Source organism: Citrus sinensis, chromosome 1, assembly GCF_022201045.2.
Source record: "Citrus sinensis cultivar Valencia sweet orange chromosome 1, DVS_A1.0, whole genome shotgun sequence".
Classification (NCBI taxonomy): Eukaryota; Viridiplantae; Streptophyta; class Magnoliopsida; order Sapindales; family Rutaceae; genus Citrus; species Citrus sinensis.
The window spans coordinates 13,905,734-13,977,822 of NC_068556.1; the positions used below are offsets into that span (position 1 = coordinate 13,905,734).

The window sequence follows — 72,089 nt, forward strand, 5'->3', positions numbered from 1 at the left end:
ATTGCTTTTTGCTCCTCAAATATGAGGCCTTAATCTACCACCAAATTTCATCATGCCTACTACACTAGAATGACTGATCCCATAATTCACATTGAAAAATACCAACTGATCATAAAGGCACATTTTGTACATGGAGAAGCAATATGTAAGCCTTTTCCACTTATTCTGGGAGAGACAGCTCGCACGTGACATTTGTTCCTTTTGTCAGCTTACCAATGCCTTGTTCAATTCTCTCAAGCAGCAGCTATACTAAAAAAAGATATCAGAACCTTGCAAACCATGACCTAGGGCCAAAACGAAATGCTTCTTAATAATATCGAAAGATACCATGGCACGCTCCTTGAGATTGGTGCCAGCCTATCTCCTGAAGCCCTTGAAGGCCTCAAGAATGGATTACAGCATAATCATTTATTGTATTATCTACGTAAATACAATGTGGACAACTATCCAATAGTGCATGAACACACTAGAAGACATGTCGTTTTAGAAGAAGAAGAAAGAGGCTTAAAAGATGTTAGAATAGGTAGATAATGGTCAGTTTCACACTCATGATCCAATGTAGCTAGTGAATAAATGGGGGTACAATAATCATTGCTTCAATAATTAGGGTAATGATCAACGAACCCGACCTCAACCAAAGGATTGGGATAATAAAAGGACATTCACTCTTTTGACCAAACAATTTGATCAAAAGGACGAGCTTAAGCCTACACCCTACAAGGGGCAAGTTCCAATGAAAGTTAAACAAGTGGCCTATTTATCCTTAATAAGTGACATCCCATTTTTTAAGGTCACAATGGAATAGATCTTTGCATCCATCAAAGACAAAGGCATGCTTATACCACCAAAGAGGATGAAATCGCCACTTGCAAACGAGGAGATATCAATAACCATAGCATTGTTCATGAAGATGTAGGTTATGACTTGGGCACATGTATTGATTTTTGCGAAAAAACACTATGTCTCCTAAAAAAAAATTACTTTAGTGAATATTTTAGAGAAGAACAGGCAATCGATAAACATGCTGACCACTATCATACTATGATCATTTCTGGTAGACTATCCTTAGCTGGGAACTCAAATCTTGCAAGAAAATGATACGTGAAATACCCCTTAACACCTGATACCGATTATGTTCATGGAGGAGGATTCCAAAGGCAACTCATTCCTATACGATGATGCTCTGGTTATAAGATGAACGTGGTGGGCACAACTCTTAAAAAAGTCCTTGTTGATCTCGGTAGTTCTGTTGATGTTTTGTTTAAAGATATATTGGACACACTAAAGATTGATCCTGCCTGGCTCAAACCAACGCATACTCCTCTATGTGGATTTGGCAAAAGTTGCTTATAACCCTTAGGACAAATCCGTTTGTCGATGACTATAAGCGATATGTCTTAGAGTAAAACCATAATGTTGGATTTCAATGTAGTTGACACTCTTATGGCTTATCAAAGTTTATTAGGACGACCATTCATGGAAGCATTCCTGTACCATGTCTATTCATTTTCTCAAACTTAAATTTCCAACCGAGGATGGTATTGGGATTATGACTGGAGATTAAAAGATTGCTTGAAGTTGTTACGTGACTTCCTCCAAATAAACATACTGTATAACCGCTACTTCACCAAAGAAACATCTTTTACAAGTAGGGGATGTGGCATATATTGACTCTATTGATCAACGACCTATATTGGCTCTGTTAGGGATGGCAAAATTTGGATCTGGATCTGGATGTAGGTGCATTTAGATCAAGATCTGGATTGATATTTCTATATCCTGATAATATCCGTACAGATTGCGAGCAGATATCTCAAATATTCGGATCAGCATTAATTTAAATTTAATAATTTGAAATATAATTTAAAATTTTATAAGTTACCTAATAATATCAAGTAAAATCCAATCATAATTCAACAATCAACAATTCAATGCCTAGAATAACATACAACATCATAAAGTCATAAATAAAAATACCACAATATAAATCTAACATCAAGAATAATATAAATCCAATTCTAGCACCGCCACAAATCTACAAATAAAATTACAAAAACAACACAAATGCATATAAAATAATACGAATTCCGATATATTTCTTAATTTAATTTAACTTCTATATTTTTTAATTAATCTTATTATCTTTTTCATTTAACTTATATATATTTTTCATTTAATTTTTATTTAATAAATAATTTAATTAAAAAATAATGCAAATCCAAATATCTAGATTTATGGATGCATGTGCATTTGGATCTGGATTCGGATCCACACGAATTCTAAATCTTCGGATCTAGATCCGCATTTTTTAACATGTGGATTTGAATTTTTCCAGATCTAGATCTTTCAGATCTTTGCAAATTCGGGCCGGATCCGAATATTTTTACCATCCCTCTGCTCTGTTGATCTGCAACCCACAGACAAGCTCAAATGCACAAAACTTGTTGTGGATGTTTTATTATATCAATCTGATTGAGCATGACTTAACTAAGGTAACGTTTGCTTGTTGAATTGGAGTGGAAATCTTGAAGAGTGAGAATTTTAGGATTGAGAGTGTTGAGTGGGAGTGTGAGTAGATTGTTTACTTACACTAGAATAGAAGTGTGGAATAGGAATCAAAATATCATTTATATGTTTACTTTATCTTGGATTGGGAGTGAATTATTTTAAATTATAATTTTACCCCTCATTTAAAAAATTACAGTTTTTAATTACAAAAGTGAATAAAAATAAATTTGTAAAATTAACTATTTATTCTATTATTAATATTCTTAATTACGTGAATCACAATTTTTATTAATTTAATTTTAATTATGTAAATTAAAAATTATTGATAAGAGCAATACACATAAAACATTATTATCAATAATTTAGAACAAAATTAATATTTCTAGAATAAACTATTTATTATTATTAACTATTAATATTAAATAAATATAATAATATTATTTTTAAATAATTTTAACTTAGAATCAATGTCAATTATTATTTTAACTAAATATAATAGCATTATATTTAAATAAGTTTTATATTAATATTTTTAATAAATGTCATTTTATTAAAAAATATAATTATATTATTTAATAAATATAATTATATTCAATAAGGGAAAGGTCAAAAAGGAAGAGGTGGAAATCGATTCTCACTTCCACCTCCCCCGTGGGAGTATGAATCCTAACCCCTTCCTTAAATGAGTAAGTAGCAGTTGAGTAGGAGGAATCCACATTCCCCACTCCCACTCCAGCAAGTAAACACAATATAAGAAACCTAAAATTGGGGCTTTACTAAATCCCAGTCTCGTTGAACAATTAATGAAGTTACTGATCGAGTGCATAGATAACTTCGCCTGGAGCCATACTGATATGCCTGGTAGGAACCCATATTTTATTTGTCATAAATTATCTATTTACCCAAACTTCAGTCCCATAGTACAACAATGTCACTCGTTTATTTGAGATCGATATTTAGGAGGAAGTCAACAAATTGTTAGCTGCCAACGTTATCTGGGAAGTCTATTATCCTGAATGGATTACAAAAACATCCTTGTAAAGAATGCCAATGCTAAATGGCATTTGTGTGTTGATTTTACTGACTTAAACCGTGCCTATCCTAGGATAGCTATCCATTCCCTAAAATCAATTAGCTTGTGGATGCAATAGTAGGACATGCGTTGTTAGACTTCATGGATGCTTTCTCTAGATATAATCAAATATGAGTAGTGGAACATGATCAAGAACATACTACGTCCATCACTAATCAAGGCTTGTATTGTTATAAGGTCATGCCTTTTAGCCTAAAAACCACTGGTGCAACATATCAAAGGCTAGTCAACCATATGTTTAAGCCTTTGATAGGAAAAACGATAGAGATGTATGTAGGTGATATGATCACCAAGTCCATAAAGTCCAAGTTGCATGTCAGTGATTTACGTGTTACTTTTCATATCCTTCTGCAATTTCAAATGCGTTAAAACCCTGAGAAATGCACCTTTGCAATCTGTTCAGGCAAAATCCTAGCATTTGTGGTGAGTTAGAGAGGTATTGAAGCCAATCTCACAAGGTCTAGACTGTGCTTTGTCTGAAGTCTTTTTGAACAATCAAAGAAGTACAAAGCTTCGCAGGGAAGGATTGCATTGAATAGGTTTATCTCTTGATCCATTGACAAATGCCAACCATTCTTTGACATTATAAAGAAAGGTCGACTTTGGTTGGAACGACAATTGTCAAAAACTTTCGCCGACGTTGGCGAAACTAGTGCCTAGAGAACCTTAACTTTTGTATCTATCTATCTTTAAGTAGTGGTTAATGCCCTCCGAATCAGCTAACGTGATAATATTCAGAGACTAGTAAGTTATTTCAGCAAAGCATTTGTCGATCCTAAGATAAGCCGTCCTTCAATAAAAAAGATTGCACTTGCATTAATAGTAGTAATATGAAAGGTCCGACCTTATTTCCAAGCACATATGATTGTGATTCTAACTAATGCCCCTCTTTGGTAAATTTCTATAAACCCAACTTGGTTGGTCACTTGGTTAGATGGTCAAGTGAACTTAGCAAATAATATTGAATACTGACCACGACTGTCACTTAAAGGTCAGGTTTTTATGGATTTTATAGAAGAATTCACACCACAAAACATAAAATGACTTTTTATATGTACATATCCACTAGGATGCATTTCAAGGATGGAATGACATCACCTAATGACTTTTTATTCAAGTCATCCTTGATGAATTGAATCTTTCTTCTTTGTTGTCTAACACCATTCCTCAAGAAGTACAAGGATGTCTGCGTAGTTTGTTTGGGCACAATTGTAATAAGAAACTTAAAGCTATTTAACCCTTCATTTTATTGAATAGGTTCTTTTCTCGTACCCAGTTATGTAGGCAGCAAATTTGGGAGGCAACTCTCCTACTAATAATACTTTTGTTTCGATTAACTAATGGATGTTAATGAGGATGTTATTCCTCATAAACAGTTACAGGCATTAGGATTGAGCTTTATAAATTGTAAGGAGTGTAATTTTGAGGAAAAGAGGGAAATCGCTTGTGAAGCTTTGCAGGAATAACTTTCCTATCCATACCTTGGCTTGAGACTGTCAGTTATTGTTGGAAATTAAATAGATCAACTTTAATAGTGACAAAGTATTGCTATCCACCACTTAATAGGGTCATAAACTTCAGCACGCCAAAGAATTAATTCTGTAAAATCAAGTTAAATGTGAAATCGAACAAAACAAGAAAATGAAAATACACAATAAAATAAATTAGATATAATTAAACTCTTAATTCATCATCATCCTTTAGTTGAATTAACTTTAAATTCCAATTGGATGTCATATACATCACCTTCTATTTCCCTGATCTTTCTTTCTAAATCCTCAATATCAGATACTAATACTGGTGGTCGTGAATCCTAAATAAGATGTGATTTACAAATTTATATCAGGCCTTTTGGGTGAAATTTCATACGTAAAAATTCACCAAATTGGTTGAAGAGGGCATGTCTTATTGAGGTCCTCATGACATGTATTAAAATAATGAAATGAATATAATTATCAAACAACATACTTAAGTGAGAAACCATGCTCAAAAGATTTGTGTTAGATCATTCGAGACAGAAAGAAACAATTAAACAATTTCAAATAGCAATGTTATAGTAAAAATAAATGACAAAATTAAGTTACTCATTAAATACGAAAAAGACTTAATCAAGATTTGGTGGATCAACCAAATTTATTTTGTTGAACTCTATGTGGTTAGTATTCCAGATATGGTTTTAATATTTGCCCATTAACTTTAAACTTAACCCTTCTTTGAATTCTCAATTTTAATACCCCATTTGAAAAATTATGAGAACAATAAAAAGGGTCAGACCATCGGGAGCATAAATTACCTGAGAAGAGATGCAGCCGATGAAAAGTGTCTATTAACACAGCCAAGATTATTTCATACAACATGGCTTTGAGCAATAAAATAAACAGACCTCACTTAGTAATCTAAATGTCAAGCCTCCAAAGCAACTCACGCTATTCACTCTATATTGTAAAAGGTTTTTCCTATCTAAAACTTTTCCAGGAGCTCTACAATAATTCTGACGACCAATTACTTGTAGAGAATAGTCTTATATTTATATAAGACTAAAAACTCTAATGGTGAACATTACATGGGATCCTTAGGGTTCTCGATCTTCAGTAGTGAGATTACAATAAAACTCTTTTATTTTAATAACTAGATATAGCTCTTATCCAACTATTTTATTTAATACCTGGTTATAACTCTTATCCTTGAACTGTAAAATTTAAAATATTTGAAAATTTGAATTTAAAATATTTTCTTCTTATTTATCTTATTCAACAATGTAATAAATTTCCACTTAATTGCAGTCATGTCTGTCGACATATTGCAAAATATAGAGAATTTCAAGTGAGACCCTTTATCAATACAATTATTTTAATCAGTCCCTCCACCATACTATATTCCACATGAACTTCTAAGTTCATATATAAAACTCATTGCTGAATTGTTCATGTAATCTTTCATTCTTAATTTTCATTTCTTAATTGGACTCATTAAAAGAATTTTTGAAAATATTAAATATATACTTTTATTATCAATAAATAATTTTACAAAACATTGTTGGCTAGCCTTTTGAGTCCAATTCATTTATGAAAATTACTTGAATATACTTTCTTATAATTGAGAATGACAGATCCCTTGTTGAGCATTTATATACTTTGCCAATAAACATGATTAACATCACTAGTTGACAAAATCAAAGTCATATAGACAGTAGTACGCAAAGATACATATATCTCTTAGATCTAAGGACAATTAATAAATTGAAGCTGAACTGCCCTTTACTTCTGACATCGATTATTTTATTTGGGTGTTCTAAGTGGACCTAGTTCAGTGTATGTACTTATTACATTACATCCACGTGTTTGCTTAAGGTCAGTGCCTCAATGATGGAGCAGATCATTTTATCATATGGCAGCACAAAAAATTGTAGAAAAAATTTGTATTTTAATATTAACATAAAATTTTTCTAGAACAAATGTTAGGTTCATAAGGTACTGAAAAATCATTACTCCCAGCCTAGTGTCTAATAACCACTAGCATGATTTTTTCTACAATGTTACCAAAAATAATCTTATTTTACATATCACATATAACAAATAAATAAGTACCCATAAATATTATAAATCCAAATTGGTTTTGAGAGCACATATGTTTAACAACAATTGAATAAAATCTCTTTCTATCCTAGTGTAAAAGATCTTTTTCTTGATATGCTTGTCGTGAAGGATTTTCATCCTCTACTTGTAATTCTTATCATTTCATATGTATCATTGTACTTCTTGTCAACTTCATTCAATTTTAATTCATACACATTACCGGCATCATCAAGATTTCAATTAAAAGATTTAATAGCCTAAAATGATTTATGCTTAAGTTCAATCGGTAAGTGGCAAGTTTCACTATAAACCAGCTGATATGGTGACATTCTTAAGATGTTTTAAATGCAATATGGTAAGCCCATAGTGCATTTGTAAGACGAAGAGACGGATCTTTACAGTATAGGTTTGAAATACTAACTATGCAACCCAAGAGGGGGGTGAATTGGGATTTTAAAAATTAAGCTAAGCAAACCACATAACAATTTAATCTAATGTCTTAATGGAATAAAAAACAATAAATTCAATAAAACACAATAATAAGAGAGTAAGGGAAGAGAAAACAAACACAATGATTTTTATGTGGTTCGGCAATTCCCGCCTAGGTCCACGCCTCCAAGTTCACCCGGCTTGAGGATTTCACTATCCAAGCCTCCCAAGGCTTTAAATGCTTACAATTGACTTTCAATGTGTCAATCAACCTTTACACCAAGAGATTAGGTGTCAATCAACCTTTACACCAAGAGATTATCCACAATCTTTTAACCTAAGTGTATCCCAACACTTACAATCACTCAAAACAAATATTACAAATGTGTTTTTCCCTCACACAAAATATATGATTACAAATCTATACTCAATGTGTGAATAAATGAATCAAGAACGAATTTAAAGCTTAATGAATGTTGTATTATCGATTACAAGCTCAATGATAATGTTGTGATCCACCATTTCATGAATTTGATTGAGCTTATTTATAGTTGGAGCTGAAAACCAGCCGTTATTGACTTTCTGTTCGAAGTCGGATCGCCGTTAACTCAAAGTTGGATTGCCATTTTGACTGGTCCGAGTTACCGTTGGACAGAATTTCAAATTGCCGGATCGCCGTTTTCAAGATGTCGGATCGCCGTTATTGTCCAAATGCAACTTTCCAATTCTGTTTGATGTTGGATCGTTGTTATCGATATGTCGGATCGCCGTTTTCTACAGTGAGTACTACAATGACTGCTACAATGAACTATTTTGCATAATTATAGTTTTACCCCAAAACTTTCAATAATAAAACTATGGCCCAAAATTTTATGAAACTTTTCAAACAAGTCCATTTTCGTAATTTCAAGTAATACTTTCAATTAGACCATAAACCTGAAAAACAACTAATTTTATAAAATCATTTTTCATTAAATATAAAACCTTTATAATATGAAGATAATGATTTATTTAAAAAGCATTAAAAATAACTTGAGCTTTTAAAAAGGTTAATTATTCTTAATTTTGTTTGTTATCATCAAAGTCAACATTATGGATACATAAATGTTAACAATCTCCCCTTTTTGATGATGACAAACCTTACATGTATTTAAAGAATAATTCCACAAATTGATTCCCTTGAGTATTTGCCAATTTGCTAAATTAACAAATGTAAATACATGTATTCTTCTCCCCCTTCATCATAAAAAAGAAAATTTAATGGAAAAGAAAAAGAGTAGAAATTTTTACAAATTTAAAAATGTGTATTCTTCTCCCCCTTCATCATAAAAAAGAAAACTTAGTGGAAAAGAAAAAAATTAGCAAATTTGTTACCCATGTTGTCTGTGTAGAAACTTCGACAAAATCTCCCCCTAACAACAAGCATCAACTCAAATACAAGTTTAGTAATATCACTCCCAAATTATCATAAATCATCATATAAACCAACCATGTAATCAAATCATCATCATATCTCAAAATCATCACCATAATCATATATCAATCATCAAAAGAATGCTCAAAGTGCATGTTATTCTCCCCTTTTTGACATCATCAAAATGATATATTACTTTGTCTCCCCCTTTGGACAACAAAAATGTTCAAAATGCCTATTATCCAAAATAGAGGCAATAAGAACTAAGTAAAGATGTCGAGGCATCTCCCCCTATCAATAATCTAGAAAACAAATAATCGATCAAGCAAAGGCATACAAAAATCATAAGAGCATATTATCAACTATCCAAACTTCATAATTACTAATAACATTTTAGAAATCAAGACAATTAAACTCATCAAAGATCTAATGTGACATTTCAATATAACTTAAAAAATCTTATATGTTTAAGATTCTCGAAGTATGTGTATTTCTCCCCCTTTTGATATCATTTAAAACAAGTAATGCATATTCAACAATACATCGATAAAGTACAAAAAATGCATCCATTCACTAATCATAGATTGCATAAGATCAAACTTCATCAAATACAATGTAATCATTAAAGCACATTCTTTATCATCAAAACTTAAGCAAAGCATAAGTACATAATGGCAATATATAGATCATCAAAATCAACATATGGCAATATGTAGATCATCAAAATAAACATAGCTATTAAGAAAAACCATCATTATAAGTTGGCATGCTACCAGCATATATATCTATCCAATCATCATGATTACACACAATAATAGTTCAATTATGTGAACGTACAAGCATGCTTTCACAAATTCAAGCTATTATCCATCCATCATGATCCATTCAACAAAGTCAATATGGTAAGAATTGTTACCAAAACAATTAAATCATTTTACTAATGATTTTCTCTTAGATCATGATCAAGTGATTATTCTCACAACTTTCATTGAGGAACTCTCCACCATTTCTTGATTATGGTACTTATAAAAAAAATATTCAAGTTGTGTCTTTTGGTACCCAAATACTCTTGGGTCCTTGAGTGTTAGTAATGATTCCTTTTGGAACCCAAATACATTTTGCTCGATAATATGCATTTCTTTTAACTGGACATCTATTCTTTATGTGACCATCTTGATTGCAATGGTGGCATGCAACTTGATTGTTAATGGAGGTACTCTTAACAAAATAATTCTTATAATACTTTTGTTTCAAATTTGGCTTATCGTCAATACCTCCTTTGTCAAACACACATTTTTGTGAATTAAACAAGTTATCCAACATCTTTTGCCCATTTGTAAATTTTAGGACAACATCACTAAGTTCAATATTCTTTTTCTTGAGCATCTCATTTTCTTTTTTCAAATCATCTACATGTGATTCTATATGTTCATGTGAAGTGCTAGGTTTCTCATTTGATAATGCAACTCCATCATGCAATGTTTTATTTTCTAATTCTAGGCAACTAATCTTTGCACTTAGAGATTCATTTCATTTGTGAGCTCTACCGTTTGCTTTTTAAGACATGCATTCTTTTTACCAACTTTCATCAATTCATCATACAATTCTTTAAAAACATCATATAACTCATTATAAGTAGGAAGATCATTTACCTCATCAAGTTCATCATCTCCTATTGCCATAAGTGCTAGGTTTGACACTTCTTGCGAATCTTCTTCATCACTCGATTCTTCATCGCTATCATCCCAAGTAGCCACCATGCTTTCTTCTTGAGTTTGTTGAGAAGTGGACACTCCGATCTTATATGGCCATGCTTTTTGCATTAAAAAAAAAATTGCTTCATTCTTCCCTTTCTCTACCATAAGGTTTTCTCTCATGAGATCTTTAAAGTTTCTTCTCTTGATTTGCTTCTTAAAGATCCTTCTAAACTTTCCAGCAATCATCTCAATGCCTTCATCTTCAAAGTCACTTCCATTATCATCACTTTCAACTATAGAAGATTTAAAAGCAAAGCTCTTCTTTTTATCTTCATCAATTCTTTCATTAGCTATATCTTCTTCATATGAAATAAGTGAACCAATAAGATCATCAAGAGATAAATATATTAAGATTTTTTGCTTCTTCTATGGCCGTTCTCTTTGGTCTCCACTCTTTAGGTAATGATCTAATAATTTTCTTCACTTTTTCACAATTACTAAATGTCTTTCCTAGTGCTTCAAGAGAATTCACAATATCGATAAATCTAGTGTACATATCATGAATACTCTCATATGATTCCATTTGAAACATCTCATATTGCCTAATGAATCTACCAATTTTACAGTCCTTTACTTGATTTGTTCCCTCATATACAACTTCAAGTTTCTTCCAAATTTTATAAGCATTTTCACAACTAGAAACTCTATGAAATTCTTTCTTATCTAAAGCACAAAATAAAGCATTCATTGCCTTAGAGTTTAAAGACATATTTTTCTTTTCTAATTCACTCCATTGACTTGAGGGTTTTGGAATTACATCTCCTACTTCATTTTTAGTCATAGGCATGAATGGACCATCACAAACAACTTCCCAAATTTCGTAATCTAAGGCTTGTAAATAAATTCTCATCCTAGTTTTCCAATAAGGATAGTCATTACCATCAAAGAATGGAGGTCTAGTGGTAGATTGGCCTTCCATGAAGGTTGAGCACCTCGCCCTGATACCAAATGAAATACTAACTATGCAACCCAAGAGGGGGGGTGAATTGAGATTTTAAAAATTAAGCTAAGCAAATCACACAACAATTTAATCTAATGCGTTAATGGAATAAAAAATAAAAAATTCAATAAAGCACAATAATAAGAGAGTAAGGAAAGAGAAAACAAACACAATGATTTTTTACGTGATTCGGCAATTCCTGCCTACGTCCACGCCTCCAAGCTCACCCGACTTGAGGATTTCACTATTCAAGCCTCCCAAGGCTTCAAATGCTTACAATTGACTTTCAAGGTGTCAATTAACCTTTACACCAAGAGATTATCCACAATCTCTTAACCCAAGTGTATCCCAACACTTACAATCACTCAAAACAAATATTACAAATGTGTTTTTCCCTCACACAAAATATATGATTACAAATATATACTCAATGTGTGAATAAATGAATCAAGAACGAATTTAAACCTCAATGAATGTTGTATTCTCGATTACAAGCTCAATGATAATGTTGTGATCCACCTTTGCTTCAATTTGATTGAGTTTATTTATAGTTGGAGCTGAAAACTAGCCGTTATTGACTTTCTATTCGAAGTTAGATTACCCTTTTGACTGGTCCAAGTTACCGTTGGACAGAATTTCAAATTGTCGGATCGTCGTTTTCAAGATGTCGGATTGCCGTTAGTGTCCAGAGGCAACTCTTCAATTCTGTTCGATGTCGGATCGCCGTTATCGATATGTCGGATCACCGTTTTCCACAGTGACTGCTACAGTGAATTAGTTTATAAAATTATAGTTTTACCCCAAAACTTTCAATAATAAAACTATGGCCCAAAACTTTATGAAACTTTTCAAACAAGTCCATTTTCGTAATTTCAAGTAATACTTTCAATTAGACCACAAACTTGAAAAACAACTAATTTTATAAAATCATTTTTCATTAAACATAAAACCTTTATAATATGAAGATAATGATTTCTTTAAAAAGCATGAAAAATAACTTGAGCTTTTAAAAAGATTAATCATTCTTAATTTTATTTGTTATCATCAAAATCAACATTATGGATACATAAATGTTAACAAGGTTAACCATCTTTTCCAAGGTTTGTTTTATCTCTCTATTTCCTAATTCAACTTGACCACTTGTTTGAGGATGATAAGGGATAATAACTTTGTGTAATTTCATATTTCTTCATTAAAAGGCTTAAATGGCTTGTTACAAAAATGCTTACCTCTATCACTAATATTGGCTCAATGGATTCCAAATCTATTTAAAAGATTTTCTTTTAATAAATAGCTTATAGTTTGGTGATTGTTGTGCCGACAAGGAATCATTTCAATTCATTTTAAAGCATAACCAACAACAACCAAAATGTAACAAATCCAAATGATAATGGGAAGGGGCCCATAAAATCAATTCCCCAACAATCAAATATTTTATTGACAAGGATGAGGTTTAAAGATATCATATTTTACATTGAGATGGACCCTAACATTTGACAATTATTACACATTTTACAAAATACAAGCGAGTTAGTAAATATTGTAGGCTAATAAAATCCACACTTTAATATTTTTACAGCCGTTTTCTTTCAAAATTGAATGACACTACTTACCTCATCGTTCGGTATGCATCTTGGAAAAATTTGATCAGAACAATATTTTCACAGGTTTAAATTGTCCCGGTAAAAACTTTCAGCTCTATTCAGAATTTCTTCTTGTACTAGGAGTTCCAATCAGATGGCATTTTGCCTGCTGCAAGATAGTTAACAATGTTAGCATACCTAGGCATATTGTATATAGAAAATAAAAATTCATTAGGGAAAGAATTATGGATGGGCATCGTTTCAATTGAAGACTTACTTGTAAGTCTTGATAGATGACCTGCAACAACATTTTCGACACCATTTTTGTCCTTATTTATGAGGTTAAATTCTTGGAGCAAAAAAACCATTGTATTAATATTGGTTTGGCATATTGTTTAGATATTAAATATCTAATAGCAGCATGATCAGAATAAATAATAGTAGATGAACCAATTAAATATGATCGGAATCTATTTCAATGCAAATATTATACCAAGTAGTTCTTTTTCAGTTGTACTGTAATTCATTTTGGATACTGTTCAGAGTTTTACTTGTGTAATAAATAACAAAAGGTTTACCTTTCTTTCTTTGTCCCAAAATGACTCCAACAACATAACCGCTAGCACCACACAGTAGTTCAAAATGTAAAGTCCAACAAGGGGGTTGCATCATGGGGGTTGATGTTAAAAGACTAATTATCTTTCCAGAGGCTTGCTAACAAACTTCAGTCTACCTAAATGGTGTGTCTTTTAAGTCTTTTCTAAACCTCCTATAAAACCTGACATGACCTAAAAAGGAATGAAACTTTCTTCACTATCTTTAGTAAAGGTAATTTTGAGATGACATTGACTTTGGTTTTATCAACTTCAATTCCATTAGAAGACACCGCATGGCCTAAGATAATCCTAGGAATGGTCATGAAATGACTTTTTTCCTAATTTTAAATAAGTCTTTTTTTCATTGCACCTTTCTAAACACTTTTTAAATTATGAAGACATTTATCAACAGAATTTCCAAACATTGTTAAATAATCCATAAAACTTCCAAACAATTTTCAACCATGTTGCCAAAAATGCTTAGCATGCATAACTGAAATGTTGTAGGAGTATTACAAAGTCTAAATGACATTCTCTTAAATTCATATGTTCTTAATGAGCATGTGAATGTGGTGTTTTCTTGGACTTCTAAGGTTATAGCATTTTAATAATAACCTTAGTAGCTATCAATAAAGTAATAGTAGGGATGTACTGCTAGTCTCTCGAGAATTTGGTCTATAAATGGAAGGAGAAAATGGTTTTTTCTACTCATCATTCAATTCAATGCACATGCAGTAACTAGATAGGATTTGTGTTGGGATTGGTTCACCCTTTTCATTTTTTACCGTAGTTATTCCAAGATTTCTTTAGTACTACTTATGTTGGACTTACCCTTTTATTATTAGAGATAGGATAGATAATTTCTACATTGGTTTAATTTACCACTTCTTTCATTTAATGATTTAGTCTTTTTTGTAGTTGATGAGTTATTTTGTCATTTTCCTTTATTAATGCCTTTCAAATCTTTCAAAGTCAATCAATTGGAGTTTTATGTCTTTTTAGAACAATCAGAAGCTTACCTTCTTGGTGGCTTATGAGTCGGGAAGAAATTACCACTGGAGAAGTTTACTGGTTTCTTAAGTACACATACTTTAATTCTTCTGGCAAGGGCTTCAATTCAAACTTTAGTGCTTCCTCTTCTTTTGTCCTTTCAAGTTGTATAATTATTTAAAGTTAAACTGGCCACTGTCATCTTTAGGTGCCTGTGTAGAATCAAATATAGAGCATATATTAGCCATGTTTTATTTTAATTCCTTATTTGATTCAAATGAACTAGTAAAACAAATTTCCATAGAGTTTGTAAATTTCTCATTTTGAATGTGCTCCTCAATAATTGGTTCAATTAGTTCAACTTTCTCATTTTAACTATCTTTATCTTCTTTGTAATGATGTCATTTACACATTTTGAAAACATTGAGTTCTAGCATCATGTTATCGAAAGATAAATTCACCACTTTGTTCTTGCAATTAATCAAAGCATTAGCACTGGTTAAAAGTGATTGTCCTAATATGACATGAATTTTCTTTTTTTGATAACTCTATGAAATGAGAGTTATCATGACACTTTTTATATTAAAATTAAGGATACTTAGAGAGTAAATGATGTTCTTTTATTGTATTTTAATTATATTTTGCATGAATATCCATTTTACTTTATTTTTAATAAATTGCGTTGTTTTCGAATAATTTGTGCTTAGATTATATGCATAATTGTAGGTGGCCGAAAGCTCAAGTTTTAAGGAAGGAATGTTGCTGCAACAAACTTGCAGAGATAATGAAAGAACTTGGCTACATAAGAATTGAAACAAATTTGGAACAATAAAGATGTTGTAGCCAATACTGTAGCAATTATAGAGCAATGACAGACCGGATTTTGCACGCAACAACTAAAAGATTGCTATTTAAAGTTTCCAAAAATAAAGGATACGGGCCACACATTTTCGATTGCCCTAATTCTAAGTTATAAAAGGAGCACGGGTGAAAAGAAAAGAGGAGAACCATCACTCAAGGAAAAATCACAGAGAAAAACAAAAGAAAAATAGAAAATAAGAAGGATTTGAGGGCAGCAACAAAGGAATCACAGTGAACAAGAAGGAGAGATCGCAAGATTAAGCGGACTTAAACTCTTTATCTTGTTTTCTTTTTTCCTATTTATTCATGAGAATGTATTTCATGGCTGAAACAATTTTAATTGTTTTTTTGTCACAAATTATTGACTAAATTCTATTGTGGTTAAGTGATAAACCATCTTAATGGATGTTTGACTTACATATGTGTGTTGCTTTGTATTTGCTATAACAATTTATCTTAATTGTTTTTATTTTAATTCCTTATTTCGGCCGACCATCGATTTAGTGGATACTAATTAGAAAGAGCCGGAAAAAGGTCTGACTTAGCGGATCAAACTAAAATAATACTTGGTTTTAGATTAGGTTTCTCAAGTTGAGTAAATCTCAATTTGAATAGGGTCATGCTTGATATAAAATTAGTGATGAACTAGATATAGGGATTCACCTAGAATGTTTAATACTATATTTTATGTTGGCATAACAATTGGTCACTGTTAGGTTGCATTAGATATAAGATATTCAACATGTGACAGCTGAGAATGCATGAGGGATTTTGCCCAGTGTTGTAGTAGATGTTGTAGCAACGGTACTGTAATTGAAAAATAGTCAATGCTATTAAGTGAGTTTATTCCCTCAACTACTCTATTTCCATTGGTTACATCCTTGTGTTTGACGTGAGAATTTTATTGTTTGCATTTTTATTAGTTTATTATTGTCATAAATTCTCTTATTTTAATTTAGAACAAAACGACACTATTAAGGTTGTTGTAGCAAATATGATAAAATCAATCCTTGTGGAGACGATCTGAATACTCATTAGTATATTACTTGTTGTGTACACTTGCACATTGACACCCATAGCATTACAAAATTGCACACCACATTTCATTAGCAATTGGTTCAGTTTTTAAAATAATAAAATTCACAAAATATATGAATTTATCGACCCAGACTAATACATAATTAATTATCCCTTTCGGTACCTTAATCAGCCTATTGACAAGTAAAAGACTAGTTGAGGTCGATTTCAATTCACCAAGGTTAAGTTATTCATACACTGAGTAAGGAAGTAAATTGACACTAGAACCAAGATCAAGTAAAGCATATTCAATTTTGTGATCCCCAATAACATAAGAAATAATTGGACAACTAGGATCCTTGTACTTCAAAACATTATTAGTTGAAAAAATGGAACTTACTTGTTCCGCTATAAATGCTTTCTTTTACACCTTATGTTTTCTTTTCACAGTGCACAGATCTTTTAAAAAATTAGCATAAGATGGATATTTAATTACATCTAACAAAGAAATGTTGACCTTCATCTATTTCAAAACTTCATAAATCTCAGGATCGTGGGTTAGTTTCTCTGGCTTGATTAGTGCATGAGGAAATAAGGGTATAGAAAGAGAGTTGGTTATTTTTTCATAGGTTAAAGGTTTGTCAAACTCGTCCTTGCTCTCTGAAATTGACACCTTACTAATTTCACGAGGATCAAGAATGCGTTTTTTGACACTTTACCACTGTGAAGGGTTATAACTGGTTTGACTTGACTCATGTTTTGGTTTCTAATACCACCTATTTGAGAATATTGTTGAATCTTAAGATTTGGTTCTTATTGAGAAGGAAACTCACCGAAGGGTTGACATAAGTTTAGAAACCGTGTCTGCCAAATTGGTCAAGGTTTGCATGGTTTGGTTATTGATGGGCTCTTGTTTTTTGATGAATGATTGCAATGTATCTTCAAGAGTTTTTCTTAGTGGTGGGACATAAGATGGGTAACTTTGGGAATTTTAAGCTTGTTATTTTTAGTTACATCTTTATAATTTGTATTTTCTGCCATTTTTTCACTCAAAATTAAATTGTAAATTTGATTCTCCTTAAGATCTATATAAATGTTTAGACATAATGTCAATATACAATTACAATAATGGGAACACCCCGATACAGTTGTAGCAATCATGTACTTAATCCCTATATTTATCCATAGAGTGGTTAGCTAAGCACTAAGTCACATAATACTCAAATTGATAAAAGAAATGTAAAATATAAATATAGAAGAGTATTATGACCATGTTTTCAATACTAATGGTGCATTTACTAAACTAGAATTAAAATAAGTTGAAATCAGAATGGGTAGGAATGAGAATGGGCTAGAATGAGAATGTGATAAGTTATTTACTTAAATTGTAGGAATAAGGATCGGAATGAGTTAGATTGTAACAAATTACTAAAAAGTACTTAATGAACTATTGTCATAATTATTATTTTGTATATTAATTATTGCGATATTTATTCAAAAATTATAATTATTCTTAATTATTGTTGATAAATATTAACATATTAATTAATTGTAAATTTTTTTTATCATTAATAATAATAATTAGGAAAATTATCATTCATATACCCTATTTTTGCTATGCTATCAAAAATACTACAACACTTTGAGGGTGTATCAATTGTCCACCCTAAATTAATAAAAGCTATCTGTCGACCAGTAAACTGTTAGCTGCCATATGAAAGTTAACAGAATTATAGCAAATTGACGATTTTACCCTTGAAACTTCAATTAAAGTAAAGAAAAATTATCACTTATATACCCTTAAATTCTCTTATTATCACTTGTATACCCTTAAATTATCACTTGTATCATATAAAAAGACCATATTACCCCTCTGACGTCATCATATTTAAACGACAAGTAACGATTTAGTAGACGGTAGATACATTTTGTCAACTTAGGGTATACGATTGATACACACTCAAAGTGTTGTAATATTTTTGAAAACAAAGTAAAAAAAGGGTATACGAATGATAATTTCCCTAATAATTATAATTACGACAATTCAAAATATATGAATTAATTATAATAATGTCTTAATTAATTAATTCTAATATACTAATTAATTATTATTATAATTTTTTAATTGAGGACAAAATGAGCATTTTTATTTTTTTTCGTGGGGGGGGGGGGGGGGGGGAGTGGTCGCATGTGTTAGGAATGGGAGATTGATTCCCACCATCCCCTAGAAACCAATCTCCCATTCCCCAATTGCAAATTTCGGTGAGCCCCATGATGCCGATTTCGGTTCCTACCTCTATTTTGCGAAGTAAACATCGTTAATGATTCTTAACACAGATTTTGGTTCCCCAATATGAGAAGTAAACGCACCATAAGAGTAGATCCCATAACTTTTAGCACTTTTTAATTTGAACAGTTCCTTATTAATTTCTTTTCTGGATAATTGACTGTTAAAAATTTTAAATTTCGTATAATTTAATTTTGGACTCACCAAGTTATATTAGATGGAAAGCACTAATTTAAATTTTGACTTATTCCATGAGATTTAGAAGCACTATTTTTTCTTTTTCTTTTTTTCACTTTTTTTCAAAGGGGAATGAAGGCCTTCCTTAGAAGTTGTCGCTCGATCGAAAGGATATAACACATACGAAACCTTAGCTTCGCTGACTTTCGGAGGTATAACCTTCGCCATAATGTTAGTGGCTTTACTCTTTGTGCTTCTTGTAGGTTTTTTTTTTCTTTTTCATGGAGAGAGAGTGAGGGGATGGCACAGAAGATTGGCCAGCTCTTCAAAGCTGAGCTTTTTCGTTTGTTCTCTTTATGTGGTTGGCCTTCTTACATCTCATTTCTCCTTTTAAAATATAATAATGCCAGTGTTGCTTACGTTGATCTTCACCAACGCTTGCCGTAAGTATCATTTATCCTACTCATAAAATAAGGAGTATTCTCTATGTTGTAATCTTCACAAGAATGAATTGCATGTGTTGATTAAGAATTTCCCAAGAAATCATTGATAACTAATTTACCACGTTCTAAAGGGCTACTTTTCTTTTTTGTCGATCGAGCCGCTCTCCCTCATTCCACTCGTCCAGCCTTCTTCAAGAACTTGTACAATTGATGCCACAAAGATAGCCAACTCTATTATCAAATAAATAAGGAAACGGGCGACGATTTGGCACCAGATATCCGGAGGTGTGGAAAGAGCAGCTGTGAGAAGCAAAAAAAAAAAATGACTATTGTTTGCAGAGATTTCCACGGAAAGACCCCTTGGTTCTGGCAAACAGATCACAATTACAGGTACCTGAGAGCATACCGATGGAATGAACGAAATACGAACAGTTAACATAATATAGTCATAGATCTTAGGTTGTAACTTGATCATGAGCGAATTTGTTGATGTTGCACCCACGAAGTATGGAAAGTGCCAAACATTGGGAACTACCCGGGGAGGAGTTAGGAACAGGAAGAAGGAAAAGCGAGAACCACTTAAATGGAGGAATCGATTGTATTTCGCCCTTTGTTCCCCATAGCAACTAGGGATCAAAAAGCACCAAATTTGATAACTTATTAAAGGAAAGACGAAGTAAGAGCATGCTATTGAAGACGTTGCAACATATGTCGGGGGGCGTCTATTGATTGTGTACTAACAAAATAGAAAAGGTAGGAAATGAAGATATTAACTCTTTTAGGAAGTAGTAATGCGTAAACCTTGTCAAACCAAGGTTGATCAATACCTAAACAAAACAGATTTGAACTTCTCGTAGAATAATTTCCAGTGCAAAATGAAATTCATGAGATAGATAAATATATATAGATATAGATATATATTTGATTAGAACTCCAAGCCCGCGTAAGAGAGGAAAGGTTGGTTGCACATTTTTTAGGTGGAAGTATTGCCTACTTATCGATTACTTTCTCTACTTCTGAGGACAATCAATCTCAAACGCAAATAATGAGTGGAACTATTGACTCTGCAAACTCTGGCTATCACCTTTGGAGCATTATTTTTCCTATTATTTTCCTTTAACTTTTGGACTAAGCCAGAATGATTTCAAGATAAGCTCTGCGCCATTCCATTAAAATTAATAGAATAATGAACATAATAAAAGAACTTATTTTGTACTTTTATTTCTCTTTTTTGTGGGAAAGTAGTTTATACAACTTTACTATGCCTATGACCCTCTTTTTGTACCAAAGGACTTGATGTCACAACTTTTGTGGAACGGGGTCCTCGGCATACCCGCCAAGAGAAGTAAAAAAAAAAAAGAAAAGGAAAAAAAGAACAAAGCAATTTCACCAATGCAAAATTTTCATGAATGGAATATATCTCAAGAGAGTTATTTCTCCATTTTGAGGGCATAAACTGTTATTTTTGCTATAGTGGTAGGAGAAGTTCAAATGTTATAACTCCGAAAAAAAGAGAGCCTCGAATCGAAGCCTTTTCTACGCTTTCTTCTCTTATGAGATTTCATAAGTTATCACTGAACCTTCCTGACTATAGCTGCTAGTAGAGCCCAAAAGATCTTATCTTATTCATAGGTTTAGATCCATTTCTCTCTCTTTATATAAGAAATTTTGGATATATCTTCTTATCAGTTTACTGAGCAATCAAAGAACTTCTTTCCTGCACCTATTGGCATGCTTCTCTTTGGCATTGATTCTATCGATCGTACATGACCCCCACGATCTTTTTTCTTTCGAATCCTATCTTGCAGTCTTTTTCACTTCTTTGAAGCTTTTAGCCCCTGCTTCCTTCTTTATGCCTCACCCAGGGAAAGCTGCTTGAGAGTCACCCGCTTCTCTTTCGATTATGATGTATGTAGCCCAACGGTTCCAACAGAAAGTCAAGATCTATTGACGTTGATCCCTATCAAGAGTTGGAAAATATATATTTATCATTTTACATTCTAAATTTCACTAACATCTCAACTTTTATATATTTAAATTTCTTGAACTTTGATTGTGTGTATTTTGTTATAATTTGAGCATTTTATGTATTCAAGGATATTTTGGTCATTTTATGGTTAACAAAATATTGGACATCATAACAAATAGTGGTGTGTGCAATCTCTAATGCTATGAGTGTCAATGTGCAAGTGTACACAACAAGTAATATATTGATGAATATTCAGATCGTCTCCACAGGGATTGATGTTATCAGATTTGCTACAGCAACTTAACAATGCAGTTTTGTTTTAAATGAAAATAAAACAACTAATGGAACTAGCAAACGAATTAAAGTAAAAATTCAATAAATAAAATGAAATAAAGAAAAGTTTTACATTAAACACAAGGATAAAACCAATAGGAATGGAGTAGTTGAGTGAATAAATTCACTTAATGGCATTGACTATTTTTCAATTATAGTGCCGTTACTACAACATCTACTATAGCACTAGGCAGAATCCCTCATGCATCCTCATCTGTTGCTTATTGGATATCTTATATATAATGCAACCTAACAGTGACCAATTGTTATGCCAACATTAAATATAACATCAATCGCTCTAGATTTCATTTACTCTACAAGATGAATCCCTATGTCTAGTTCATCATTAATTTTAGATCAAGTATGACCCTATTCAAATTGAGATTTACTCAACTTGGGAAACCCAATCTAAAACCAAGTATTGTCTTAATGTGATCTATTAAGTCAAACATTTTTAAGGCTCTTTCTTAGCTAGTATCTCTAAATCGGTGGTCAGCCAAAATAGAGAATTAAAATAAATACAATTAAGACAAAATGCTATAGCAAACATAGAGTAACATGCTTATATAAGTCGAACATCCACTAATTTAGTGTTTATTTTCTGAAGTGGGAGTGAGGAGTCTAGATTCCTCACACTCTAATGTTTACTTACCAATTTTAAGGTGGAGTGGGAATCCACTTCCTTCTCTTCCATTTTTATCCTTATATTTAATAAAATAAAATAAATAATATTATTTTATAAATTCTATATATTAAAAATAATAATATTAAACATATTTAAATATAATATTATTATATTTATTAAAATAATAATTTACATTGATTCTAAGTTAAAATTACTTAAAAATAGTATTATTATACTCATAAAGAATTAATAATATTACTATATACTATTTTTATTTGAAAATATAATACTATTATATTTATTTTAAAATAATAGTATTATATTTATTTAATATTAGTAATTAATAATAATTAATATTTTATTCTTATAAAATATTAATTTTGTATTATATTATTAATGATAATGTTTCATTTGTGTTGCTCTTAATAATAATTTTTATTTACATAATTAAAATTAAAATTAAAATTAATAAAAAAATTTATGATTTACATAATTAAGAATATTAATAATAATAATTAATTTAAAAATATAATAAAATAAATATTTTATTTTTCAAATATATTTTTTATTAATTTTATAATTAAAAACTACAATTCTTTAAATAAGGGTAAAACTGTAATTTGAAATCATTTACTCCCAATTCAAGACTATGTAAACACGTAAATTGGATTTTGATTTCAATTCCATACTTCTATTCCAATGTAAGTAAACAACCTACTCTCACTTCTACTTTACACTCATGATCCCAAGATTCTCACTCCTTAGGATTTCCACTCCAATCCAAAATGTAACCTGCTACCTAAGATCATTTATCACTCAACCACAATCAAATTCAGTTCATGCTTTGCGATAGAAAAATAAATAAAATTGGCTCAACCATCAAATACATCCCCATAGATAAATAGAAGACAAGAAAATAAGAAGAAGAACTAATTTCTGATTAATCTCTACAATTTCTCCTCTGTTTCAGCCTTCAATCTATCTCTTGATTTCTATTTTTCTTTTTTTTCCTTTGCGGTTTATTCCTTAGATGATGGCTCTCTTTTTTCTTTGCGTGTGTGCTCATTTTATACCTTAGAATTAGGCAACCGGAAGTCTAGGGTGCGTATCTTTCATTTTTGGAAACTCCATATTGAAATCTTCTAAGTATCTCGCGCGAAATCTTCGTTGTCAATGCTCCAGGATTGCTACAGCAATAATGCTACAACAATGATGCTATAGCAATGGCTTCAGCATTTGCACTGTTCTAGATTTGTTTCAATTCTTTTGTAGCCAAGTTTTTTCCTTATCTTTACAAGCCTATTGCAGCAACATTCCTTCTTTAAAACCTGAGCTTTCGATCAGCTACAATTATGCACACAATTTAAGCACAAATTATCTAAAACAATTCAATTTGTTAAAAATAAACTAGAATTGGATATTCATGCAAACTATAACTGAAATGTAATAAAAACATGCCATTTACTCTCTAAGTATTACTGATTTAAGTCTAAAAGTGTCATGATAACTCTCATTTCATAGAGTTATCAGATATCATTTTTGAGCTTAAAATAGCTAAAAAAACCTTAGGAAGGTCATAAACGGAAAAATTATTGTTTTGAATGAAGCCCAACTGATGTGGCATTAATTGATAACATGACAACATTCTATTCAACCTGTATATGCACTTATTGTAGACCTACAAATACTGAAATAATGCCTGCTAACTTTTTTGTTGACTGATGATATTGTAGGATATTATTGGAATGAAAAATGCACGCATGTTACATGTAATAAAATGAAACAAAGCTTGTTGACTTTTATGTTGATTGATGATGTGGCAGCATATTATTTGATTTGAAAACGCATGTACGATATGTGCACATACACAGAATGATAGCTTGATGACGTGCTTTCATCCAATCAGAGTTTGCCACGTGGCGCAATCCTATACGTCCGAATTATTTCATTCGATGGTCATGATTTACTCGTTGTATCTATAAACAGAGGATTCCCCCTTCCCTAGTTCAATATGAATAGCTAATTTAATTTCAAACTTGGGTTAAAGGTGAATCTTTAACATGGTCCATTAGCTTAATTTAGTAAGTTTATTCACTCTCTCTCTTTGTATGATTTATGTGGATTGTTTTGACCCCTCATTGATAGACAATAAATCTTGTCTAGATTTTGCATGGCATACCGGCTTCCTAGTGCAAGATCATTACTATTTAGCATGATGAGCACTTTATACTATATTTATTAGAGAAAACTCTCCTCTAATACTCGTGGTTCATCTTGATTCAGTGGTGATAGAGAGTGTATCTAAGTTATTTAGTGGATGGTCTTCCCACATTGTCGCCAAAAAGATCATTATCACAAGACACAATGTGACACCGCATTTAGCGGATGATTATTTCTCCATGGCACAATAAGTGCTTGATACCATATTTACCAAAATGAGACTTATGAGGAGTAGAAATTCTCCCGCATAAATTAGTTGAAACTAAAAAAGAATATTAAGCCCATGGTGAAATGTTGAGTGTGAATCCAAAGACTTAAATATTTCATTTGCATTGTTTCATCTTTAATTTATTCCCATCATTTTTTTTAGTACCGTTCAAAAATCACATCCAACTAATACACAAACGAACATGGAAAATTTAGCCTTACACATGTTTAAATCTATTTCTTCTTGAGATCGACACTCGTCCCCATAAAACTATACTGCAATAAATTTGTGCACTTGTGAGTACAATAAAATTTACAAAATTAGTTTTTGGCACTATTGCCGGGGAGGTAATTCATTTTAATTTTTAGAGTTAATATTCTTTGTACATATTGTGTAAATAATGTTTTGTGCAGGTTTTGAGTGTGTTTCTATAGTAAATGTGTAATAGCGTGATATAGTCAATATAGTAACTTCTCCTTTCTGTTTATTTTCATTAGTCCTGTTTTTTAAAATTTTTTTTTTCCATGCACGATTGAAGGTCGCAATCACTTGATCTAGAACCTATAGACTTTGAATTGGAAAAAATACTTTGTACACGCAGGCACATTGCATCGCAAGGTAAAATTATGAATGAAATTGAAATAAAATTATAACAACACCAACCACAAGTATCATAAGAGAGGCCATTTAAAGACTAGTTTAGTCCATTCGATAATTTGAACACTTCATGCTTAAGATCGCTACATGTAGCTATTAGGAGTTTTGAGTTAAAACTTAGTGTTCTAAATTATCTCCCATCATTCTACTACCTGGATAACAAAGACAATCATTTGAATGATTTTCATGCTATTTGCCAAACTTCTAAAATATGAAAATTTTAGATGTTAAGCTTAGATAGCTTCTATTTTCACTAAAGGATAGAGCTCGTTTTTGGTTCAATACATTACCTGATAATTGTCTCACATCATGGGAGCAAATGATAACTAAGTTTTTAAATAAATATTTTTCAGTCCATAAAACCAATGCTATTTGCAGAAAAATTTTAGAGTTTAATCAAAGAGAAGACAAGTAATTTTTCGAAGTATGAAGCGATTCAATGGGCCAATCTTAAAGTGTCCACATCATAGGTATGAGAAGTAGCACCAATGTCAATACTTCTTGGAGAAACTATTGTCACATGTGTAAGAATGACTAATAGCGACAAGTGGAGGTGAGCTAATGTCTAAAAGTGCATTAGAAATTTATGATTCCTTCCAATGATAAGCGAATAAGTCCCAACAGCGAAGTCGATCACTTAAGAATGCAAAAAAGGTCAAGGGAGTAAATGAGATCTACATTGGCGAAACATGGTTAGACATCAAGGGAGTCAAAAAAATAGTTGAAAAACCTCCCCACCAAATAGTATCATTAACGATTGTTAAATCAATGAAGACACAAGCCTACAACCAATTTGACCATGATTCATGCCAAATCAAGCCAGTACTATAAATATGATGAGAAAGCAGTCGAACTATAATCCTTACTCTATTACTTACAATCCTAGATGGAAAGACCATCCCAACGTTTTTTAGTCTCAAGGATTCCAGCAGAATAGAACAATAGCACCAACTCCACCAATACAACCATTTTATTAAGCTCCTCAATCTCTTCAGCTACCCTTTAGATAGTACAATCAGAATAAAAACTACTCACAACCTAGACCATACGAAGAGTTATTCCAGAATTTGAAAAGTTTGACGTATTCTGCCATGGAACAACAAAATCGTACCATTTATAAGCTTCGAAGTGAGATGAGAGCTAGCATCAATTCACAAGCCCAACTGATCTTAAACCTCCCAAAGATAGTGGGTCAACTAGTCTCTTCATTTTAAACCTAGGCAATGACTATTGAAAAAGGAAAATTTTCAAACCAGCCAGTGCCCAATCCTAAGGAAGTACATGAAGTTAGTACCATTTCGCCCACTAGTATAAAAAGGTCAAAGCCGTCATGACCTTGCGAAAAGAAAAAGAAGTCGACAACAAAATGCCAGTGAGAATGAAAACTCAAGTTACACCTTTAGACTTTTAGGACTCATCACCAAAGGAGAAAGAAGAAAGCATCTCATGAAAATACGTCCTTAAAGTCCCATTCCCTCAAAGGTTAGCTAAAGCAAAGAAAAGAAATTCCACAGGTGAGATTATAGAGATATGTATGTGTCAACATCCCTTTTCTTGATACTGTAAAATAAGTGCCCTCTTATGCCAAGTTTCTTAAAGACCTTTGTACTAAAAAAAAGAAATATTCATATTTAAAAGAAGACTTTTTGACATAAAACATTATTTTATTACTCCAACAGAAAACTCTTCTAAAATATAAAGATAACCACATAATTAAGAATACTTTGTTGGACCTGGGAGTTAGTGTAAATCTCTTGCCTTACTCAGTATTTGTAAGACTGGGATTGGAAGATATACATCCAATTCTAGTTATATTGTAACTTGTAGATGGATCCATTAAAATACCTTGCGGTATTATTGAGGATGTGCTTATCTAGGTAGACTTGTTTTATTTTCCTGTTGATTTTATTGTGATTGACAATCAACTAGTTCAGGATTCGAAAAAGCATATTCCCATTATTCTTGGCCAACTTTTCTTGGCAACTACTGATACTCACATTCAATGTATGACTAGAAATATATAGTTGCCCTTTGGTAATATAAATATAGAGCTGAATATTTTTAACATTGCCAAATAACCTCAAAATAGAGACGATGGAATTGTTGATGTTGATTTAATCGAAGCATTAATTGATTATACTTTTTCATCTAACTTTAATGATGATCTTATACAAATATGTTTAACTTACTTTGATTTGGATTTTGATATTGACAGATCAATTGATGAGGTAAATGTCTTTCTCGATTCATCAGCATCCATGGAAATGGAAGTCAAGAATAGAACAACTGGCACCATTGGAGAAGAAACTTAGGCCATCATCAAAATCACCATCAAAGCTCAAGCTCAAACCGCTACTCGATATTTTTTAGTATGTTTTTATTAGGAAAAGAAAACAGTTTTCCTGTAATTATTTCATCCTTTTTTAATGATAGGCAAAAGAGTAAGTTGTTGATGTTTTAAAAGTGCACAAAAAGACATTAGGATGGACCATAACTGACATAAAATGTATAAACCCAGTAGATTGCATGCACTGTATTTATCTTCATGAAAATGCTAAACCTACTAGGGAAATGCAACATCGGTTAAACCTTAATATGAAATAAGTAGTTAGAGATGAAGTCTTTAAACTATTGGATGCACGTATCATTGCCCTATCTATGATAGTTTATGGGTTTGTCTTTTACATGTTGTCCTTGAAACGTTAAGAGTCATAGTAGTTACCAACACCGACAATGAACTAGTACCAGCTAGAGTAACTACAAGATGGTGCTTATGTATTGATTATAGAAAGTTGAATTCTGTCACACAAAAAAACTATTTTCCTTTACCATTTATCGATCAAATACTTGATAGATTAATAGTCATGAATTTTATTGCTTTTCAGATGGATACTCAGGATATAATCATATTCTTGTAGCACCAAAATACCAAAAGAAAACTACTTTTACTTACCTTTTTAGCATTTTTGCATATAGGAGAATGCCATTTGGATTATGCAATGCACCTGACACATTTCAACGATGCATGCTAAGTATATTTTCTAATATGGTTGAACGTTTCCTTGAATTTTTATGGATGACTTTTTTATTCTTTGTGATTCATTTAATTAGTGTTTGTATTATCTAACGTTAGTTCTACATAGGTGTGTAGAGAAGAATTTGTTCTTAAACTGGGAGAAATGTCATTTTATAGTAAAACATGGTATTTTCCTCAATCACATCATTTCAAATGAAGGCATTGAAGTTGACAAAGTTAAGGTAGATCTCATTTCCAATCTTCCTTTACCTAAAACAGTGAAAGAAGTAAGATCCTTGTTTGAGCATGCTGGCTTTTATAGATGTTTCGTTAAAGATTTTAGTAAAATTTCTAGATTTTCATGTAATTTAATTGCCTCACTTATTTCTCATGAAGAAGATTTAGCTATCGAAAAATGTGCTGAAGACAAAAAGAAGATGACTATTGCCCTAAAAGCATCAGAACTTGAAAGCGATGAAGAATTTGAAAATGATGAAGGGAGCGAGTTGAAGATGAAGAGATATCAATGATTGCCCAAAAATTCAAAAAGGTCTTCAAGAAATCCAATGAGAGAAGAAAGTTCAGGAATTTAAAAATCAAAAGGAAAAGAAAGAGACGATTATTACTTTGAATGCAAGAAGCATGAACACATTAAATCAAAATGCCCTCTCCTCAATAAAGCGAAAAAGAAAGCTATGGTTGGAATGACAACAATAAGGAGAATACAGATGAGGAGCAAACTCATGAAATGTCAAATTTGGCACTTATAACAATAGGAGATGAATTTGATGAGATAAAGTGATCTTCTTTCCTATGATGAATTGTTAAAACATTTATTGAATTGCATGATGATTTAAAGAAGATTGGAATGAAAAATGATTAATGTAGAACTCTCAAATGAGAATGATTTTTTGAATGAGAAGATTAAATTTCTAGAAGTAAAAATTAAAAGATTGCATGGAGCAGTTAGGTGTTTGAAGAAAAAGAAAATGTTTCATCCAGACATAAGAGTTTATTGTTAATGATTTGAAAAAGGAAAATGAAATGTTTAGGAAAAAGAGTAATGGGCCAAATGATATTGTTTTAGAGTGTTGCAAATGGGCAAAAGAAGTTAAAAAAAAAAACTTCACAGGTCAAAAAAATGTGTGTTTGACAAAGGAGGCGTTAATTACAAGCCAAACGTGAAGTAAAGATTTTATAAGAATAACTTCGTTAAGGCTACCTTCATTAATGATCATAAAATTGTTTGCAACTATTGTAATAGAAATAGTCATTTGAGCTATGCATGTCCAATTAAGAGAAATACTTATTTAAGTATTAAAAAGAACCATTACTAACATTTAAGGACCCAAAAAAGTTTAGGACCTAAAAATCAATTCGAGATTTTTTCTATATAGATTAAAAAAGAAAAGAAATAGATGCATTTGGATAACGGATGCTTAAGATGCATGAATAATTACCATTCTTAGCTTTCGAGTTTCACCAAAATTGAAAATAGTGGATAGGTATCTTCTGGAGACAATTAAAAGGAAAAATTCTTGGAGTAGGAAACGTTGATATAAATTCCTCTACCATTATTGAAATTGTATGCTTGGTTGAAAACTTGAAACATAACTTGCTTAGAATCAGTCAATTATGCAATAGAGATTAGAGTTATTTTTGATAAATCAAAATGTGTCATTGAGAAGGCATGTGATGGTAAAGTTCTCTTTATTGGAAAAAGGTCCATAAATGTGTATACCATTAATATAGATTGTGTATTGCCTCATGATAAATATTTTTCTGCATGACATGATGATAGATGGTTGTGGCATAGAAGACTAGGTCATGTAGGCATAGATTTGATTTCAAAATTTTCAAAAAATGATTTAGTTAAGGGTCTTCCAAAGATTGGTTTTAAAAAAGATAGAATATGTGAAGCTTGCCAATTTGGAAAACAAATCAAAAAGTTTTTTAAAAACAAGAATCATGTTTCCACTTCAAAACTACTTCAATTTATTCACATGGATTTATTTGGATCTTCTAGATATGCAAGTCTAAGTGATAAATACTATGCATTTGTGATTGTCAATGAACATCTAAGTGATAAATACTATACATTTCAAATTCTTGATATACTTGGTTATTATTCTTAGCTAATAAGGATGACGCCTTTGATGTTCTTAAAATAATTAGTAAAAAGGTTCAAAATGAAATAATCAAGGCTTGTATTGTTATAAGGTCATGCCTTTTAGCCTAAAAACCACTGGTGCAACATATCAAAGGCTAGTCAACCATATGTTTAAGCCTTTGATAGGAAAAACGATAGAGATGTATGTAGGTGATATGATCACCAAGTCCATAAAGTCCAAGTTGCATGTCAGTGATTTACGTGTTACTTTTCATATCCTTCTGCAATTTCAAATGCGTTAAAACCCTGAGAAATGCACCTTTGCAATCTGTTCAGGCAAAATCCTAGCATTTGTGGTGAGTTAGAGAGGTATTGAAGCCAATCTCACAAGGTCTAGACTGTGCTTTGTCTGAAGTCTTTTTGAACAATCAAAGAAGTACAAAGCTTCGCAGGGAAGGATTGCATTGAATAGGTTTATCTCTTGATCCATTGACAAATGCCAACCATTCTTTGACATTATAAAGAAAGGTCGACTTTGGTTGGAACGACAATTGTCAAAAACTTTCGCCGACGTTGGCGAAACTAGTGCCTAGAGAACCTTAACTTTTGTATCTATCTATCTTTAAGTAGTGGTTAATGCCCTCCGAATCAGCTAACGTGATAATATTCAGAGACTAGTAAGTTATTTCAGCAAAGCATTTGTCGATCCTAAGATAAGCCGTCCTTCAATAAAAAAGATTGCACTTGCATTAATAGTAGTAATATGAAAGGTCCGACCTTATTTCCAAGCACATATGATTGTGATTCTAACTAATGCCCCTCTTTGGTAAATTTCTATAAACCCAACTTGGTTGGTCACTTGGTTAGATGGTCAAGTGAACTTAGCAAATAATATTGAATACTGACCACGACTGTCACTTAAAGGTCAGGTTTTTATGGATTTTATAGAAGAATTCACACCACAAAACATAAAATGACTTTTTATATGTACATATCCACTAGGATGCATTTCAAGGATGGAATGACATCACCTAATGACTTTTTATTCAAGTCATCCTTGATGAATTGAATCTTTCTTCTTTGTTGTCTAACACCATTCCTCAAGAAGTACAAGGATGTCTGCGTAGTTTGTTTGGGCACAATTGTAATAAGAAACTTAAAGCTATTTAACCCTTCATTTTATTGAATAGGTTCTTTTCTCGTACCCAGTTATGTAGGCAGCAAATTTGGGAGGCAACTCTCCTACTAATAATACTTTTGTTTCGATTAACTAATGGATGTTAATGAGGATGTTATTCCTCATAAACAGTTACAGGCATTAGGATTGAGCTTTATAAATTGTAAGGAGTGTAATTTTGAGGAAAAGAGGGAAATCGCTTGTGAAGCTTTGCAGGAATAACTTTCCTATCCATACCTTGGCTTGAGACTGTCAGTTATTGTTGGAAATTAAATAGATCAACTTTAATAGTGACAAAGTATTGCTATCCACCACTTAATAGGGTCATAAACTTCAGCACGCCAAAGAATTAATTCTGTAAAATCAAGTTAAATGTGAAATCGAACAAAACAAGAAAATGAAAATACACAATAAAATAAATTAGATATAATTAAACTCTTAATTCATCATCATCCTTTAGTTGAATTAACTTTAAATTCCAATTGGATGTCATATACATCACCTTCTATTTCCCTGATCTTTCTTTCTAAATCCTCAATATCAGATACTAATACTGGTGGTCGTGAATCCTAAATAAGATGTGATTTACAAATTTATATCAGGCCTTTTGGGTGAAATTTCATACGTAAAAATTCACCAAATTGGTTGAAGAGGGCATGTCTTATTGAGGTCCTCATGACATGTATTAAAATAATGAAATGAATATAATTATCAAACAACATACTTAAGTGAGAAACCATGCTCAAAAGATTTGTGTTAGATCATTCGAGACAGAAAGAAACAATTAAACAATTTCAAATAGCAATGTTATAGTAAAAATAAATGACAAAATTAAGTTACTCATTAAATACGAAAAAGACTTAATCAAGATTTGGTGGATCAACCAAATTTATTTTGTTGAACTCTATGTGGTTAGTATTCCAGATATGGTTTTAATATTTGCCCATTAACTTTAAACTTAACCCTTCTTTGAATTCTCAATTTTAATACCCCATTTGAAAAATTATGAGAACAATAAAAAGGGTCAGACCATCGGAGCATAAATTACCTGAGAAGAGATGCAGCCGATGAAAAGTGTCTATTAACACAGCCAAGATTATTTCATACAACATGGCTTTGAGCAATAAAATAAACAGACCTCACTTAGTAATCTAAATGTCAAGCCTCCAAAGCAACTCACGCTATTCACTCTATATTGTAAAAGGTTTTTCCTATCTAAAACTTTTCCAGGAGCTCTACAATAATTCTGACGACCAATTACTTGTAGAGAATAGTCTTATATTTATATAAGACTAAAAACTCTAATGGTGAACATTACATGGGATCCTTAGGGTTCTCGATCTTCAGTAGTGAGATTAAAATAAAACTCTTTTATTTTAATAACTAGATATAGCTCTTATCCAACTATTTTATTTAATACCTGGTTATAACTCTTATCCTTGAACTGTAAAATTTAAAATATTTGAAAATTTGAATTTAAAATATTTTCTTCTTATTTATCTTATTCAACAATGTAATAAATTTCCACTTAATTGCAGTCATGTCTGTCGACATATTGCAAAATATAGAGAATTTCAAGTGAGACCCTTTATCAATACAATTATTTTAATCAGTCCCTCCACCATACTATATTCCACATGAACTTCTAAGTTCATATATAAAACTCATTGCTGAATTGTTCATGTAATCTTTCATTCTTAATTTTCATTTCTTAATTGGACTCATTAAAAGAATTTTTGAAAATATTAAATATATACTTTTATTATCAATAAATAATTTTACAAAACATTGTTGGCTAGCCTTTTGAGTCCAATTCATTTATGAAAATTACTTGAATATACTTTCTTATAATTGAGAATGACAGATCCCTTGTTGAGCATTTATATACTTTGCCAATAAACATGATTAACATCACTAGTTGACAAAATCAAAGTCATATAGACAGTAGTACGCAAAGATACATATATCTCTTAGATCTAAGGACAATTAATAAATTGAAGCTGAACTGCCCTTTACTTCTGACATCGATTATTTTATTTGGGTGTTCTAAGTGGACCTAGTTCAGTGTATGTACTTATTACATTACATCCACGTGTTTGCTTAAGGTCAGTGCCTCAATGATGGAGCAGATCATTTTATCATATGGCAGCACAAAAAATTGTAGAAAAAATTTGTATTTTAATATTAACATAAAATTTTTCTAGAACAAATGTTAGGTTCATAAGGTACTGAAAAATCATTACTCCCAGCCTAGTGTCTAATAACCACTAGCATGATTTTTTCTACAATGTTACCAAAAATAATCTTATTTTACATATCACATATAACAAATAAATAAGTACCCATAAATATTATAAATCCAAATTGGTTTTGAGAGCACATATGTTTAACAACAATTGAATAAAATCTCTTTCTATCCTAGTGTAAAAGATCTTTTTCTTGATATGCTTGTCGTGAAGGATTTTCATCCTCTACTTGTAATTCTTATCATTTCATATGTATCATTGTACTTCTTGTCAACTTCATTCAATTTTAATTCATACACATTACCGGCATCATCAAGATTTCAATTAAAAGATTTAATAGCCTAAAATGATTTATGCTTAAGTTCAATCGGTAAGTGGCAAGTTTCACTATAAACCAGCTGATATGGTGACATTCTTAAGATGTTTTAAATGCAATATGGTAAGCCCATAGTGCATTTGTAAGACGAAGAGACGGATCTTTACAGTATAGGTTTGAAATACTAACTATGCAACCCAAGAGGGGGGTGAATTGGGATTTTAAAAATTAAGCTAAGCAAACCACATAACAATTTAATCTAATGTCTTAATGGAATAAAAAACAATAAATTCAATAAAACACAATAATAAGAGAGTAAGGGAAGAGAAAACAAACACAATGATTTTTATGTGGTTCGGCAATTCCCGCCTAGGTCCACGCCTCCAAGTTCACCCGGCTTGAGGATTTCACTATCCAAGCCTCCCAAGGCTTTAAATGCTTACAATTGACTTTCAATGTGTCAATCAACCTTTACACCAAGAGATTAGGTGTCAATCAACCTTTACACCAAGAGATTATCCACAATCTTTTAACCTAAGTGTATCCCAACACTTACAATCACTCAAAACAAATATTACAAATGTGTTTTTCCCTCACACAAAATATATGATTACAAATCTATACTCAATGTGTGAATAAATGAATCAAGAACGAATTTAAAGCTTAATGAATGTTGTATTATCGATTACAAGCTCAATGATAATGTTGTGATCCACCATTTCATGAATTTGATTGAGCTTATTTATAGTTGGAGCTGAAAACCAGCCGTTATTGACTTTCTGTTCGAAGTCGGATCGCCGTTAACTCAAAGTTGGATTGCCATTTTGACTGGTCCGAGTTACCGTTGGACAGAATTTCAAATTGCCGGATCGCCGTTTTCAAGATGTCGGATCGCCGTTATTGTCCAAATGCAACTTTCCAATTCTGTTTGATGTTGGATCGTTGTTATCGATATGTCGGATCGCCGTTTTCTACAGTGAGTACTACAATGACTGCTACAATGAACTATTTTGCATAATTATAGTTTTACCCCAAAACTTTCAATAATAAAACTATGGCCCAAAATTTTATGAAACTTTTCAAACAAGTCCATTTTCGTAATTTCAAGTAATACTTTCAATTAGACCATAAACTTAAAAACAACTAATTTTATAAAATCATTTTTCATTAAATATAAAACCTTTATAATATGAAGATAATGATTTATTTAAAAAGCATTAAAAATAACTTGAGCTTTTAAAAAGGTTAATTATTCTTAATTTTGTTTGTTATCATCAAAGTCAACATTATGGATACATAAATGTTAACAATCTCCCCTTTTTGATGATGACAAACCTTACATGTATTTAAAGAATAATTCCACAAATTGATTCCCTTGAGTATTTGCCAATTTGCTAAATTAACAAATGTAAATACATGTATTCTTCTCCCCCTTCATCATAAAAAAGAAAATTTAATGGAAAAGAAAAAGAGTAGAAATTTTTACAAATTTAAAAATGTGTATTCTTCTCCCCCTTCATCATAAAAAAGAAAACTTAGTGGAAAAGAAAAAAATTAGCAAATTTGTTACCCATGTTGTCTGTGTAGAAACTTCGACAAAATCTCCCCCTAACAACAAGCATCAACTCAAATACAAGTTTAGTAATATCACTCCCAAATTATCATAAATCATCATATAAACCAACCATGTAATCAAATCATCATCATATCTCAAAATCATCACCATAATCATATATCAATCATCAAAAGAATGCTCAAAGTGCATGTTATTCTCCCCTTTTTGACATCATCAAAATGATATATTACTTTGTCTCCCCCTTTGGACAACAAAAATGTTCAAAATGCCTATTATCCAAAATAGAGGCAATAAGAACTAAGTAAAGATGTCGAGGCATCTCCCCCTATCAATAATCTAGAAAACAAATAATCGATCAAGCAAAGGCATACAAAAATCATAAGAGCATATTATCAACTATCCAAACTTCATAATTACTAATAACATTTTAGAAATCAAGACAATTAAACTCATCAAAGATCTAATGTGACATTTCAATATAACTTAAAAAATCTTATATGTTTAAGATTCTCGAAGTATGTGTATTTCTCCCCCTTTTGATATCATTTAAAACAAGTAATGCATATTCAACAATACATCGATAAAGTACAAAAAATGCATCCATTCACTAATCATAGATTGCATAAGATCAAACTTCATCAAATACAATGTAATCATTAAAGCACATTCTTTATCATCAAAACTTAAGCAAAGCATAAGTACATAATGGCAATATATAGATCATCAAAATCAACATATGGCAATATGTAGATCATCAAAATAAACATAGCTATTAAGAAAAACCATCATTATAAGTTGGCATGCTACCAGCATATATATCTATCCAATCATCATGATTACACACAATAATAGTTCAATTATGTGAACGTACAAGCATGCTTTCACAAATTCAAGCTATTATCCATCCATCATGATCCATTCAACAAAGTCAATATGGTAAGAATTGTTACCAAAACAATTAAATCATTTTACTAATGATTTTCTCTTAGATCATGATCAAGTGATTATTCTCACAACTTTCATTGAGGAACTCTCCACCATTTCTTGATTATGGTACTTATAAAAAAAATATTCAAGTTGTGTCTTTTGGTACCCAAATACTCTTGGGTCCTTGAGTGTTAGTAATGATTCCTTTTGGAACCCAAATACATTTTGCTCGATAATATGCATTTCTTTTAACTGGACATCTATTCTTTATGTGACCATCTTGATTGCAATGGTGGCATGCAACTTGATTGTTAATGGAGGTACTCTTAACAAAATAATTCTTATAATACTTTTGTTTCAAATTTGGCTTATCGTCAATACCTCCTTTGTCAAACACACATTTTTGTGAATTAAACAAGTTATCCAACATCTTTTGCCCATTTGTAAATTTTAGGACAACATCACTAAGTTCAATATTCTTTTTCTTGAGCATCTCATTTTCTTTTTTCAAATCATCTACATGTGATTCTATATGTTCATGTGAAGTGCTAGGTTTCTCATTTGATAATGCAACTCCATCATGCAATGTTTTATTTTCTAATTCTAGGCAACTAATCTTTGCACTTAGAGATTCATTTCATTTGTGAGCTCTACCGTTTGCTTTTTAAGACATGCATTCTTTTTACCAACTTTCATCAATTCATCATACAATTCTTTAAAAACATCATATAACTCATTATAAGTAGGAAGATCATTTACCTCATCAAGTTCATCATCTCCTATTGCCATAAGTGCTAGGTTTGACACTTCTTGCGAATCTTCTTCATCACTCGATTCTTCATCGCTATCATCCCAAGTAGCCACCATGCTTTCTTCTTGAGTTTGTTGAGAAGTGGACACTCCGATCTTATATGGCCATGCTTTTTGCATTAAAAAAAAAATTGCTTCATTCTTCCCTTTCTCTACCATAAGGTTTTCTCTCATGAGATCTTTAAAGTTTCTTCTCTTGATTTGCTTCTTAAAGATCCTTCTAAACTTTCCAGCAATCATCTCAATGCCTTCATCTTCAAAGTCACTTCCATTATCATCACTTTCAACTATAGAAGATTTAAAAGCAAAGCTCTTCTTTTTATCTTCATCAATTCTTTCATTAGCTATATCTTCTTCATATGAAATAAGTGAACCAATAAGATCATCAAGAGATAAATATATTAAGATTTTTTGCTTCTTCTATGGCCGTTCTCTTTGGTCTCCACTCTTTAGGTAATGATCTAATAATTTTCTTCACTTTTTCACAATTACTAAATGTCTTTCCTAGTGCTTCAAGAGAATTCACAATATCGATAAATCTAGTGTACATATCATGAATACTCTCATATGATTCCATTTGAAACATCTCATATTGCCTAATGAATCTACCAATTTTACAGTCCTTTACTTGATTTGTTCCCTCATATACAACTTCAAGTTTCTTCCAAATTTTATAAGCATTTTCACAACTAGAAACTCTATGAAATTCTTTCTTATCTAAAGCACAAAATAAAGCATTCATTGCCTTAGAGTTTAAAGACATATTTTTCTTTTCTAATTCACTCCATTGACTTGAGGGTTTTGGAATTACATCTCCTACTTCATTTTTAGTCATAGGCATGAATGGACCATCACAAACAACTTCCCAAATTTCGTAATCTAAGGCTTGTAAATAAATTCTCATCCTAGTTTTCCAATAAGGATAGTCATTACCATCAAAGAATGGAGGTCTAGTGGTAGATTGGCCTTCCATGAAGGTTGAGCACCTCGCCCTGATACCAAATGAAATACTAACTATGCAACCCAAGAGGGGGGGTGAATTGAGATTTTAAAAATTAAGCTAAGCAAATCACACAACAATTTAATCTAATGCGTTAATGGAATAAAAAATAAAAAATTCAATAAAGCACAATAATAAGAGAGTAAGGAAAGAGAAAACAAACACAATGATTTTTTACGTGATTCGGCAATTCCTGCCTACGTCCACGCCTCCAAGCTCACCCGACTTGAGGATTTCACTATTCAAGCCTCCCAAGGCTTCAAATGCTTACAATTGACTTTCAAGGTGTCAATTAACCTTTACACCAAGAGATTATCCACAATCTCTTAACCCAAGTGTATCCCAACACTTACAATCACTCAAAACAAATATTACAAATGTGTTTTTCCCTCACACAAAATATATGATTACAAATATATACTCAATGTGTGAATAAATGAATCAAGAACGAATTTAAACCTCAATGAATGTTGTATTCTCGATTACAAGCTCAATGATAATGTTGTGATCCACCTTTGCTTCAATTTGATTGAGTTTATTTATAGTTGGAGCTGAAAACTAGCCGTTATTGACTTTCTATTCGAAGTTAGATTACCCTTTTGACTGGTCCAAGTTACCGTTGGACAGAATTTCAAATTGTCGGATCGTCGTTTTCAAGATGTCGGATTGCCGTTAGTGTCCAGAGGCAACTCTTCAATTCTGTTCGATGTCGGATCGCCGTTATCGATATGTCGGATCACCGTTTTCCACAGTGACTGCTACAGTGAATTAGTTTATAAAATTATAGTTTTACCCCAAAACTTTCAATAATAAAACTATGGCCCAAAACTTTATGAAACTTTTCAAACAAGTCCATTTTCGTAATTTCAAGTAATACTTTCAATTAGACCACAAACTTGAAAAACAACTAATTTTATAAAATCATTTTTCATTAAACATAAAACCTTTATAATATGAAGATAATGATTTCTTTAAAAAGCATGAAAAATAACTTGAGCTTTTAAAAAGATTAATCATTCTTAATTTTATTTGTTATCATCAAAATCAACATTATGGATACATAAATGTTAACAAGGTTAACCATCTTTTCCAAGGTTTGTTTTATCTCTCTATTTCCTAATTCAACTTGACCACTTGTTTGAGGATGATAAGGGATAATAACTTTGTGTAATTTCATATTTCTTCATTAAAAGGCTTAAATGGCTTGTTACAAAAATGCTTACCTCTATCACTAATATTGGCTCAATGGATTCCAAATCTATTTAAAAGATTTTCTTTTAATAAATAGCTTATAGTTTGGTGATTGTTGTGCCGACAAGGAATCATTTCAATTCATTTTAAAGCATAACCAACAACAACCAAAATGTAACAAATCCAAATGATAATGGGAAGGGGCCCATAAAATCAATTCCCCAACAATCAAATATTTTATTGACAAGGATGAGGTTTAAAGATATCATATTTTACATTGAGATGGACCCTAACATTTGACAATTATTACACATTTTACAAAATACAAGCGAGTTAGTAAATATTGTAGGCTAATAAAATCCACACTTTAATATTTTTACAGCCGTTTTCTTTCAAAATTGAATGACACTACTTACCTCATCGTTCGGTATGCATCTTGGAAAAATTTGATCAGAACAATATTTTCACAGGTTTAAATTGTCCCGGTAAAAACTTTCAGCTCTATTCAGAATTTCTTCTTGTACTAGGAGTTCCAATCAGATGGCATTTTGCCTGCTGCAAGATAGTTAACAATGTTAGCATACCTAGGCATATTGTATATAGAAAATAAAAATTCATTAGGGAAAGAATTATGGATGGGCATCGTTTCAATTGAAGACTTACTTGTAAGTCTTGATAGATGACCTGCAACAACATTTTCGACACCATTTTTGTCCTTATTTATGAGGTTAAATTCTTGGAGCAAAAAAACCATTGTATTAATATTGGTTTGGCATATTGTTTAGATATTAAATATCTAATAGCAGCATGATCAGAATAAATAATAGTAGATGAACCAATTAAATATGATCGGAATCTATTTCAATGCAAATATTATACCAAGTAGTTCTTTTTCAGTTGTACTGTAATTCATTTTGGATACTGTTCAGAGTTTTACTTGTGTAATAAATAACAAAAGGTTTACCTTTCTTTCTTTGTCCCAAAATGACTCCAACAACATAACCGCTAGCACCACACAGTAGTTCAAAATGTAAAGTCCAACAAGGGGGTTGCATCATGGGGGTTGATGTTAAAAGACTAATTATCTTTCCAGAGGCTTGCTAACAAACTTCAGTCTACCTAAATGGTGTGTCTTTTAAGTCTTTTCTAAACCTCCTATAAAACCTGACATGACCTAAAAAGGAATGAAACTTTCTTCACTATCTTTAGTAAAGGTAATTTTGAGATGACATTGACTTTGGTTTTATCAACTTCAATTCCATTAGAAGACACCGCATGGCCTAAGATAATCCTAGGAATGGTCATGAAATGACTTTTTTCCTAATTTTAAATAAGTCTTTTTTTCATTGCACCTTTCTAAACACTTTTTAAATTATGAAGACATTTATCAACAGAATTTCCAAACATTGTTAAATAATCCATAAAACTTCCAAACAATTTTCAACCATGTTGCCAAAAATGCTTAGCATGCATAACTGAAATGTTGTAGGAGTATTACAAAGTCTAAATGACATTCTCTTAAATTCATATGTTCTTAATGAGCATGTGAATGTGGTGTTTTCTTGGACTTCTAAGGTTATAGCATTTTAATAATAACCTTAGTAGCTATCAATAAAGTAATAGTAGGGATGTACTGCTAGTCTCTCGAGAATTTGGTCTATAAATGGAAGGAGAAAATGGTTTTTTCTACTCATCATTCAATTCAATGCACATGCAGTAACTAGATAGGATTTGTGTTGGGATTGGTTCACCCTTTTCATTTTTTACCGTAGTTATTCCAAGATTTCTTTAGTACTACTTGTGTTGGACTTACCCTTTTATTATTAGAGATAGGATAGATAATTTCTACATTGGTTTAATTTACCACTTCTTTCATTTAATGATTTAGTCTTTTTTGTAGTTGATGAGTTATTTTGTCATTTTCCTTTATTAATGCCTTTCAAATCTTTCAAAGTCAATCAATTGGAGTTTTATGTCTTTTTAGAACAATCAGAAGCTTACCTTCTTGGTGGCTTATGAGTCGGGAAGAAATTACCATTGGAGAAGTTTACTGGTTTCTTAAGTACACATACTTTAATTCTTCTGGCAAGGGCTTCAATTCAAACTTTAGTGCTTCCTCTTCTTTTGTCCTTTCAAGTTGTATAATTATTTAAAGTTAAACTGGCCACTGTCATCTTTAGGTGCCTGTGTAGAATCAAATATAGAGCATATATTAGCCATGTTTTATTTTAATTCCTTATTTGATTCAAATGAACTAGTAAAACAAATTTCCATAGAGTTTGTAAATTTCTCATTCTGAATGTGCTCCTCAATAATTGGTTCAATTAGTTCAACTTTCTCATTTTAACTATCTTTATCTTCTTTGTAATGATGTCATTTACACATTTTGAAAACATTGAGTTCTAGCATCATGTTATCGAAAGATAAATTCACCACTTTGTTCTTGCAATTAATCAAAGCATTAGCACTGGTTAAAAGTGATTGTCCTAATATGACATGAATTTTCTTTTTTTGATAACTCTATGAAATGAGAGTTATCATGACACTTTTTATATTAAAATTAAGGATACTTAGAGAGTAAATGATGTTCTTTTATTGTATTTTAATTATATTTTGCATGAATATCCATTTTACTTTATTTTTAATAAATTGCGTTGTTTTCGAATAATTTGTGCTTAGATTATATGCATAATTGTAGGTGGCCGAAAGCTCAAGTTTTAAGGAAGGAATGTTGCTGCAACAAACTTGCAGAGATAATGAAAGAACTTGGCTACATAAGAATTGAAACAAATTTGGAACAATAAAGATGTTGTAGCCAATACTGTAGCAATTATAGAGCAATGACAGACCGGATTTTGCACGCAACAACTAAAAGATTGCTATTTAAAGTTTCCAAAAATAAAGGATACGGGCCACACATTTTCGATTGCCCTAATTCTAAGTTATAAAAGGAGCACGGGTGAAAAAAAAAGAGGAGAACCATCACTCAAGGAAAAATCACAGAGAAAAACAAAAGAAAAATAGAAAATAAGAAGGATTTGAGGGCAGCAACAAAGGAATCACAGTGAACAAGAAGGAGAGATCGCAAGATTAAGCGGACTTAAACTCTTTATCTTGTTTTCTTTTTTCCTATTTATTCATGAGAATGTATTTCATGGCTGAAACAATTTTAATTGTTTTTTTGTCACAAATTATTGACTAAATTCTATTGTGGTTAAGTGATAAACCATCTTAATGGATGTTTGACTTACATATGTGTGTTGCTTTGTATTTGCTATAACAATTTATCTTAATTGTTTTTATTTTAATTCCTTATTTCGGCCGACCATCGATTTAGTGGATACTAATTAGAAAGAGCCGGAAAAAGGTCTGACTTAGCGGATCAAACTAAAATAATACTTGGTTTTAGATTAGGTTTCTCAAGTTGAGTAAATCTCAATTTGAATAGGGTCATGCTTGATATAAAATTAGTGATGAACTAGATATAGGGATTCACCTAGAATGTTTAATACTATATTTTATGTTGGCATAACAATTGGTCACTGTTAGGTTGCATTAGATATAAGATATTCAACATGTGACAGCTGAGAATGCATGAGGGATTTTGCCCAGTGTTGTAGTAGATGTTGTAGCAACGGTACTGTAATTGAAAAATAGTCAATGCTATTAAGTGAGTTTATTCCCTCAACTACTCTATTTCCATTGGTTACATCCTTGTGTTTGACGTGAGAATTTTATTGTTTGCATTTTTATTAGTTTATTATTGTCATAAATTCTCTTATTTTAATTTAGAACAAAACGACACTATTAAGGTTGTTGTAGCAAATATGATAAAATCAATCCTTGTGGAGACGATCTGAATACTCATTAGTATATTACTTGTTGTGTACACTTGCACATTGACACCCATAGCATTACAAAATTGCACACCACATTTCATTAGCAATTGGTTCAGTTTTTAAAATAATAAAATTCACAAAATATATGAATTTATCGACCCAGACTAATACATAATTAATTATCCCTTTCGGTACCTTAATCAGCCTATTGACAAGTAAAAGACTAGTTGAGGTCGATTTCAATTCACCAAGGTTAAGTTATTCATACACTGAGTAAGGAAGTAAATTGACACTAGAACCAAGATCAAGTAAAGCATATTCAATTTTGTGATCCCCAATAACATAAGAAATAATTGGACAACTAGGATCCTTGTACTTCAAAACATTATTAGTTGAAAAAATGGAACTTACTTGTTCCGCTATAAATGCTTTCTTTTACACCTTATGTTTTCTTTTCACAGTGCACAGATCTTTTAAAAAATTAGCATAAGATGGATATTTAATTACATCTAACAAAGAAATGTTGACCTTCATCTATTTCAAAACTTCATAAATCTCAGGATCGTGGGTTAGTTTCTCTGGCTTGATTAGTGCATGAGGAAATAAGGGTATAGAAAGAGAGTTGGTTATTTTTTCATAGGTTAAAGGTTTGTCAAACTCGTCCTTGCTCTCTGAAATTGACACCTTACTAATTTCACGAGGATCAAGAATGCGTTTTTTGACACTTTACCACTGTGAAGGGTTATAACTGGTTTGACTTGACTCATGTTTTGGTTTCTAATACCACCTATTTGAGAATATTGTTGAATCTTAAGATTTGGTTCTTATTGAGAAGGAAACTCACCGAAGGGTTGACATAAGTTTAGAAACCGTGTCTGCCAAATTGGTCAAGGTTTGCATGGTTTGGTTATTGATGGGCTCTTGTTTTTTGATGAATGATTGCAATGTATCTTCAAGAGTTTTTCTTAGTGGTGGGACATAAGATGGGTAACTTTGGGAATTTTAAGCTTGTTATTTTTAGTTACATCTTTATAATTTGTATTTTCTGCCATTTTTTCACTCAAAATTAAATTGTAAATTTGATTCTCCTTAAGATCTATATAAATGTTTAGACATAATGTCAATATACAATTACAATAATGGGAACACCCCGATACAGTTGTAGCAATCATGTACTTAATCCCTATATTTATCCATAGAGTGGTTAGCTAAGCACTAAGTCACATAATACTCAAATTGATAAAAGAAATGTAAAATATAAATATAGAAGAGTATTATGACCATGTTTTCAATACTAATGGTGCATTTACTAAACTAGAATTAAAATAAGTTGAAATCAGAATGGGTAGGAATGAGAATGGGCTAGAATGAGAATGTGATAAGTTATTTACTTAAATTGTAGGAATAAGGATCGGAATGAGTTAGATTGTAACAAATTACTAAAAAGTACTTAATGAACTATTGTCATAATTATTATTTTGTATATTAATTATTGCGATATTTATTCAAAAATTATAATTATTCTTAATTATTGTTGATAAATATTAACATATTAATTAATTGTAAATTTTTTTTATCATTAATAATAATAATTAGGAAAATTATCATTCATATACCCTATTTTTGCTATGCTATCAAAAATACTACAACACTTTGAGGGTGTATCAATTGTCCACCCTAAATTAATAAAAGCTATCTGTCGACCAGTAAACTGTTAGCTGCCATATGAAAGTTAACAGAATTATAGCAAATTGACGATTTTACCCTTGAAACTTCAATTAAAGTAAAGAAAAATTATCACTTATATACCCTTAAATTCTCTTATTATCACTTGTATACCCTTAAATTATCACTTGTATCATATAAAAAGACCATATTACCCCTCTGACGTCATCATATTTAAACGACAAGTAACGATTTAGTAGACGGTAGATACATTTTGTCAACTTAGGGTATACGATTGATACACACTCAAAGTGTTGTAATATTTTTGAAAACAAAGTAAAAAAAGGGTATACGAATGATAATTTCCCTAATAATTATAATTACGACAATTCAAAATATATGAATTAATTATAATAATGTCTTAATTAATTAATTCTAATATACTAATTAATTATTATTATAATTTTTTAATTGAGGACAAAATGAGCATTTTTATTTTTTTTCGGGGGGGGGGGGGGGGAGGGAGTGGTCGCATGTGTTAGGAATGGGAGATTGATTCCCACCATCCCCTAGAAACCAATCTCCCATTCCCCAATTGCAAATTTCGGTGAGCCCCATGATTCCGATTTCGGTTCCTACCTCTATTTTGCGAAGTAAACATCGTTAATGATTCTTAACACAGATTTTGGTTCCCCAATATGAGAAGTAAACGCACCATAAGAGTAGATCCCATAACTTTTAGCACTTTTTAATTTGAACAGTTCCTTATTAATTTCTTTTCTGGATAATTGACTGTTAAAAATTTTAAATTTCGTATAATTTAATTTTGGACTCACCAAGTTATATTAGATGGAAAGCACTAATTTAAATTTTGACTTATTCCATGAGATTTAGAAGCACTATTTTTTCTTTTTCTTTTTTTCACTTTTTTTCAAAGGGGAATGAAGGCCTTCCTTAGAAGTTGTCGCTCGATCGAAAGGATATAACACATACGAAACCTTAGCTTCGCTGACTTTCGGAGGTATAACCTTCGCCATAATGTTAGTGGCTTTACTCTTTGTGCTTCTTGTAGGTTTTTTTTTTCTTTTTCATGGAGAGAGAGTGAGGGGATGGCACAGAAGATTGGCCAGCTCTTCAAAGCTGAGCTTTTTCGTTTGTTCTCTTTATGTGGTTGGCCTTCTTACATCTCATTTCTCCTTTTAAAATATAATAATGCCAGTGTTGCTTACGTTGATCTTCACCAACGCTTGCCGTAAGTATCATTTATCCTACTCATAAAATAAGGAGTATTCTCTATGTTGTAATCTTCACAAGAATGAATTGCATGTGTTGATTAAGAATTTCCCAAGAAATCATTGATAACTAATTTACCACGTTCTAAAGGGCTACTTTTCTTTTTTGTCGATCGAGCCGCTCTCCCTCATTCCACTCGTCCAGCCTTCTTCAAGAACTTGTACAATTGATGCCACAAAGATAGCCAACTCTATTATCAAATAAATAAGGAAACGGGCGACGATTTGGCACCAGATATCCGGAGGTGTGGAAAGAGCAGCTGTGAGAAGCGGAAAAACCATCAAAAAACGACGATTGTTTGTGGAGGTTTCCACGGAAAGACCCCTTGGTTCTGGCAAACAGATCACAATTACAGGTACCTGAGAGCATACCGATGGAATGAACGAAATACGAACAGTTAACATAATATAGTCATAGATCTTAGGTTGTAACTTGATCATGAGCGAATTTGTTGATGTTGCACCCACGAAGTATGGAAAGTGCCAAACATTGGGAACTACCCGGGGAGGAGTTAGGAACAGGAAGAAGGAAAAGCGAGAACCACTTAAATGGAGGAATCGATTGTATTTCGCCCTTTGTTCCCCATAGCAACTAGGGATCAAAAAGCACCAAATTTGATAACTTATTAAAGGAAAGACGAAGTAAGAGCATGCTATTGAAGACGTTGCAACATATGTCGGGGGGGCCTCCGTTAATTGTGTACGAACAAAATAGAAAAGGTAGGAAATGAAGATATTAACTCTTTTAGGAAGTAGTAATGCGTAAACCTTGTCAAACCAAGGTTGATCAATACCTAAACAAAACAGATTTGAACTTCTCGTAGAATAATTTCCAGTGCAAAATGAAATTCATGAGATAGATAAATATATATAGATATAGATATATATTTGATTAGAACTCCAAGCCCGCGTAAGAGAGGAAAGGTTGGTTGCACATTTTTTAGGTGGAAGTATTGCCTACTTATCGATTACTTTCTCTACTTCTGAGGACAATCAATCTCAAACGCAAATAATGAGTGGAACTATTGACTCTGCAAACTCTGGCTATCACCTTTGGAGCATTATTTTTCCTATTATTTTCCTTTAACTTTTGGACTAAGCCAGAATGATTTCAAGATAAGCTCTGCGCCATTCCATTAAAATTAATAGAATAATGAACATAATAAAAGAACTTATTTTGTACTTTTATTTCTCTTTTTTGTGGGAAAGTAGTTTATACAACTTTACTATGCCTATGACCCTCTTTTTGTACCAAAGGACTTGATGTCACAACTTTTGTGGAACGGGGTCCTCGGCATACCCGCCAAGAGAAGTAAAAAAAAAAAGAAAAGGAAAAAAAGAACAAAGCAATTTCACCAATGCAAAATTTTCATGAATGGAATATATCTCAAGAGAGTTATTTCTCCATTTTGAGGGCATAAACTGTTATTTTTGCTATAGTGGTAGGAGAAGTTCAAATGTTATAACTCCGAAAAAAAGAGAGCCTCGAATCGAAGCCTTTTCTACGCTTTCTTCTCTTATGAGATTTCATAAGTTATCACTGAACCTTCCTGACTATAGCTGCTAGTAGAGCCCAAAAGATCTTATCTTATTCATAGGTTTAGATCCATTTCTCTCTCTTTATATAAGAAATTTTGGATATATCTTCTTATCAGTTTACTGAGCAATCAAAGAACTAAAATCGAAAAAAAAAAGCAATCAAAGAACTTTTTCCTGCACCTATTCGCATGATTCTCTTTGACATTGATTCTATCGGTCGTACATGACCCCCACGATCTTTTTTCTTTCGAATCCTATCTTGCAGTCTTTTTCACTTTTTTGAAGTTTTTAACCGCTACTTCTTTCTTTATGCCACACCCAAGTAAAGTTGCTTTATAATCACCCCCTTCTTTTTTTATTATGATGTATGTAGCCCAACGGTTCCAACAGAAAGTCAAGATCTATTATCGTTCATCCCTATCAAGAGTTGGAAAATATATATTTATCATTTTACATTCTAAATTTCACTAACATCTCAACTTTTATATATTTAAATTTCTTGAACTTTGATTGTGTGTATTTTGTTATAATTTGAGCATTTTATGTATTCAAGGATATTTTGGTCATTTTATGGTTAACAAAATATTGGACATCATAACAAATAGTGGTGTGTGCAATCTCTAATGCTATGAGTGTCAATGTGCAAGTGTACACAACAAGTAATATATTGATGAATATTCAGATCGTCTCCACAGGGATTGATGTTATCAGATTTGCTACAGCAACTTAACAATGCAGTTTTGTTTTAAATGAAAATAAAACAACTAATGGAACTAGCAAACGAATTAAAGTAAAAATTCAATAAATAAAATGAAATAAAGAAAAGTTTTACATTAAACACAAGGATAAAACCAATAGGAATGGAGTAGTTGAGTGAATAAATTCACTTAATGGCATTGACTATTTTTCAATTATAGTGCCGTTACTACAACATCTACTATAGCACTAGGCAGAATCCCTCATGCATCCTCATCTGTTGCTTATTGGATATCTTATATATAATGCAACCTAACAGTGACCAATTGTTATGCCAACATTAAATATAACATCAATCGCTCTAGATTTCATTTACTCTACAAGATGAATCCCTATGTCTAGTTCATCATTAATTTTAGATCAAGTATGACCCTATTCAAATTGAGATTTACTCAACTTGGGAAACCCAATCTAAAACCAAGTATTGTCTTAATGTGATCTATTAAGTCAAACATTTTTAAGGCTCTTTCTTAGCTAGTATCTCTAAATCGGTGGTCAGCCAAAATAGAGAATTAAAATAAATACAATTAAGACAAAATGCTATAGCAAACATAGAGTAACATGCTTATATAAGTCGAACATCCACTAATTTAGTGTTTATTTTCTGAAGTGGGAGTGAGGAGTCTAGATTCCTCACACTCTAATGTTTACTTACCAATTTTAAGGTGGAGTGGGAATCCACTTCCTTCTCTTCCATTTTTATCCTTATATTTAATAAAATAAAATAAATAATATTATTTTATAAATTCTATATATTAAAAATAATAATATTAAACATATTTAAATATAATATTATTATATTTATTAAAATAATAATTTACATTGATTCTAAGTTAAAATTACTTAAAAATAGTATTATTATACTCATAAAGAATTAATAATATTACTATATACTATTTTTATTTGAAAATATAATACTATTATATTTATTTTAAAATAATAGTATTATATTTATTTAATATTAGTAATTAATAATAATTAATATTTTATTCTTATAAAATATTAATTTTGTATTATATTATTAATGATAATGTTTCATTTGTGTTGCTCTTAATAATAATTTTTATTTACATAATTAAAATTAAAATTAAAATTAATAAAAAATTTATGATTTACATAATTAAGAATATTAATAATAATAATTAATTTAAAAATATAATAAAATAAATATTTTATTTTTCAAATATATGTTGTATTAATTTTATAATTAAAAACTACAATTCTTTAAATAAGGGTAAAACTGTAATTTGAAATCATTTACTCCCAATTCAAGACTATGTAAACACGTAAATTGGATTTTGATTTCAATTCCATACTTCTATTCCAATGTAAGTAAACAACCTACTCTCACTTCTACTTTACACTCATGATCCCAAGATTCTCACTCCTTAGGATTTCCACTCCAATCCAAAATGTAACCTGCTACCTAAGATCATTTATCACTCAACCACAATCAAATTCAGTTCATGCTTTGCGATAGAAAAATAAATAAAATTGGCTCAACCATCAAATACATCCCCATAGATAAATAGAAGACAAGAAAATAAGAAGAAGAACTAATTTCTGATTAATCTCTACAATTTCTCCTCTGTTTCAGCCTTCAATCTATCTCTTGATTTCTATTTTTCTTTTTTTTCCTTTGCGGTTTATTCCTTAGATGATGGCTCTCTTTTTTCTTTGCGTGTGTGCTCATTTTATACCTTAGAATTAGGCAACCGGAAGTCTAGGGTGCGTATCTTTCATTTTTGGAAACTCCATATTGAAATCTTCTAAGTATCTCGCGCGAAATCTTCGTTGTCAATGCTCCAGGATTGCTACAGCAATAATGCTACAACAATGATGCTATAGCAATGGCTTCAGCATTTGCACTGTTCTAGATTTGTTTCAATTCTTTTGTAGCCAAGTTTTTTCCTTATCTTTACAAGCCTATTGCAGCAACATTCCTTCTTTAAAACCTGAGCTTTCGATCAGCTACAATTATGCACACAATTTAAGCACAAATTATCTAAAACAATTCAATTTATTAAAAATAAACTAGAATTGGATATTCATGCAAACTATAACTGAAATGTAATAAAAACATGTCATTTACTCTCTAAGTATTACTGATTTAAGTCTAAAAGTGTCATGATAACTCTCATTTCATAGAGTTATCAGATATCATTTTTGAGCTTAAAATAGCTAAAAAAACCTTAGGAAGGTCATAAACGGAAAAATTATTGTTTTGAATGAAGCCCAACTGATGTGGCATTAATTGATAACATGACAACATTCTATTCAACCTGTATATGCACTTATTGTAGACCTACAAATACTGAAATAATGCCTGCTAACTTTTTTGTTGACTGATGATATTGTAGGATATTATTGGAATGAAAAATGCACGCATGTTACATGTAATAAAATGAAACAAAGCTTGTTGACTTTTATGTTGATTGATGATGTGGCAGCATATTATTTGATTTGAAAACGCATGTACGATATGTGCACATACACAGAATGATAGCTTGATGACGTGCTTTCATCCAATCAGAGTTTGCCACGTGGCGCAATCCTATACGTCCGAATTATTTCATTCGATGGTCATGATTTACTCGTTGTATCTATAAACAGAGGATTCCCCCTTCCCTAGTTCAATATGAATAGCTAATTTAATTTCAAACTTGGGTTAAAGGTGAATCTTTAACATGGTCCATTAGCTTAATTTAGTAAGTTTATTCACTCTCTCTCTTTGTATGATTTATGTGGATTGTTTTGACCCCTCATTGATAGACAATAAATCTTGTCTAGATTTTGCATGGCATACCGGCTTCCTAGTGCAAGATCATTACTATTTAGCATGATGAGCACTTTATACTATATTTATTAGAGAAAACTCTCCTCTAATACTCGTGGTTCATCTTGATTCAGTGGTGATAGAGAGTGTATCTAAGTTATTTAGTGGATGGTCTTCCCACATTGTCGCCAAAAAGATCATTATCACAAGACACAATGTGACACCGCATTTAGCGGATGATTATTTCTCCATGGCACAATAAGTGCTTGATACCATATTTACCAAAATGAGACTTATGAGGAGTAGAAATTCTCCCGCATAAATTAGTTGAAACTAAAAAAGAATATTAAGCCCATGGTGAAATGTTGAGTGTGAATCCAAAGACTTAAATATTTCATTTGCATTGTTTCATCTTTAATTTATTCCCATCATTTTTTTTAGTACCGTTCAAAAATCACATCCAACTAATACACAAACGAACATGGAAAATTTAGCCTTACACATGTTTAAATCTATTTCTTCTTGAGATCGACACTCGTCCCCATAAAACTATACTGCAATAAATTTGTGCACTTGTGAGTACAATAAAATTTACAAAATTAGTTTTTGGCACTATTGCCGGGGAGGTAATTCATTTTAATTTTTAGAGTTAATATTCTTTGTACATATTGTGTAAATAATGTTTTGTGCAGGTTTTGAGTGTGTTTCTATAGTAAATGTGTAATAGCGTGATATAGTCAATATAGTAACTTCTCCTTTCTGTTTATTTTCATTAGTCCTGTTTTTTAAAATTTTTTTTTTCCATGCACGATTGAAGGTCGCAATCACTTGATCTAGAACCTATAGACTTTGAATTGGAAAAAATACTTTGTACACGCAGGCACATTGCATCGCAAGGTAAAATTATGAATGAAATTGAAATAAAATTATAACAACACCAACCACAAGTATCATAAGAGAGGCCATTTAAAGACTAGTTTAGTCCATTCGATAATTTGAACACTTCATGCTTAAGATCGCTACATGTAGCTATTAGGAGTTTTGAGTTAAAACTTAGTGTTCTAAATTATCTCCCATCATTCTACTACCTGGATAACAAAGACAATCATTTGAATGATTTTCATGCTATTTGCCAAACTTCTAAAATATGAAAATTTTAGATGTTAAGCTTAGATAGCTTCTATTTTCACTAAAGGATAGAGCTCGTTTTTGGTTCAATACATTACCTGATAATTGTCTCACATCATGGGAGCAAATGATAACTAAGTTTTTAAATAAATATTTTTCAGTCCATAAAACCAATGCTATTTGCAGAAAAATTTTAGAGTTTAATCAAAGAGAAGACAAGTAATTTTTCGAAGTATGAAGCGATTCAATGGGCCAATCTTAAAGTGTCCACATCATAGGTATGAGAAGTAGCACCAATGTCAATACTTCTTGGAGAAACTATTGTCACATGTGTAAGAATGACTAATAGCGACAAGTGGAGGTGAGCTAATGTCTAAAAGTGCATTAGAAATTTATGATTCCTTCCAATGATAAGCGAATAAGTCCCAACAGCGAAGTCGATCACTTAAGAATGCAAAAAAGGTCAAGGGAGTAAATGAGATCTACATTGGCGAAACATGGTTAGACATCAAGGGAGTCAAAAAAATAGTTGAAAAACCTCCCCACCAAATAGTATCATTAACGATTGTTAAATCAATGAAGACACAAGCCTACAACCAATTTGACCATGATTCATGCCAAATCAAGCCAGTACTATAAATATGATGAGAAAGCAGTCGAACTATAATCCTTACTCTATTACTTACAATCCTAGATGGAAAGACCATCCCAACGTTTTTTAGTCTCAAGGATTCCAGCAGAATAGAACAATAGCGCCAACTCCACCAATACAACCATTTTATTAAGCTCCTCAATCTCTTCAGCTACCCTTTAGATAGTACAATCAGAATAAAAACTACTCACAACCCAGACCATACGAAGAGTTATTCCAGAATTTGAAAAGTTTGACTTATTCTGCCATGGAACAACAAAATCGTACCATTTATAAGCTGCGAAGTGAGATGAGAGCTAGCATCAATTCACAAGCCCAACTGATCTTAAACCTCCCAAAGATAGTGGGTCAACTAGTCTCTTCATTTTAAACCTAGGCAATGACTATTGAAAAAGGAAAATTTTTAAACCAGCCAGTGCCCAATCCTAAGGAAGTACATGAAGTTAGTACCATTTCGCCCACTAGTATAAAAAGGTCAAAGCCGTCATGACCTTGCGAAAAGAAAAAGAAGTCGACAATAAAATGCCAGTTAGAATGAAAACTCAAGTTACACCTTTAGACTTTTAGGACTCATCACCAAAGGAGAAAGAAGAAAGCATCTCATGAAAATACATCCTTAAAGTCCCATTCCCTCAAAGGTTAGCTAAAGCAAAGAAAAGAAATTCCACAGGTGAGATTATAGAGATATGTATGTGTCAACATCCTTTTTATTGATACTATAAAATAAGTGCCCTCTTATGCCAAGTTTCTTAAAAACCTTTGTACTAAAAAAAAGAAATATTCATATTTAAAAGAAGACTTTTTGACATAAAACATTATTTTATTACTCCAACAGAAAACTCTTCTAAAATATAAAGATAACCACATAATTAAGAATACTTTGTTGGACCTGGGAGTTAGTGTAAATCTCTTGCCTTACTCAGTATTTGTAAGACTGGGATTGGAAGATATACATCCAATTCTAGTTATATTATAACTTGTAGATGGATCCATTAAAATACCTTGCGGTATTATTGAGGATGTGCTTATCTAGGTAGACTTGTTTTATTTTCCTGTTGATTTTATTGTGATTGACAATCAACTAGTTCAGGATTCGAAAAAGCATATTCCCATTATTCTTGGCCAACTTTTCTTGGCAACTACTGATACTCACATTCAATGTATGACTAGAAATATATAGTTGCCCTTTGGTAATATAAATATAGAGCTGAATATTTTTAACATTGCCAAATAACCTCAAAATAGAGACGATGGAATTGTTGATGTTGATTTAATCGAAGCATTAATTGATTATACTTTTTCATCTAACTTTAATGATGATCTTATACAAATATGTTTAACTTACTTTGATTTGGATTTTGATATTGACAGATCAATTGATGAGGTAAATGTCTTTCTCGATTCATCAGCATCCATGGAAATGGAAGTCAAGAATAGAACAACTGGCACCATTGGAGAAGAAACTTAGGCCATCATCAAAATCACCATCAAAGCTCAAGCTCAAACCGCTACTCGATATTTTTTAGTATGTTTTTATTAGGAAAAGAAAACAGTTTTCCTGTAATTATTTCATCCTTTTTTAATGATAGGCAAAAGAGTAAGTTGTTGATGTTTTAAAAGTGCACAAAAAGACATTAGGATGGACCATAACTGACATAAAATGTATAAACCCAGTAGATTGCATGCACTGTATTTATCTTCATGAAAATGCTAAACCTACTAGGGAAATGCAACATCGGTTAAACCTTAATATGAAATAAGTAGTTAGAGATGAAGTCTTTAAACTATTGGATGCACGTATCATTGCCCTATCTATGATAGTTTATGGGTTTGTCTTTTACATGTTGTCCTTGAAACGTTAAGAGTCATAGTAGTTACCAACACCGACAATGAACTAGTACCAGCTAGAGTAACTACAAGATGGTGCTTATGTATTGATTATAGAAAGTTGAATTCTGTCACACAAAAAAACTATTTTCCTTTACCATTTATCGATCAAATACTTGATAGATTAATAGTCATGAATTTTATTGCTTTTCAGATGGATACTCAGGATATAATCATATTCTTGTAGCACCAAAATACCAAAAGAAAACTACTTTTACTTACCTTTTTAGCATTTTTGCATATAGGAGAATGCCATTTGGATTATGCAATGCACCTGACACATTTCAACGATGCATGCTAAGTATATTTTCTAATATGGTTGAACGTTTCCTTGAATTTTTATGGATGACTTTTTTATTCTTTGTGATTCATTTAATTAGTGTTTGTATTATCTAACGTTAGTTCTACATAGGTGTGTAGAGAAGAATTTGTTCTTAAACTGGGAGAAATGTCATTTTATAGTAAAACATGGTATTTTCCTCAATCACATCATTTCAAATGAAGGCATTGAAGTTGACAAAGTTAAGGTAGATCTCATTTCCAATCTTCCTTTACCTAAAACAGTGAAAGAAGTAAGATCCTTGTTTGAGCATGCTGGCTTTTATAGATGTTTCGTTAAAGATTTTAGTAAAATTTCTAGATTTTCATGTAATTTAATTGCCTCACTTATTTCTCATGAAGAAGATTTAGCTATCGAAAAATGTGCTGAAGACAAAAAGAAGATGACTATTGCCCTAAAAGCATCAGAACTTGAAAGCGATGAAGAATTTGAAAATGATGAAGGGAGCGAGTTTGAAGATGAAGAGATATCAATGATTGCCCAAAAATTCAAAAAGGTCTTCAAGAAATCCAATGAGAGAAGAAAGTTCAGGAATTTAAAAAATCAAAAGGAAAAGAAAGAGACGATTATTACTTTGAATGCAAGAAGCATGAACACATTAAATCAAAATGCCCTCTCCTCAATAAAGCGAAAAAGAAAGCTATGGTTGGAATGACAACAATAAGGAGAATACAGATGAGGAGCAAACTCATGAAATGTCAAATTTGGCACTTATAACAATAGGAGATGAATTTGATGAGATAAGTGATCTTCTTTCCTATGATGAATTGTTTAAAACATTTATTGAATTGCATGATGATTTAAAGAAGATTGGAATGAAAAATGATTAATGTAGAACTCTCAAATGAGAATGATTTTTTGAATGAGAAGATTAAATTTCTAGAAGTAAAAATTAAAAGATTGCATGGAGCAGTTATGTGTTTTGAAGAAAAAGAAAATGTTTCATCCAGACATAAGAGTTTATTGTTAATGATTTGAAAAAGGAAAATGAAATGTTTAGGAAAAAGAGTAATGGGCCAAATGATATTGTTTTAGAGTTTGCAAATGGTCAAAAGAATTTTAAAAAAAAAACTTCTCAGGTCTAAAAAATGTGTTTTTGACAAAGGAGGCGTTAATTACAAGCCAAACGTGAAATAAAGATTTTATAAGAATAACTTCGTTAAGGCTACCTTCATTAATGATCATAAAATTGTTTGCAACTATTGTAATAGAAATAGTCATTTGAGCTATGCATGTCCAATTAAGAGAAATACTTATTTAAGTATTAAAAAGAACCATTACTAACATTTAAGGACCCAAAAAAGTTTAGGTACCTAAAAAATCAATTCGAGATTTTTTCTATATAGATTAAAAAAGAAAAGAAATAGATGGCATTTGGATAACGGATGCTTAAGATGCATGAATAATTACCATTCTTAGCTTTCGAGTTTCACCAAAATTGAAAATAGTGGATAGGTATCTTCTGGAGACAATTAAAAGGAAAAATTCTTGGAGTAGGAAACGTTGATATAAATTCCTCTACCATTATTGAAATTGTATGCTTGGTTGAAAACTTGAAACATAACTTGCTTAGAATCAGTCAATTATGCAATAGAGATTAGAGTTATTTTTGATAAATCAAAATGTGTCATTGAGAAGGCATGTGATGGTAAAGTTCTCTTTATTGGAAAAAGGTCCATAAATGTGTATACCATTAATATAGATTGTGTATTGCCTCATGATAAATATTTTTCTGCATGACATGATGATAGATGGTTGTGGCATAGAAGACTAGGTCATGTAGGCATAGATTTGATTTCAAAATTTTCAAAAAATGATTTAGTTAAGGGTCTTCCAAAGATTGGTTTTAAAAAAGATAGAATATGTGAAGCTTGCCAATTTGGAAAACAAATCAAAAAGTTTTTTAAAAACAAGAATCATGTTTCCACTTCAAAACTACTTCAATTTATTCACATGGATTTATTTGGATCTTCTAGATATGCAAGTCTAAGTGATAAATACTATGCATTTGTGATTGTCAATGAACATCTAAGTGATAAATACTATACATTTCAAATTCTTGATATACTTGGTTATTATTCTTAGCTAATAAGGATGACGCCTTTGATGTTCTTAAAATAATTAGTAAAAAGGTTCAAAATGAAGAATTTCCTTTAACATACAACACTTTACTAATTATTGTCGGGTAGTTATTGCCAATTGTATTTATGTTAACTTTATGTTGTAAATAGGATGGCAAACGGCCTAGGCTAGGCCAGGATTGGCCGATCCTGAGCCAAACCTAACCGTTGTTGAATCAAACCAAAATAATAATAAAAATCTGACCATTGACTATTTAGATTGAGCTTTTACTGTGCCTCAATTTTTTTGAATTTCTTATTAAAAAAAATTATTATCTTTTATTAGTTAAGGAAAGAAGAAAAAAGTTAAATGCTTAATGTTTTTGGTGGCCTTCTAAATTAGAGTAATGCTAGGAATCCCAACATTGGAATCTTAATTAATGTGGCATTCGTCAATTAGATAGTAAAATACAGTAACAAATAATTTTGCGTTTATCATCTAATAGATGAGTGGCATATAATATTGGGACTCAAGTTGACACTCAAATATTGAAATCCTTATCATTATTGTTTGAATTAAATCTTAAGATTTTAGTTAAATAAGAGATTTTTAGAATAAAAATTGTATTTACAAAAATAAAAATTTTAGAATAGGGCTATTTTTAGAAACCTCCCCTGAGGTTTGATATAATTTCACTTAGATGGCGAGATTGATTGTATTCTCACTTACCTACCCTGCCGTTAGTATACATACGGATTGACCGTTAGTTGACTTGTGAAATGACTAAAATATCCAAACTAATTTGGGGAGACAGAACATGTCTCCCGGGCGACAAGTGCTTGTCTCCCTAAATTACATAATGCTTATTTCTGTAATTTTGATCGACGAATGCCGTCTCCCGGGCGACAAGTGCCTGTCTCCCAAATTACAGAATGCTTGTAGGGCTGGAGGGTGAAATAAAAAGCCACTAAAATATAATTTAGTTCTCTCAGCAATAGACTATATTAGTCTCTACCAAACAAATCACCAATATTTTACTTGTTTAAAGAAATAATTAAATTCGAAACCATCAAGTTTTATGTCACTAAACCTGCAATACAAATAAAAAATGACAAAACATTTTAATTTGTGGAGAGAGGAAAAAAATTAGTACGAGTTAATTGAATTGGAAAATAACACTAAATAGAATAGCACCATCATTAAAATAACAGTCAAATGTGCATTTCCGCAGCTTACAGTTGGTGACAATCACAATTTGACTAAATTTCATTAGCCTATACATCCAACAGTTGCCCATATACACAAAAAGAACAAAAATAACAACTACACTAATAGTGTTGTATGATAGTTAAGTTATACTTTATACATGACATTGTCCATTTCTGCTGCAGGTTCTAGTGGAACAACAGACGGTTCAACTGGCCTTTTGTCCCTATCATATGTCAATAAGCACACGTTAATAAGTGAAAGTAAAGTAATAATTACGAATAATAATAATAATGATGATGATATTACTAAACAACAACAACAACAGTTACAATAATAAAGATAAACAATGATAATAGTAATACATTTTAATATTTTTTATGTGATATGCCTGTCGCCTAAAAAACAGAAATTGAGTCCGTGCGACAAAAACTATCGCATGAGAGACATCACTTGTCGTCCAAAAACATAGAATGTCTGTATGTGCGACAAGAGTATGTCGCCGCCCAAAACATAAGAACAATGTTTTTGGGAGACATGGGTTGTCGCCCGTGCGACAAATTTTGTCGTCTAAAAAAACAGAAACTGAATTTAGGCGACATAAGTTCGTCGCACGTGCGACAACAATATCACCCAAAAACATAGAAACTATGTTCGCGCGACGAGGGCTTGTCGCACAGGAGACATGCCTTGTCGCCCGAAAATGCAGGAACTGTGTTTGTGCGACAGACGCACACAAACACTGCAAATTTATAAACAGATCAACTTTAGCAAACTTTGGCGAGAAAAATAAAAATTACAGCTAAGACTACTTTTATTTTACACACCCATTTACATAAGAATAACAAATTATTTGATTTATATGTCTTATTACACTATGTATGGTGTAAATCACAAATATAAAATAACTAATAATTAATTTTTTTCAACTCATAGCCCCATATGTCTGAACCCATTCTCCTTTTAATCAATTTTTCCAGCACCAACCCATGAACAAGACAAATCAAACACAACCAACAACAACCACTTATAAAATCTTCAAAAATAATAAAATCAAAGGTATTTTAAAATTTTAGACTTTGATAAAGTAACAAACCTCTTACAAACTCCAATACTAGTGGCATATCCCGGCCGCCGTCAATCGTCACTAGTCGGTGGCCTTCTCCGATCACCCATGTTTTTCTTTTTCATGGGTTATATATGCTCTTGGTGTTTATTTCTTTTTGTTCCAGCAAATGAGAGTAGGGGAGTGGAGTGAAAATTGTGAGAAAAAGAAATGGTGAAGATCAACAATTGTGAGTGAAAATAGAGTGGAGTTGAGTGAAAATTGTGAGTGAAAATGGTGTTTATCTCCATTGCTTTTTTGTGGTGGGGAAAGAGAAAAACACTCTTTTACACAATGGATATTGTGTGTAATCGGATAATACAATTATCCAATAGATTTTAAACTATTTTTTTAATTGTTATTTGATTTTTTTAAAATTTCAGCTTGTCTTTTACATTTTTGCCCTCAAATACTAACGTTATATATGTATGTATACTAACGGCATGGGAGGTAAGTGAGAATACAATCAACCTCGGCATTTAAGTGAAATTATATCAAACCTCAGGGGAGGTTTCTAAAAATAGCCCTTTTAGAATAACAACCTTGCCGAGGCTTGGGCTTAGCTTAAGCTTTTTTTTTTTTTTTAATGTATGCCTAATCTCTGACCCAATCCAATCTTAAAAAATTAAATCTAGACTCAATTGTCCCACCATTAAATTGGATAAATGTAAATTAGGCGATTAGGGCTGATTTTTTACCATCCTTATTCTACATGACTTTTGTCTCTGTAACAGTGTATCTATGGTGTGTTTACCAATAAATAATCGAAATGAACTATAATGAAATGGATTGGAATTGGAATGAGTTGAAATAAGATTGAAAAATGGATCAAAATAAGTTGTTTACTTGAATTATAAAAATTGAATGAATTATTACTTCATCTTGTAATCAAAATGAATTATTACTAAGTTACAAAGATGCCATTTGTTTATTATTATTACAATATTATTATTATTTAAAATTATTTTTATTATTGTTATTATTGATTACTGTTGTTGTTGTTGTTGTTAATAATAAAATATTTTTCTTCGATAACAATAATATTAATGACAACAACAATAATAATAATAGCATTAATAATAGTCATAGTAATAACAACTATAACAACAACAACAACAACAATAGCAATAGGGTTTGTGATGGCTATTTCAATAACTTACCAATGAAGGAAGTTTGTACTAATGATGGACAATAACATAATTATCGGTTATAATGGTGAGATAAGATTGACGACTGCTGGAATTGGAGCTTTTGAGGGCTAGTAAATTAATCGATTAGGGTTTCTGTTATTTGGGATGATTTTTTGTTTTTCTAATTTTTTAATTTTTAAAGTCAAGACAAAGTTGAAACTTTTAAATTTGAGTGCATCTGCATTTTCAAACCTCGAATCAAGAAACTTAATTAAGATATAACAGTCCCACGCCAACAGATCTACGCACTTGTGAGTAGACTCTCATTTCTTATTTTTATATTAACGTGAAGCGCACCATATTCATTCTAATATGCACATTTATTTTAATAAATAAACACTAATAATAATTTCAATTTCGGATTCTATCTTGTCAGTACAAAAATAAACGCACTATTAAAATTTAGCCCGAGCCGTTGGAAATGCCAAGTAAGATATGGCTAGCAATGGACAATTTAGGATCCACGTGAAGGAATCACCCATTCACCCTACTTCAAAAATGCTTGTCCTCTTTTACGCCAAATTTAGCGCCCCATATCTAAGCGCGTGGAGCCGTTCACTTCTCCCTAAAATGATATAAATTAATTTTGCCAGAAAATTAGGAAATGGAAGAATATTAGAATTACCATTAGCTTTCTCACAAATATCTATAAGAAGGGGAAATCATAATAAGCATAAACACACACAGCTATTTACAACCCATGAAGATAAAAAAGCGAATCCATTCCAAGAAGAAAGAGAGAGAGAGAGAGAAAAAGAAAAAAGGCAAGAGGGAACAGGCTCTTTACAAAGCTTAAAAAGCTCTTAAAACAAGTACTCGGAGACACATCCACCTCCAGGCTCCCACCAAACAAAAGTGCTTTTTCTACTTATATACTTTGCACAACCATTAGCCAAGTCCATTGAAGATAGAGCCTCCCCTCCTCCCCACACAGATTTTAAGATTTACCAAGTTATATATATCTCTCTCTCAAATCCAAACACAAATACTACTCAAAACAAAAAGGATAAAAACAAACAAAATAAAAAAAAAAGTTTAAAAAGCAAAATACTCTGTGCTTTGGGGAATGCAAGTGCAAGCTTGCTCACAGCTCTCAAAGCTGTATCAGTGAAAAAAAATTCCTCTGTTCTGCTTATTACTACCCACTACTCCAAAACCCCAAAAACACATGCTGTTCCCTTTGTTTTCCTCTCATCTTCGTTGTCACTTCCACCAATATTTCTTCTTCTTCAACCCCCCACCCTTCTCTCTTTCTTGTTTCTTCTTTGATTGCTAAGTTTTGTTAATTCATTCAATTAGTATCGTTGCAAGTAACCAAAGATGATCACACTCGCAGACTTTTACCATGTCATGACTGCAATGGTTCCACTTTATGTGGCCATGATCTTAGCTTATGGGTCAGTGAAATGGTGGAAGATTTTCACTCCTGATCAGTGCTCAGGCATCAACCGTTTTGTTGCTCTCTTTGCAGTCCCCTTGCTCTCTTTCCATTTCATCTCATCCAACGACCCTTACAAAATGAACTTGAGGTTCATTGCAGCTGATACTCTTCAAAAAATCATAGTCCTTGTGGTTCTAGCAATTTGGAGCAAGTTGAGCAAAAGGGGTTGTTTAGAATGGACCATCACTCTATTTTCAGTATCAACTTTACCAAACACTCTAGTCATGGGCATTCCTTTACTCAAAGGAATGTACGGCGAGTTCTCTGGAAGCTTGATGGTGCAAATAGTTGTTCTTCAATGCATCATTTGGTACACTTTGATGTTATTCATGTTTGAATATAGAGGTGCCAGGTTGCTTATCTCTGAGCAATTCCCAGACACTGCTGGCTCTATTGTCTCAATACATGTTGATTCTGACATCATGTCACTTGATGGAAGGCAGCCACTTGAAACAGACGCTGAGATCAAAGAAGATGGAAAGCTTCATGTCACTGTCCGAAAATCAAATGCCTCACGATCAGACATTTTCTCAAGAAGGTCTCAAGGGCTGTCGTCAACAACTCCACGCCCATCAAACTTAACGAATGCAGAGATTTACTCTTTGCAGTCATCAAGAAACCCAACACCACGAGGGTCAAGCTTTAACCACGCTGACTTTTACTCAATGATGGCCGGTGGCCGCAGTTCAAACTTCGGCGCCACTGACGTGTATGGTCTCTCGGCGACGTCGCGTGGACCCACCCCAAGACCATCTAACTATGAAGATGAAGCTAATAATGCTAACAAGTCAAGGTTCCATCACTACCCGGCACCAAATCCGGGCATGTTTTCTCCAACTAATAATAATACTAGAGTTAATGCCAGTGCAAATAAGAAGGCTATTAATGGTCAAGCTCAGCAGAAAGGAGAAGATGGTGCTGGAGCTGGAGCTGGAGCTAGGGATCTTCATATGTTTGTTTGGAGTTCGAGTGCTTCTCCTGTATCTGATGTATTTGGTGGCCATGATTATAATAATAATGACCACAAAGAAGTGAGATTGGCTGTGTCACCACAAGGAGGAAAAGGTAGTTAGAAGCATTTCATTTAATTAATTAAAAGTATTTTTATTTAATTATCGATTAGAAGTAGCTTAATTATAATTTTACAGGAGAGGGTGGTGGTGGTCATGAAGAGTACATGGAGAGAGAAGATTTTAGCTTTGGCAACAGAAGAGGATTGGAGAGCAACAACAATGAAGGAGAAAAAGTTGGTGATGAGAAGCCTAAAGCTATGCCGCCGACAAGTGTAATGACAAGGCTTATACTGATTATGGTTTGGAGAAAACTTATCAGAAATCCCAACACTTACTCCAGCTTAATTGGCCTCGTTTGGTCATTAGTTTCGTTCAGGTACATGACATGTTAGCTCCACTTGTCGCTTTCGATCGGAGTAATGATGTTCACGGGAAAAAAAAAACGACAAAAATAGTGATAAATCAGATTTAATATCATAATTAAAAAAACAAAGCTATTCGACACTGATTTATTAATGCTTTATGTCGCCGTTTTGTTTAATACATTTTTCCTACCAAAAAATTTGCTTGTGTGCTCATCAGTTTTGGCATCTGAGTTTAGTTAATTGACCTAACTTGTTGGTTTAATTTGCTGCTGTTGCTTGCTTGTTTAAGGTGGAATGTACAAATGCCTGCTATTGTAGCAAAGTCCATCTCCATTCTGTCAGATGCAGGTCTCGGCATGGCCATGTTCAGTCTTGGTCAGTAAATGCTTCGTTATACTCTTTTTCCTTTAGTAATAAATCTTTTCTTATTCTCCCTTACTTTTTCATAATTAAATGTTGTAAACAAAGCAAAACAGTGTAGTCATGATAATGTGTTGGGTTTGCTTTATGTCTTTTAACTCAACAGATCCATCTCTTTTTGCCAAGTTTTTGATATAACGGGTAGTGATGGGTAGTAGTGGTGCTAGTGATGATGATGATGAAAGTTTTCTGGGGGAAAAACAAAAACAAAAATAAAAGTCTGACAAATGACAATGGGGAGAGATGTTGTGTTGGATGTTGGTGATGGGCATGCTTAATTTAATTTCTTTTTTGATGTGATGACATGCAGGTCTGTTCATGGCTTTGCAACCAAGGATAATAGCATGTGGAAATTCCATTGCAGCTTTTTCAATGGCTGTGAGATTCCTCACAGGTCCAGCTGTCATGGCAGCTGCTTCCATTGCTGTTGGCCTCAGAGGCGTTCTCTTACACGTTGCCATTGTACAGGTCACTTTACTCTCCTCTGCTTCCTTCTGACACAGCCAATCCAACTTAACTACAAAAGCTCCAAAATATTTGCTTTCTATAAAGCATATATTTTCTTCTCCTAGATAACGTTTTTTATTATTTCTCAAACCCATTTCAATTTTGTTTAAATAATGATCAAGTGCATGCAGAAACATTGAATCTTATTGAAGATATCAAATATTGTCATTTAGACATTATAATATACAATAGAAGTAACAAAGAACAAACAAATTAAGCACGCATGCTGAAGTTACCAACACCATCATCTGTGGAAAAAAAAATTAATCTAATGTCTATAAGCAAGAACTAATTGTTAAAGTATATAAATGAAGACCAAACAGGCATCTGTACATTTGCTAACACTTGTCCGTTTGCCTTTCATGTTCTTGGAATTTTTTGGATTGCAAAAACAGGCAGCTCTCCCACAAGGAATTGTCCCCTTTGTCTTTGCAAAGGAGTACAACGTACACCCTGATATTCTCAGCACAGGGTGAGTATATTTTTTCTGCACAAAAATTATAAGATTTCTTTTTTCCCTACTCTTTTATCTTATTGTTACTATTATTATCATTATGGTTATTCTTATCACTTACTTTTGCTTTTGCAGAGTCATATTTGGGATGCTAATTGCACTGCCCATAACCCTTGTCTACTACATCTTGTTGGGGCTATGAGGAGTGGCTGATGATTACCATGATTTCTGGTTTCCATGCAAAACCTATTAGGGTAGTATTGCATCAACATATCCAACGGTCGAAATTGAAAGAAGGGCCAACTTGAAGTATTAATTTCTGAAATGGTTTTACTTTTTCTTTTTACTAGTAAAATTGTAAAATCATGTTTGTAGTACATTTATAAAAGGGTATTTCTGTAGTTAATTATAATTATCTCATTAATTATTCATGCTAGTTGAAAATGCAACAAAGAAGAAATGAATGTGGCTAATCAATTGATGCCTATATAACGGCCTCGCAATTTTAATAGTAAAATTGTAAAATCATGTTTGTAGTTCATTTATAAAAGGGTATTTCTGTAGTTAATTATAATTATCTCATTAATTATTCATGCTAGTTGAAAATGCAACAAAGAAGAAATGAATGTGGCTAATCAATTGATGCCTATATAACGGCCTCGCATTTTGGGATAATCTTTCATTTTAATGCCCAAACTTGCTTGGTAATATTTCGGTGCATATTATATCATAATTAACTTGGAATCTCATAGTTAATCAGACACTAGTAAATCATGCAATGCGATTTCAAGCTTGTTTGTTATAATATCTCTTTTAACCCAATGGTGAAAACATTCATACAATCGTGATAGAATGCCAATGGAAAAGAAGAAACGCTAAGCAGCCAAGATTCTTTCCTAACAGTTAATATACTGTGTTTGTTAGTTGTTTTATTACGCTGGAGACGCCAGCCTCACCAAAGCTTACAAACCATGATCAAATATAGAGAGGGAAAGAAGCATGCCAAAGAGTGAGAGAAGCAGGAAAAAAATGTTTAAAGCTGAATGATTGTCCTTCAACGAGGCTTTGCCTTTATACTAGTTCAAGAATACAAAAATAATGAGTAACCAAAACGCCATAAGAATGAATGCTTGTCAAATAAGGAAATAAAAGTTGTACATGTACTATAAGAAAACTCCTTATTCTTTTTCTTTTTAACCTGTTTCGTAGATAAAATTTAAATTAATTTTTTTATTTTACACCTCTTTTGTAATTAAAAATTCGAACCGTCTACTAAATAAAATTACTTTAAAATTATTTATTAATTTGAAACTAGAAAATCAAATTACTACTACGTACAAGTAGCACTAAGAAAGATAGATCATGCCGACACGAACAGCCACTAAACGATAGGCGCGCATGTCGTGCACAGTCAACTGTATGCCTTCGATCCCACAATGATGAGGGCGTCACATTCATTTCGTAAAAGAAAACATTTTCCTTTTCTAAAATGTGAACCTTTTCAGTGGTTTATGTTAGCAAATCGTTTAAATTTATGGTTGAGTAACTGTGAACCATGAATAATTTTTCATTCACTAAAGCATGCCTGGAATGCGAGAATGATTATATGTTACTTCATAAATAATAGGTTTGGTCAAAAATAACATGCCATTTACCGAAATCGTAAAAAGTTAATGGATGACTATGAAAGGGCCGATAAAAGAAGAAAGATTTTGTAGTGACATTATGCTTATTGAGATTATAATATCAATGATAATATATGATTTTTGAGAGCCATGATTTAAGAATGTAAATAAGGTAGTGCACTGAGGGTCCCCCCATTACAGGATGGATGTGGACCTCTTTCGAATATTGGGAGACAATAGTCACATCCAAAGTTTCTTCTCCTTTCCTCCCTCTTCCTTTCATTTCTCCTTATTCTTTTACATACACATACTGCCTTTCCTTCACACCTTTCCTTTTCACACTTTAGTATATATATGTCTGGTGCTTTGTATTTATAAACATCCGATCTTATTAAAATAAGCGTTTCATGTGCTAGCTTATGACTTAAACAGAAGGCTGCCACCAAAAAAAGGCATCCTAGTTAATTTTCAAATATTACAATATCTCTTTTTATTTGATGAATTTTCTAATTTGGTATTAGGCAACACTACATTGTTATTATATTATTATTTAGATGGGTCGACTATCATAAACTTAAGGGGAAACTACACGCATTTGCTAAAGGCTATGTAATGAAAAATAAAAATCATCGATTCAATGTCCGGAAAAATAATGAAAAAAGATGGGAGACAACAAAGCTATAATTCGGGCCCTCTCTCTACCATTTATATTGTTTGAGTGTTGCTGTATTTTAACTCAAAATTGATATACTGTTGGAACAGAACTACACCTTCAGGACATATCATAAAGTTTCCAAAAAAAAAAATTACCAAAAAATATATTTAAGTCATTAATGCATCAATCTTTAGGCATGTAGATGTAGTTCCGAAAGAATAATATTTGTGATCCTAATATTTGAGTTATAATTTGAATTCTAATATTTTATTTCATGATTAACACAAGAGAGTGTACATTTAATAAATGCGAAAATCATAATTTTATAATCACAATGTTAATAATACTAACAACTTTGTCACGTTTACAAATTCTAGGTCCATTTTAGGAATTATTTATTTTTATTTGTTTTTATGTGTGATTTTTATGTTTTATAGGGAAATCCCTAAATTCATGAATTTTTTATGCTCATATTGGAAAGTGAATGTTAAATTTAGATTCTAGACACTCAAAAACCTAAGAGTTGTTGGAATTTATCACATCAGATTAGTACTTCAATGTTACGTTAATGATTTTGAAAGATTAAGATCGTTATGTGTCGGAGCTCCCATTCACCCCATTGCTTCAGATTTAGTACAAATTAATTTATTAATTCAACCACCTTGACAAAAAGAGCCAATAGAGGGTTTCGATTTCACTTGAGTTATGGTAATTGGTTAAGTTGGATCCCTCTATAATGCACTACATTGGTTATAATTTTTTACCATTGGATTATATCATTAAAGCTCATTTAAAGGCTGTGGTTGCAAGCTCACCAGAGTTACCATGTAAATGTCCACATTTGATCAAAACAAGAATTTGGCCAATATTAAGGCAAGCACAAACTATGTATGGAGTTTTTATGTGAGTTTTGTAGTGAATTTTAGTGTGAGTTTTATAGTGAATTTTAAGGGAAAAATGTAGTAAATAAAAAGAGATTTTCTCTTATCTCTTGGTTTCAATTTTTTTTAGATTGTGTTTTACAAATTAAGTTATCAAATAAATTAGTGTTTTGCTTGCCAACAAGAATGGTTAATTGTTGAGTACTGGAGAATGAATATTTATAATGGATAAAATTGTCATTTTGCATTCCAAGTCTCACTAACATTTATACTTTTATATATTTAACTCTTTTTAAACTTTGATTGTGTGTTATATTATAATTTGAGTATTTTATGTGTTTTCTTATAATTTGACTATTTTATGATTTCAGGGGTGTTTTTGTCATTTCACGATTAACGAGAAATAGGAGAGCAAAACTTATAGTATTTTTTTAGCTCAAAATAGCTAAAAACCTTATGAAGGACATAAAAGGTATTGTAATTTTAGGATTTTGGTGAGGCTTAATTGACGTGCCAGCATCCTACTGCATTGACTGATGATGTAGCAACATCCTATTAGATTGAAAAATGAGCTTACAATACATGAAATACACTAAATCAATGCTAGTTGATTTTGCATTGATTGATGATGTGGCATCACATTGTGGGACCGAAAAACACACATACATTACATGCAATTCATTGAATCACAGCCTTGGTAACATGTTCCATTTAATCATAGTTTGCCATGTGGTGTAATCCTGAGCATCCGAGTAGGGGAATTCCCAATTTGATAGCTCTGAATCCAAATTTGAGCTTCATTTGTGTAATTCTCACTCTATGTTGTATTATCTATGTATTTAAGAAAAATACTATTTTACCCCTAATTCAATTATGGGTGGCTAATTTAGTTTCAAGCTGTTGAAGGTGAAGCCTTAACATGATCCTTGGGATTAATTTAGTAAGTTTATTAACTCTCTCTCTTTGATTTATATGAATTGTTTTAACTCATTGTTGATAGATAGTAACAATCTTGTCTAAATTTTGCACGATATATCAGCTCCCTAGTATCATTACTATTTGACACAATGAGCACTTTACACTATATTTATTAGCGAGAAACTCCCCTCTTGTATTAGTGGTTCATCCCGACTCAGTGTTGACAGAGAATGCATTTAATTTATTTAGTGGACGGTCTTGCCACATTGTCAATAGTGGTTTATTATCATCTAGTATAACATGTACTTGACACCACATTAGTAGAAGATTATTTCCCCATAGCACAATGAGTGCCTGATACCATATTTACCAGAATGAGGACAATAAGGAGTGAAAATATCTCTTCATAAATTAATTGGAACTAAAAATGAATATTAAGCCCATGGTAAAGTGTTGAGTGTGAATCCAGAGACTAATCATTTGAATTTTTTTATCTTTAATTTATTCTTGCCATCTTTTTAATTTAAGTCCATTTACTGCTTAGAAATCACATTTGACCAATTTACATATAAATATGAAAAATTAACCTTACACATAATTAAATCTACCTCCTTGTGGGATCGACACCCTTCACCATTAATCCATGTTACAATAGATTTGTGCATTTATTAGTACAAGAAAATTTGCACAACAAGGTTTTTTGGCACTGTTATAGGGAAGACAAGTCATTTTAATTTGTGGAGTTAATTTGCTTTGTAAATATTACGTATATAGTTTTATGTGTAGGTTTTGAGTGTGTTTTCATAGTAAATATATAATAATGTAAGAAGGTTAGAATTGTAACATCTCCTCTCTTTTTATTTTCATTAGCCTTAATTTTTTTAATTTCTTGCATGCACTTTCGAAGGTCACAATCAAATAATCTAGAACCTATAGACCTTGAACTGGAAAAACACTTTCCACTCATAGACATATTGTATCAGAGGTTAAAATTGAGGATAAAATTGAAATGGATTTGAAAGAATAACCACAAGCACAAGGGATGCCACTTAAGAACTACTTCAGTCCATTAGATAATTTGTGCACGTTATGCATAATATAACTAAATGTAGCTGCTAGGAGTTTCGAGTTAAAACCTAGTGTGCTAAATTATCTCTCAACATTCTATGGCTTGGAAAACGAAGACGCACATAATCATTTGAATGATTTTCATGTTGTTTGCCAAACTTTTAAAGATGAAAATTTTACATATAAAGATGGTAAGCTTAGATTGTTTTCATTTTCTCTAAAGGATAGACCTCATTCTCGGTTTAATACATTGCCTGCTAATAGTATCACATCATGGGAACAAGTAGTAACAAAGTTTTTAAATAAGTACTTCTCAGTGCATAAAACCAACATTATTCACAGAGAAATCCCAGAGTTTTGAAGCATGGGAGCTATTCAACAAGCTACTCTTGAAGTGTCCATATTATGAGTACAAGAAGTAGCACCAATGTCAATACTTTTTGGAAAGACTATTGCCATATGTGCAAGAATGGTTAATGATGACAAGTGGAGGTGACCTAATTTCTTAAAAAGCATAAAAAATTTAGTATCTCTTCTAGTGACAAGCAAACAATGCCTAGCAGCGATGCTGATAATTTAGGAATGTGAGAAAAATCAAAGGAGTAACTAAAGTCCATGTCAACGAGTCAAGATCGGCAATCAAGGAAGTCAAAGATATAGTTGCAAGACTTTCTCGCCAAATAGCATCATTGATGGCTGCCAAATCAACAAAGCCACATGCTTATAATCAATATGACTATGATTAATAACCATATCAAGCCAATGCCATTGATAAGATGAGAAAGTAGTCGAACTACAACCCTTATTCTAATACTTATAATATTGGATGAAAAGATCATCCCAACTTTTCATGATCTCACACATTCCAACAATAGGGAATAGTAGCTCCAGCTCCTTCAATACAGCTAGTTCGTCAAGTTTGTCAAATCTCTTTACCACTATTTAAACAGTACAAACATAATCAGAGCTACTTATAAACCAAACCACAGGAAGAGAGACTCCAAAATTTTAATAACATAACTCACTCTATTCTGGGACAACAAAATCACACCATTAATGAGCTATAGATTGAGATGAGAGCTGGTATACATTCATAAGCCCAATCGATTCAAAACCTCAAAAAGATGGTGAGTTAACTTGTTTATTTAGTTTAAACCTTGGCAATGACCGTTAAGAAAGACAAATTCCTAAGCTAGCCAATGCCCAATCTAAAGGGAATACATGAAGTTAGTACCAGTTCGCCCTAACAGTATGA

The 72,089-nt window shown here is 31.8% G+C and overlaps 1 protein-coding gene and 2 pseudogenes across 1 annotated transcript; 1 reads left to right on the forward strand and 2 right to left on the reverse strand.

Moving 5' to 3' along the window:
• Window positions 1-19,803: 19,803 nt before the first annotated feature.
• Window positions 19,804-37,917, reverse strand: LOC127903146 (uncharacterized tatC-like protein ymf16; annotated as a pseudogene).
• Window positions 37,918-46,940: 9,023 nt separating this feature from the next.
• LOC127903147 (uncharacterized tatC-like protein ymf16) lies at window positions 46,941-47,909 on the reverse strand (annotated as a pseudogene).
• A 14,291-nt stretch (window positions 47,910-62,200) lies between these two features.
• Window positions 62,201-66,118, forward strand: LOC102622023 (probable auxin efflux carrier component 1c). The gene is made up of 6 exons (XM_006490709.4): window positions 62,201-63,993; window positions 64,077-64,317; window positions 64,596-64,681; window positions 65,037-65,194; window positions 65,629-65,705; window positions 65,823-66,118. Exons 1-6 carry the CDS (start codon window positions 62,808-62,810, stop codon window positions 65,887-65,889), a joined length of 1,815 nt encoding a protein of 604 aa, XP_006490772.1. The 5' UTR covers window positions 62,201-62,807; the 3' UTR covers window positions 65,890-66,118.
• The last annotated feature ends 5,971 nt before the right edge of the window (window positions 66,119-72,089 follow it).

Excerpts from the sequence above, each read along its gene's own strand:
- LOC102622023 (XM_006490709.4), top strand. The coding sequence starts at position 62,808 with ATGATCACACTCGCAGACTTTTACCATGTCATGACTGCAATGGTTCCA. Across the intron at positions 63,994-64,076 it reads GTCACCACAAGGAGGAAAAG|GAGAGGGTGGTGGTGGTCAT; the intron begins GTAGTTAGAAGC and ends ATAATTTTACAG. Across the intron at positions 65,706-65,822 it reads CCTGATATTCTCAGCACAGG|AGTCATATTTGGGATGCTAA; the intron begins GTGAGTATATTT and ends TTGCTTTTGCAG.